General features: G+C 37.7%; 3 protein-coding genes across 14 annotated transcripts in view; all 3 read right to left on the bottom strand.

Moving 5' to 3' along the window:
* NCRK (Protein kinase superfamily protein) overlaps positions 1-20020 on the bottom strand; it is a 24595-nt gene extending 4575 nt beyond the window's left edge. For 2 of the 12 annotated variants that reach the window (XM_077370914.1, XM_077370902.1), the window contains exons 1-9: positions 17856-18174; positions 17189-17296; positions 16714-16833; positions 15912-16031; positions 14859-15134; positions 12085-12326; positions 10682-10981; positions 5860-6096; positions 5444-5671 (exon numbers count right to left, since the gene is read on the bottom strand). In XM_077370914.1, coding sequence (XP_077227029.1) covers positions 5444-5671; positions 5860-6096; positions 10682-10981; positions 12085-12326; positions 14859-15134; positions 15912-16031; positions 16714-16833; positions 17189-17258 — 1593 coding nt within the window. In that variant the 5' untranslated portion in view covers positions 17259-17296; positions 17856-18174. Of the gene's footprint in view, positions 1-5443; positions 5672-5859; positions 6097-10681; positions 10982-12084; positions 12327-14858; positions 15135-15911; positions 16032-16713; positions 16834-17188; positions 17297-17855; positions 18175-18231; positions 18252-19518; positions 19726-19748 lie in introns of those variants that run through there. The other 10 variants (XM_077370903.1, XM_077370905.1, XM_077370908.1 and 7 more) reach the window with 10 other exon arrangements.
* A 10980-nt stretch (positions 20021-31000) lies between these two features.
* Positions 31001-38097, bottom strand: LOC143860147 (E3 ubiquitin-protein ligase WAV3-like). Its single transcript, XM_077370691.1, has 2 exons — positions 37162-38097; positions 31001-33407 (listed from the first exon to the last, which is right to left on the bottom strand). The coding sequence occupies exons 1-2, from the start codon at positions 37393-37395 to the stop codon at positions 31479-31481; spliced, it is 2163 nt and encodes a 720-aa protein (XP_077226806.1). The 5' UTR covers positions 37396-38097; the 3' UTR covers positions 31001-31478.
* An 18748-nt stretch (positions 38098-56845) lies between these two features.
* On the bottom strand, positions 56846-71377 carry LOC143862180 (synaptotagmin-3-like). The gene is made up of 12 exons (XM_077373185.1): positions 71142-71377; positions 67213-67311; positions 65330-65380; positions 65064-65187; positions 62366-62484; positions 62167-62268; positions 61996-62070; positions 61471-61547; positions 60581-60830; positions 59072-59437; positions 57229-57357; positions 56846-57140 (listed from the first exon to the last, which is right to left on the bottom strand). The coding sequence occupies exons 1-12, from the start codon at positions 71250-71252 to the stop codon at positions 57012-57014; spliced, it is 1632 nt and encodes a 543-aa protein (XP_077229300.1). The 5' UTR covers positions 71253-71377; the 3' UTR covers positions 56846-57011.
* Positions 71378-72089: the final 712 nt, after the last annotated feature.

Genomic DNA, 72089 nt, shown 5'->3' with positions numbered 1-72089 from the left:
GTTATTCTCCTTCCAGTTACTCTCCTACTATGGAGCACTCTTATCCACAGATGACTTTCGAAAAGCTTGACAGGTCCATTTATCTTAGTTGGAGTATGGCCGTTGAGACCTACCTCCTCGCTCTAGGTAAGGTCGACCCCATTGAGCGGGATCCTCCGTCCCCTTTTGATGCATCCTTTGACCGATGGCGACAGGATGATGCCCTGATTCGCACCCTTCTTTGGCAAGCATGACTCCTCAGGTGGATCACACCATGATGACCCTGTCAACTTCCAAGGCCATCTAGGATCATGCCTCTGTTTTGTATTCTGGGGTTGATAACCTCACTTGAATTTGCACTACCTACTCCTAGTAGATATGCCTTCAGTGCGGTGATACCCTTCTCTCTTGTCGTTTTGTCTCTCTATACCAGCAGATTGATGCCTTCATGCCCCTCACTATTGATTTAGCTGTTCTCACCCAGTAACAAGAGTAGCTCTATGTTATTCATTTTCTAGATACCTTGGGCCCGGACTTTCTGCACTTTAGACATCAGATTACTGTCTCGAGGTCTTTCACCTCTCTCACGGAGGTCTATTCACGTGCTCAGCAGTGCCTCTCGGGCAACTCCTACACTCTTCTCACTATTGACGGCTTCACACCTGCCACCTGTGATGGTGGTGATTGCTCTGGCAGTGGAAGTGGTTCCTTTGCTCGTGCTAGGGGCCGCAGAGGCCATGGTGTTGGTGGCTGTGGTCGGCCGTACTGTACTCATTGTCAGAGGGCCATCATATTGAGACTTATTTTGATCTCCATCTAGAGCTTCGTGCATCCCGCTCTGCTCATCTCACCGCCGCTGACATCCCTGATGCCCCGACCATTCCAGCAGCACTAGCACATGGTGATACTTTCACTCTCTACAGTGCAGACTATGAGGAGTTTAAGCATCTCCGCTTGAGCAGCCGGCTACCTACTGCAAGTTTTGCACAGCCAGGTAGTTCACCAGCTTCTCTCCTTACTAGCTCCAGCTCCTGGATTATTGATTCGGGGGCCTTCAATCACCTAGCTAGTAATTCCACTTGCCTAAGTTCCTTTCTACCATTTCATTCCGCATCTCATTCTGTCACATTAGCCAATGGGACCACTACTTCCATCTCTGGCACTGGTACTCTTTCCATCTTATTGTGTGTTCCAAGATCTCTCGACTGGGAGGACGATTGGCTGGGGCCGTGAGGTGGATGGACTCTATCGCCTGGACCATGATTCGCCTAGTACTATTTTACACAGCTTTGTCGACTCGTACTTGTGGCATTGTCGTCTCAATCACCCCTCTATCCAGAAGCTTCGATAGACATCTACTGTGTCCTCTCATGTTCAGTCTTTTCATTGCGAGTCCTGTGAACTTGGGACGCACCATCGTGTCTTTTGCCTCTAGATTTATTAGTAGTATCGCATCCTTTTGATTTAGTGCACTCAAATGTATAGGGTCCTTCGAGGACTATGTCTCTTTCTGGCTACAGATATTTATAATTTTTGTGGATGATTTCTCTCGTGTGACTTGGTTGTTTTTACTTAAAGACCGCTCTCAAGTCTTTAATGTGTTTCACACTTTTTATGCTGAGATAACTAACTAATATAATTGCACTCATAAATGTTAGCGCACTCACAATGCTCGAGAGTACTTCTCTATTGATTTTCGAGATTTTTTATCCACCCATGGCATTGTTCATCAGTCCTCTTGCTTACTTAAAGACCGTTCTCAAGTCTTTAATGCGTTTCACACCTTTTATGCTGAGATTACTAACCAATATAATTGCACTCATAAATGTTAGCGCACTCACAATGCTCGAGAGTACTTCTCTATTGATTTTTGAGATTTTTTATCCACCCATGGCATTGTTCATCAGTCCTCTTGCGCTTACACCTCTCAGCAAAATGGTGTAGCCAAGAGGAAACTCCGATAACTTCTTGACATCACCCGCACTCTCCTCTTCCAAATGCGAGTTCTCAAATCTTATTTGGGTGATACAGTTCTTGCAGTCTGCCTCCTGGCTAATCACCTACGCTCTTTAGTATTGGATGGCTCCTCTCCTTACTCGATTCTCCATCCTGAGGGGGATCCCTTTCCTCTCATCCCACGGGTCTTTGGGTGTGTTTATATCGTACACAACCTCTCATTCGACCCGGATAAATTGGATCCTCGAGCAGAGAGGTGTGTCTTTATGGGCTACTCTAGTACCTAGAAGGGCTATCGCTGTTATAGCCCTTGGCTGAGACGCATGTTTGTTTCCACTGATGTTACCTTTTTTGAGTCGGTTTCCTTCTTCACTGCTCCTGCTGAGAGCACCCCTCTTCAAGCTAATCCTGCAATTCCCCTTCCTCTTCATGGTGTTCCTGATCATATTGATTCCCCTTCTTCCTTGAGTCGGTTTCCTTCTTTACTGCTCCTGCTGAGAGCACCCCTCTTCAAGCTAATCCTGCAATTCCCCTTCCTCTTCATGGTGATCTTGATCATATTGATTCCCCTTCTTCCTTGAGTCCTACTGCTTTTCCTCCTCCTTTACTTGCTCCAAAGGTCTTTCACCGTTGTGTGAGACCCGATGTTCATCACCTTACACCTGAGGCGACGCCCTCTAAGTCGGTTTCCTTCTTTACTGCTCCTGCTGAGAGCACCCCTCTTCAAGCTAATCCTGCAATTCCCCTTCCTCTTCATGGTGTTCCTGATCATATTGATTCCCCTTCTTCCTTGAGTCATATTGCTCCTCCTCCTCCTTTACTTGCTCCAAAGGTCTATCACCGTTGTGTGAGACCCGATGTTCATCATCTTACACCTGAGGCGACGCCCTCTAAGCCAGAGATACCAGCCTCTGCATCTCGAGTACCTCTTTTACCCCCCCCCCCCCCCCCCCCCCCCTTTTAGTGATTCTGTCAATTCCCAGATTGCATTGCAGACTCGGTCTCGTACGACCGCTCACCCTATTTCTTCTGTTGTTTACTATGACCATCTCACCCCTATGTTTCGAAGTTTTGTCTCGTCTTTGTCTTATGTTTCTTTGTCCAGGTCTGTACCTGAGGCTCTTGTTCAGCTGGCGTGTTGCTATGGAGACTGAGATGGCCGCTCTTCAAGCCAATCACACTTGGGATTTGGTTCCTCTTCCTCCTGGGGCTCAGACAGTTGGTTGTCGTTGGGTTTTTGCCATTAAATATTTACCAGATGGAATGGTTGAGCGCCTTAAGGCGTGCCTAATTGCCAAGGGTTACAATCAAACATTTGAGGTTGATTACACATAGACTTTCTCTCCAGTTGCCAAAATTCCTTCCGTCAGAGTGTTTATCTCCATGAAGGCGAGCCTTGGCGCAACAGTAAGGTTGCTCCATTGTGACCTAGTGGTCACAGATTCGAGTCACGGAAACAGCCTTTCTGCAAAGCAAGGGTAAGGCTGCCTACATCTAGCCCTCCCCAGACCCCATAATGGCGGGAGCCTCGTGCACTGGGCTACCCTTTAGAGTGTTTATCTCCCTCGTTGTCAACTGAGGATGGCCCCTATATCAGCTTGATGTTAAGAATGCCTTTCTCCATGGCGACTTGACTGAGGAGGTTTATATGGAGCAACCTCCTAAGTATGTTGCTCAGGAGGAGATGTCCTCCTCGGTGTGCAGACTTAGCAAGTCTTTATATGAGCTCAAACAATCTCCTAGAGGTTTGGGCGATTCAGTGATGTTATCATGCTATTCGGCATGAAGCAATATGCAGTTGATCACTCTGTTTTTAGTCGCCGTTCTGATGCTGGGAATGTCCTTCTCATAGTCTATGTGGATGACATTATCATTTCAGGCAGTGATACAGCTGGAATATAGAGGTTGAAGGCCTTCCTACAGAAAGAATTTTCCACAAAATATCCTGGGTGCCTAAGATACTTTCTGGGGACTGAGGTAGCTTATTCTGGTAGTAGCCTCTCCCTCTCTCAGAGGAAGTATGGACTAGATATGTTGGATGAGACTGGTTCTCTGGGGGATGAAACCAGCTGGTGTTCCCATGGACCCAAATACAAAGCTGCTTTCAGACGAGGGAGATTTGATGGATGACCCTGGCAGATACTGTCGGCTAGTTGGGAAGCTTATTTATCTCACTGTTACTCGCCCAGATATCTCAAATGCAGTTACGGTAGTTAGCCAGTTTATGAGTGCTCCACGTACCTCTCACTGGGCAGCAGTAGTTCAGATTCTTTTCTATTTGAAGGGGGTGCCAGAGAAAGGCCTACAATTCAAGAAGCATAGGCATGCAAGATTGGAAAGATTTTGTGAAGCAGATTGGACAGGATCTCAGGATCTCCAGCAAATAGGAGATCCATCACTAGCTATTGTACTTTTGTTGAGGGTAATTTAGTGTCGTGCAAAAGTAAGAAATAGGATACAGTCTCCAAGTCAAGCGCAGAAGCAGAATATCGATGCATGTCACATACGAGTGGAGAGCTCACTTTGGTTACGCTCTCTCCTATCGGAGATTGGGTTCTCTTCCACTTCTCAAGCCCAGCTTTACTATGACAATAAGACGGTTATTCACATTGCTACCAATCCTGTCTTCCATGAGAGAACCAAGCACATAGAAGTTGACTGTCATTTCATTCGCCAGAGAAAACAAAAGGGTGAGATACACATTTCCTTCACTTGGTCAGTGGATCAGCTAGATGATGCTTTTACCAAATCTTTGAGTAAAGCCAAGCTAAATGACATTTGTAACATGCGAGGAATGTATAATGTCTACATTCCAGCTTGAGGGGGAGTGTTATGCCTAAGGGCATAGTGTTCATTGTACTCTAGTTCTCTTTTATATAAATACATAAGCGAGGGGGAGCAATGCTCTAACTCACTCTCTTTCTCTCTTTCCCTTCTCTTTTCTAACTCTCAACAAAAGAGATAATGCATCTGTTGTGAAATGGAAACTGTAAGAATTACAACATAATTCAACCCTAATAAATAATTTACAGGACAGAAATCTTAATTTTCTTATACATATTACAGAGGTCAGAACATTTAAAAAAAGCTTGAATTGACATTAAGAACCTGTGTGATCGTCCAAAACAAGCTACTGAACAATCAGAAATCTTAGTTTTCTTATACATAATCCAGAGGTCAGAACATTTAAAAAGCCTTGAATTGACATTAGGAACGTGTGTGATCGTCCAAAACAAGCTACTGAGCAATTACAGTATCAACAAATTGCCAAAGATCTTGTTTTCATGTAAAAACAACATTGAAAATAAACAAAAAAGTAACAGCTGATAGTTCCATGTTATTATTACTTATTATTTATTGTCATCATCATTTGTAATAACTATTAACAGTCTATTGAGCGCGGGATTTGAACAGTGGCAGGGAATAATAAAAGAAGTAACAAGAATATGAAAGAAAGGGAGAAGTTGCATAAATAACATCTACCTAAAAGGTTCGAATGTATAATTACCTGAAAGAAATTTATAGGAAAATTTCCCCGTCTAGATTTATCTGGTGTAATGGTGGAAAGGACCTGAACAATTTCGCTCATCGTCGGTCGGGGCTCGGGATCCAACTGTAGGCACTCTCTAGCCAAGTGAGCCATTATCAACATCTCTTCTTTTGGGAAGTCACCTTTTAGAAGCGGGTCAGCTAACTCTGACACCACCCACTTCCTATCATGCAAGTGAGGGGTTGCCTATAAGAGAACATTACAAGGAAATTAGTAATGCCACCAAACCAAGTTGACTTGGCCAACTTCTAGGCCAATCAGCGAGTTCTTAAAAAATTAGAAGGAATAACTATTGTGGATAAGATAAAGACAACAAAGTTCCCCTGAACATTTTTTTTTTAATTTCCAACAGCAAACAATATATAATATCTTACCCATATCACAAGGCTTTCCTCGCCCTTTTTAGATCCTTTACAGATGGGTTGGCGACCACTGATCAACTCCAGAAGAACTACACCGAAACTGAAAACATCTGACTTCAACGAGGCCTTTCCAACAATAGCATATTCTGGTGCAAAATATCCAAATGTTCCTAGCATTCTTGCTGGAGAGTTGGAGCAACTAGGAAGACCATCCGTCGCTAGACATTTAGCCATACCGAGATCAGTTATCTGCGCATGAGAAAAGTGAATAATAGAAGGTGTTTAGCCATACCAAGATAAGTTATCTGTGTATAAGAAAAGTGAATTATAGAAAAGCCATGGGAGTGAATCAATTAAATGCACGTGTAGTTAAGCGAAATGTTAAAAGTCTTTCAGTTTCCAAGTTGGACTTGGACAAGTCAATGGAAACCTAGGCAAGATGCAAAAAATATTGATGGAAGTGTCCAAATTGACTCCACATTTTTCAACCAAGTCAGCGACATTTCTATTTACGAGTAAATAAACAACTGATCTGATTTTCCATAAGCGTGGAGTTTGAACTTGCTTCATGGAGCCCAACCAAATCTATGATGTCCAGATACAGAGAGGTATCCAATATAGTAAAGGCTTCACTAAAGGGATCCTAATAACCACTGTTGAATAATGTAAGCGTAGTTTAGGCATTAGTTGTAGGATAAAGGGTATTATTGTCCTTGTACATTGGATGCCCTATTTGGGCCTATATATACATCATTTACATGAGGAGCTCCCTATTGGAGACTCTCCATATCTCTACTCCTCTCTTCTAACCCTAATCTCATTTCTAACATGGTATCAGAGCCAATAGGCTGATCTTCAAGAAGGAAAGAAGACGAGTCTATCTCCCTCCACGCCATTTCCTCTCTCTCTCTCTCTCTCTCTCTCGCGATAAAATCTCTCGTATTTTTTGTTTCCCCTCTTTGTTTGAGAGAAATCTCTCCCGTAACCCTCTTTCTTATGTTTTAGTTTTGTTTTTTTCCTACAATATCTCTGATCTCTAAATCTCTCATGTTAGTCTCTATCTTTTTCTCTTATTTTGGAGTTGCCGTAAACTCCATAGCCTTTGTTCGAAAATATCTCCTCCCAAAACCCCTAAAATCTCTAAAACCTTATTTTTCTCTCCCTAGATTCTCTCTTTCACGCAAACCCTTCTCTCTTTCTCAGGAAATCTCAAAAAATCTCTCGTATTTACTCTCTCTCTCTCTCTCTCTCTCTCATTTGAGTTGTCGTATGGAGTATTGTCTTCTTGTCCTTCATCCTCATCTTTGTTTTTCTCCCTCTATATTTATTATGTTTCATGTCTTTTGTCTTCCTCTCCAAGGTGCCTACCAAGTACTCGGTGAAATGTCTGAAAGAGAATTAGTGCCTTGGACGTCTTCTTTTTCGTTTCAAGTTAAGGACCTTGGGCTTCAACTTGAGAGTGAGTGTTGTCTAGTGTTGTCATCTCTTTCTTTACACTGTCTAGTGTTGTCTTTTGTGTCTTCTTCGTCTATGTCTTTTGTGTCGATGTCAAAGGCACGCACCAAGTGTTTGATAAAATGTCTAAGAGAGGTGTAGTGCCGCCTTATTTGTCTTCGTTTCTTTGTCTTTTTCAAGGTGCACACCAAGTGTTCGATGAAATGTCCGAGAGAGGTGTGGTGCCTCAATTATCTTTGTTTTTATTGCAAGTTGAAGGTATTCGACCTTCAATTTGAGGGGAAGTGTTGTCATGTTTTTCTTGGAGTTATTCCTTTCTATCGATGTTGTCTTTTTCCTCATATTGTCTTCTTGGGGAGTGTTGTCATGTTGTGTTGTCTTTTCTTGAGGGAGATTGCTATCGTCTTCTCTTTAGGTTATTTGTTCGTCCCCTTGGTGATTATTATCGTATTTCTTGTTTTCATGTCTCTTCGTATTGTCCGACTTTATGCCTTATCTTTTCGTTGGTCTTGATATTGTCCTCCTTGTCTTGTCATCTCCGGGCTCATGTAGTTTCGCCCGAGGGGGAGTGTTGTTGCGCTCCCTAATTAGCCTTTGTCTTCTCGGCTTTATGCCTTATCCCCTCTCTTTTCCGGGCGATGTCTTCCATATCCATCATTGGTCAACTCCTTTTCAGGAGATGATGTTCATGCCGTCGACCTTGTCTCTAGACGATGGTTTCTCCATCATTGGTTGGTTATCTTCTCCCTCCTTTTCTGGGCGATGGCTTCCATATCCATCGTTGGTCGGCTTTCTTACAGGCAACGGTCTTTTCCCATTAATCTATCTTTTCCAGGAGATGGTTTCCCCATCGTTGGTCTGCTCTTTTCAGGTGACAATGTTCATGCTGTCGACCTAGTCTCCAGACGATGGTGTCCCATCGTTGGTTGGTTATCTTTTCCCTCCTTTTCTTCTTGTCTTCAGCCAACGATGTTCATGCCGTCAACCTTGTCGCCAGACGATTGTTTCCCCATCGTTGGTTGATTATTTTTTCTATCTCTTCTTCTCTTCAGGCGACAGTTCCACATCGACCTTGTCTCCGATGGTTTCCCCATCGTTGGTTATCTTCTATTAGCGTGCTGATGCCTAGCTGGTGTTCTTGCTCGTGGTGCTTCGCCATTGCTCATGTGTGCACCTTTGGTGTGCCTTTTTGGCTCGATGGATCGTTGCTATTCTCCTGCCGAGGTACACGGTTCAATCCTTTGTATTTCCAAACTTATTTGCCGGGTTCCCATTCAAGAGGAGACCCGGTTGTGACTGCTTTCGTTGTAGTGCTACTTCAGGGTAGTTGTTCCTTTTTGGTGGCCGCTGATCTCGACGACCGTACTCTCATAGTGGTCGTTATCTCTTGTTATGCTTTCCTTATGTATTCACCACACCAGCTTGAGGAGTGTTATACCAAGCTGGATGTGTGTATGAGATCATGTACTTTTTGTTATTTTTAGTTGTTTGTTGTAGTTTTCTTTGTACTAAGCCGGAGTTCCATAGCATATACATTTCAGCTTGAGGGGGAGTGTTGAATAATGTAAGGGTAGTTTAGGCATTAGTTGTAGGATAGAGGGTATTATTTTCATTGTACATTGGATGCCCTATTTGGGCCTATATATACATCATTTACATGAGGAGCTCCCCTAGTGGAGACTCTCCATATCTCTACTCCTCTTCTTCTTCCTCTCTTCTAACCCTAATCTCATTTCTAACAACCACCAAAGACCTCAGGGAAACAGTAACACAAGGATCCAATATGGTCTTGTTGAATACAAAAAAGGATTATTAAAACATAAAAAATGAAGACACATTTCCAATATTAATTTTTAAATTTTCTATCATTGAGTCCAATTTCAAAGTTTAATATAACAAATGATAACAGAAAATGTTGAAGAAATAATTAAAGTAAATGACCAACATGAAATTAAACATTATGGCATCTAACTGAACATTCTATGTTGAATATGTAGTTTCAATTGAATTACATAATAATTTAGTTTTTCAAAAACATTATGGCGTCTAACTGAACTGCAAGTGACTTTTGAGATCACCTGGTAAGAGTGATTTGGTTATTGAGTGAATTGCTGGTTCAAGCAATGAAGGGAACATAAATTGTTGCACTAGTAACATAGTATGTTAAAAACAGCTATAAGCATGATTTAAAGTATCAGCCGATACCGAGACACATCCCCAATATGTTTCAGGTTTTCTAGAGGATGATACAGAAAAAAAAATGTACATATACCACCAGATACACTATTCACCCAAATAAATATTATTGTGTGATAAGGATTGTATTTTTATTTATTCAAAATGTATTAAAACTGATACTCTAAACTATGAGGCTAAATAAGAACCCATGTCCACGAGGTTTTGAGGGGAAAAAAAAGAGACAAGAATCTGACTAAAACATTCTAGGTGAGCATTAAAGGATCCAAAATGTATACTATGAATTGGGACTTATTCTAAAGGTTAAAACAAGTGCTTCAAAATGCATATGTGGGCCAAAACACGGCCAAAGCAAATATCCCCCCATCATATTCAGTTACATCAATGATTTGTTGCCCCATGCAAGCATAGCAACGTATGAGTCATATCCGATGTCTTGGATCATGTGAATCTGATTAAATGCATTTCCTTAAAATATACATTAAAGGGACTAACTAAGAAAATGTATCCTTATTAGTCAAAAAAATCAAACTTTCCTTTCTAAATGAACTTTCCTTTCTAAATGAACCGATAGATCTTAGAAGATAGAAGAGGCGGCACAGTTTTCAACGGGTCAGTTTGGGAGAGTTATAGAGAATGCCTTTAACTGGATGGATCTGGCTTGAGTGGCTTCCAAGGGTTTGATACATCAACACCCTTTCCGATAGCGTGGAACATGAAGCCAGGACTATTCTATATAACCGTAAAAAGTCTTGCAAATACATCAACAGTTGTGAAGTAACTATGCAGAACAAACAAACCTATTCTATAATGTAAAAGGCATGCAATTTATAGATAAGAAAAAAAGTCAGACTACCTTGGTTTTGTTTAAGAACTCAACTGAGTACACAGGAAATCCATCAACTCTAGTTCATTAAGACATGGATCAAGTTAAAATTGTTTCTGTACTCAAAAGATTCGATTTAGTACTAAAAAGGATTGAAATATTGAGCACTCAAATAACTCAATCATTTTATAAAAAATAACCCCACAAAAACAGACTAATTTTAAACTCAGGAAACTTGACCTAACATTCAACACAGTTTCAGAATTGATAGTCAGGTTTTGTGTTTTTAAAGTCTTGCTTGTAATTTATTGGAAAATCTGATATGAGAAATATATAAAAAGTATTCAGGAGTCTTACCTTAGCTCTCCACTTTTCGTCTAGAAGAATGTTGGTGGATTTGACATCTCTATGAAGTATCCTAGGAGCTGCTGCTTCATGGAGATATTCTAAGCCCCTTGCAGCTCCTAGAGCAATGCCAATACGTGTCCCCCATTCTATAGGTTCTTTCCCTTGAGTCCCATCCAGACAATCTCTAAGATTACCATTAGCCATGTATTCGAATACTAGGAGCCTAGCATCATGTTTTCCTTGGAACTCATAGCAGTAACCAAGAAGAGGCACAATGTGACAGTGGTGGAGTCTTGATATCAGTTCAATCTGTGAAACAGAAACAAGGGAAAAAATTTATTAGATAGCTTCTTACATCTGCCCCAATGTCCCAAAAACTTTTGTAAATAAGGAACTGCAAGGTGACAAAACATGATCCTGAACTACAATAATCCCAAGAATCAGTGTTTCTCTCAACAGATTGGTATGTTGTCACCTCGAAAGATGTCAAACCAATTTTTTGAATTTTAAGATATTTTCTCGGAGGGGTACATTTAGAGAAGGCTATTAGGAAAACTTGGTTTGCCTTGTCATCTTTTATTTTTTGGCATTATGGGGAATGATATAATCAGGCACAAAAAAAGTTGGACGCAAGTAAGATCCTCTGTGATTGGCACACTTCAGCAGCCCCCTAGTCATGACACCGGTCATTTAGTTTTCTGTTGATTGGTTGGTTGGTGGGCAGAGTGTGTGTACGCGCACGAGCGTGTGGGTTTGGGGGGGTTCCTTTTAATGTTTTTGGCATCTTATTATTCCATTCCCTTCCTGCTGTCTATCTATTTATTTAGACATAATTTCCATACAACTGTACAGAGCTGCCTTGATGTCAGGTTTCTTCAGATTCTCCTTGTAAAACACCTTTCGTCAGTGTCCGACACTGGTACACAATGTTTCTAACTAGACTATGTAGCTTACAGGTTAGAGGGCAATTCTAAATAATGTGACCTCACTGAAAACATTGTTCACCACTATTTGTAATAACATGGATCAATAAAGTATCAAGAAGCACCAATTTTTTTCAGTACGAATCACATTTTATGTTCAGAAAATTGTTGAATATTGACTGGGTATTTCAGGCACCCAAGTAACTTACAAAGAGACAAGTGTGTTGATTTCAGACATAATACGAAGTGTCAGTCACAGAGAAACAAGGAAAACTACAGTTATATAAAGATATTGAAAAATATTCATATAAATAGTAGCTAATGTGTAAAAAAATAAAAGGGTACAAGATGCAGAAATGCATTCAACTCTAAAATTAGTATATAGAGATCCAGAAAATAAAAATGAATTAAGGTTTCCCCTACAAGCCTAGAGGCAACAAGAGGCAATTTAATCAATCAACATAAAGTAGCTGGATTTGGAAGGAGTACCTCAGTCAAAAACTCAAGCTCTGCATCAGGCCCACCCCGCATCTTTAATCGCTTAACAGCGACAGCTCGTCCATTTTTAAGCTCACCATGGTAAACGTTGCTGCTGCTACCAACCCCTATCAGGTTAGAACTGGAGAATTTATTGGTTGCTTGCTCCAATTCAAAGTAGGAAAATTGAATTAGTGTTCCAGGTATGGTTCCTCTTTTGCTTCTAAACATGAAGGAAGCCTTGTGCATGCATCCTGCCGAGAAGAAGATATACATTTTAGCACTAATTGAAAGTTTAAAAGAAAACTGGTTTAAAAAACCTCCAAATTCTTATTCAAATAAGCAACCATGATTCAGGAATTAATGGACAAAGAAACATATGCAACATATATTTGCACCATGGGCAAAGTCAGACATCATGGATTAATGGAGCACACCTCACGGATGACCATGCATGGGCATATAATCGAGTGTGCAATCATGCATCACAAATATAGTGGTTGTGGCACTTGCCTACGGTGTGAAAATGAGAACGCAGCACTAATGATTTTTTTACTAAAAGAAACTTGTAATCTGGTATGGATAGGCAAACTCAAGGGATTTCCAAACAAACTTCAATGTGCCTTATATTCAAAGTAAAGCTAACATGCTGCTGTTGGCAGTAGCCACAGACACTATCATGTCATCAAAGGGTACAGTCAGTGACACATTCTTGTGAGAATAATTTGTGCTGATAATAATCCCAAAATTTTGTGCCATGGACCCAATCACATCACTAAAGGATATGGCCAGTGACACATCATTGTGAGAATAATTTTAGTGTTGGTAGTAATCCAGGGATATTGTTAAAAGAAGTATTTTCTTTTTGGTGGTTATCTGTAGAAAAATGTTAGAGAAAGCTGGTCTAGAAGGAGTCATCGATGGACCTGATCTTCAACCTAGTGGGTCAAGGTATGATGGAAAACAAAGATCTGAGTCTCAAGATTGAGGGGTGCAAAAATCAGTATATTTAAGATGTCTTTTTCATCATGCTCGATCAAAGGTCTAGAATAACTAGATGAGGGTGTGATGAAGGGCAATAGGCCAGACTTGTGATGGACAACAAGATGAGGGTGGGATCAAGGGCAATAGGCCAGACTTGTGATGGACAACAAGATCCATGGACCTGATCTTCGTACATGTGGCAGTGGGTCCATGGCGCTTTTATAGGACACCCTGAAAATTTCAAGGGTTATATAGGTTTGTGATTAATCATTCAAATGAATAGGAGTTTTTGAAAGTAGAGCTGCCCATTTTCTTGAAGAATACTAAGATACAAGGAACCCAAAAAAACTAGTTAAATTATTTGAAAGAATAAAATAAAAAGACTTTGTCAGGAAAGATAAAGAAACAGTTTTATCTTTAACTCCATCTGACACACTAGACAGATTCAAAGAAAAAGACGCATGTCATCAACACTAAGAGATCACTCGACATTCTCAAATGAAAGTGATTCTTGTGAACCGTAAACTTCTTGAGAACCGTTGATTTATAGAGAAGCAATGGAATCATCTGACGCAGATAAATGGAAAGAAATTGTTGATGAAGAGATAAAGTCTATTATTAAAAAACAAGTAGGGAGTAATTGATGAAAATCCCAAAAGATCGCAGACCTCTATGGTGTAAATGGATATTTAAAAAAAACGAAGAACAGATGAATAGGTAGAGAAATATAAACAAGACTAGTTGCAAAAGGATACACCCGTAAAAGAGGGAATCATTATGAAGAGACATACTTCTCAGTAGCTAAATTCACTCCATTAGAATAATTATGTTTACTGTAGCATATCTGGAGTTGGAACTTTTTAAGATGGATGTCAAAACAAAACATTTCTCAATGGAGAGCTAAGCGAAGAAATATACATGATACAACCTGAAGGATATGAAATTGAAGGTTAAGAAGACGAAGTTTATAAAGTAAAAAGAAATTATTCTGTGGATTAAATGTTCAAAATAATCTTCAAGACAATGGTATAACACCTTTCATCACTTTAATATGTTTAATTAGCAAATTAGCAATGGAGAGAAATAGAGTAGGAGTAGGAGCAGGAGCACAATATGCATGTCTCTTAATTTATTGAGACATCCAGACGTTGTTCCATCAACCCAAAATTGACATATTGCTATCAAACGGCTCAAATTGATGGGTACTCTAAGGAACTGGAAGGTACTACTCATTTAAAATGAAAGACAAATAGGCCTGTTAATGCTGCATTCAAGTGTCCAGTAGCAAGCAATCACTGACAAGTTGGGCAATGCTTTTATGATGTAAAAAGGTCCAGGTAAACATAGGTGTCCCTAGTTTTCCATACTATATCTTTATTATTTACTTTTTTCCATCTCATCTGTTTGTGTTGCATAGTTGCATATTCCTGTGCTACTCTTCACATCCCACCTACATAACAACTGTCTTTCATCCTTTCCTGTGACACGTTAGCAGTGCTGTTGTTTTCCATATCAAGAAAGTGCGTTGGAAAGTTCTGAAATCAGATTCAGCATGTTAATTGCAGCCCACATAAGTGGTTCCTCGCAATTACAGAGTCATATAAGAGATTAAGTCATAAAAACAAGCCAATAACAATTTTGTTCTTGAAACCATTTATTCTAAGGGAAAACCTACAAAATTGTCGAAGTAAATTGGTCAGAGGAAACTTGCCTAGAAGTTGCTAATATCCATAGAGTTAACTGCAAAAACCCTTATTACAAAAAAAAGGAAAAAGGAAAAAGGAAAAGGGTATTGATTTTACCTGTGATTGGGTTGAAGCGGGAATTTATATTAATTTGAAACTCTGGCACTGAACCAGATCTATGGCTTATTAAGTTAGTACCACTATTCCAGCTTGTGTCTTTATCAGATGAAAATACTGGCGTCTGCACAAGACATCTATCCTTCCGACGATAGATATAACACGACACTGAAGAAAGAAGTGCAACAGTTGTAAGCAAAACACAGAGTAAAAGAATGTAAACAACAGGTTTGCTGGAAATGTGCTTTGTTGCAGCTTTTGATGTCCCAGGAGCACCTGTATGAAGGAAATAAACGACACTCAAATAAAGTTCTGACCACATTGACAGGGCAATAAACAATGATTATAGACACTATACAAGAAGAAAAATGTCAAACAATCACCTGGAAGAACATACTCAATCACAAGTGTGTATATAAATATAATATAATATATAGAGGGAATTGATGCTCGAAATCCCCTGTATTGAGTGGCACTCCTCAATTGATTGAACATTATCTGGTTGGCTGTGGATAATTATTTTGAAACAACCTTTAACAGGAACTAGGAAAGTGAAAATGAAGAGGACACTGCCATAATTAATACAAGAGAGCACGCACGCACGCACACGCGCGTGCACACACACACAGTAACAGCAGCATGGTTTTAAATTTCGACCAAAATCCGACCGAAACCGAAATTTCATTTGTCGCCATTTACCAAATTCCGGACCGAAATTTCGATTAAATGCCATTATTTATTTATTTTAAAAAGTGTTACAAAATTTCGGCCGAAATTTCGGGATTTCGGTCCGGAATTTCGAACCAAATTACCAAATTTCGGTTTTCAGTGGGGTCCGAAACGGTTACCGAAACCGAAATTTTAAACCATGAACAGCAGCATACACCTTTTGCATATTTCACAATATCTGCTGCCCGCCCTTACCAGGTACTGAAGATAAGATTCTCAAATAAAATTATGCCTAAGACCCACCGAACATATTATATTGATTTCAAAAGAAGATTATAGTGATATGGCCATCTCAAGTCAAATTATTATGGATAAAAATGTTACCGGATGTGCAGTTGCAGGATGTAAAACAACTGGCATTGTGCATGTCGCCTGGTGTCGCTGGGACTCCCTCAGCACATAGGCATGTCCATTGTTCTCCATTTAGTTCATCTACAGCTTCTTCTGCCATAATAGGCAAATTTAGTTAGTGTTGATCCAATGCCATGATATCATGAAAGAATAAAATGCATTTTTAAATAGCTCAGGGCACTTTCATGCTTAAATGTTAGAAATGACATGCAAAATATAAAGCTATGTATGAAAGGGCACAGAAAAACATAAAGTTGTCATGTCATGGCTATGTATGAAAGGGCACAGATTACAAGTTGGCATAATCTCATTAAAGAAATTCAAAATCAAGGCATCGATGAAAGAATTCCCATATAAGTAAAATCTTGAAAATGATAGCTAAATCTAATAAATGATATGAGGCTTAATGTTACCCACTTTCTGCAGCTGAATTTGTGGGCCAATTTCTATTAGAACAAGTCATGCAACATTATGAGTATTAAACATTACAATTTCCACTATTTTGATTCTTAAATGGCATCCAATTCTGTTATTTATCTCATTTTGTTCTGTCATGGATGTTTTCTATAGACTCATACTGAAGAAAAATATGCACTGGGGTTGCATTCATAAGTATATGCAGGAATGTTAGTTAAAACAATATAGAAACATACAGGATCATAAAATTTCACAAAAGAACAAAGATGGACTTGGTTTTTAACTGCCTAGAAATGTTGAACCTGTACCAATGAGCATTAAAAAACTTCCAAAAGATTGTATTATGATGGAGATATACCAGGCCTGCAAGCACATGCTGTAGAACAGTTAGCTCCAGGAGTATAGCTCTGTGTTCCTAGATTACTAGAAGCACATAAACACGTCCATTTTTCCATACCCGGCCCTTCAAGTAATTCATCTGTCAACAGTGAGGCTAATAAATTAAGATGTACTATCATGAAAATTTAGCTTCAAAAAATTAATGTCAGAAACTAAAAAAAAAATTAGGAGCTACCGAGGAAGCATTGCAAGTGAAGACTTATCACTAATCACATACTTCAACTCTTTTTTGGTAGGTAAGATGGGATTGAACCTCCAAACACTAGGTTGAAGAAGAAATCCTTGACCATTGAGCTAGAGGCTCAATCCCCACACAGTTCAACTTAGGAAAAGGATTTCTATGTTTATCATAAACAAATAACAATTAGGTATATGATAAATGGTTAGACTTTACAGTGACAATGACACATGAAGAGCAGAATTTTCATACTAACCACAAGAAATGGACTGAAACCAGAGGATGGAAATGATGCAACCAAGGGCAATCCTAAGCAGCAGCTTCATTTATATGAGCGTAACTCTAAACCAAAAGCAATAGGTACCTGTTGGATTATATTTGGCAGTTAGATAAAGTGTCGAGTTTTTCCCAAAGAATCTACCTGCATTTTATGTTTAGAAATTTAAAATATTATTGGAAGAAGTAGCTTCATTTAACAGTTACAATTGACGAGCTGACATTTTTAGTATGGAGAGGATAGATGCTCCCCCTTTGTTTTAATAATGGTGCTCCACTCTTTATTTTACACTTTTCTAATCAGCTGTTAATGTTTGTTACAATTCCCAAAAAGCTATCGACAGGGAGTTCCGATCTCAAAACACTTTCTGGTAAAGTGAGAAGGTTTTGATCAGTTAATTGTTGGAAGAATATCATACTTCCTTTCAGCCATTTCAAAAAGCTAAGCGTATGATCAGGAGGCACTTGACGCTAATTTGATAAGGTGGCCACATTACCGTAAGTATAGAACATGTAGGTGTAAAATGGTCCACAACTAACAATTGGGGCCCACCATGAATGGCACATGGTCCCAAAAGGTCAATCGGTCGGATACTAGTCATCTAACCTACTGCCTATAATTGGGTTGTTAAATGAATGTGGCTCACAGTTTACATTCAACAGAATTGAGCAGACGGTAGCAACATCCAACCAGCAAGTTGTTGGACCATGGGCCAACTGCATTGGGGGCCATCATTTGGTAAGGATCAGGTCGAGTCACATGTTTCCACCTTAATAGCATTAAGCACTGCCTAATAACATCCAGTTTAATTCCAACATGGTACAGGTATAACACACTGCTGCTTAGTCTTGCTGAAAGAAAAGCAGACTCTGTCAATTAATTATCTCCAAAAAAGCCTTGAAGCTATTACAGCAAATGCATGATTAGAGACTAATCTAAAGTATTTATACATATCTTCACTTCAGTATGAACAACCATTGATTTAAAATCATGCAAGGCACAATCTGAGGGTCCAATTAAACCTTCATATGCCTCAAGGTCACCTCATAAAATGTGAGTGACGTCAAAGCCGCCAACAGGACAATGCGATGATAACACATAATTCCATCAATGAAACTGAAAGAAGGAAATTCAAAGAGCGAATCGATTATCCCGTGAAGACACATGATCAAAAAGTTGCATATAAGAAAACGGGGAAAAAATACTCGTAATCCTCAAATTCTTCAAGATTGCAACAGATGTCACACTGAACTTCATGTCAGGACAATGATATTAACAGAACTAAAGGCTGTATTTCAGATTTTGGTTGTGCTATGTTTAGCAGCCAAAATCTTAAGCCATTAAATTAGGCTAAATCTTTGGGAAATCAGAACAAAAGGGAGTAATTGGACTGAAAAGGGAACGAAATCATTATAGTTGAACATCACAAACAAGGGCGATGCCACTTGAAGGGAAAGGGGGACAATTGCCCCTCTTAATTTTTTGGAAAAAAAAAATGTACCTTTATTTTTTATACTTACCCCCTTTTTAAAAAAAGATGCCCCCCTTTCCAATCATCCCTAAGATAGAAAATAAGTTTAAAATTTTAATTTTACCATTTTTATCTCCCTTCCTTGAGCAAAATTTACTATAATTTTTGCCCCCTTCTGCAAAATTTCAGATGCAAAATTTCAGATAGAAATTTTTTCTATCTTAATTTTAAGATAGAAAAAAAATTACTATAATTTTTGCCCCCCCCTTTGCAAAATTTCTGGCATCGCCCCTGATCACAAAGAAACCATAAATTTCAGTCCATTTGGATCAAAATACCTGGAATTCATGCTAAATATCTGCAATTCTCAACTGGAAATTCTGAATTTTCAACTACAACATGGATTCATGACTAGCTTTACATTGGTGGGGAAATGCTACCCAGGATTCAAAATAATTATATTCCCAAAGAACACGACATGTTCATCGAGTTTTCAACCAAGATAAAATGAGGGATAGACTTAATGTACAAAAAAAAAACAGCACATCTTTTGTATCATGATCTTGGCTTGTTGAATCTTGGATGCATCATAAATCAGAATGATATTATTTCTACCACATTAATAGAAAATGCATAACATTTGAATTTTAAGACTTTCATTTCACCTTAGAGAAACTAAGACACCAAAAAGGAGAAGCAAAATCGATAAGTGAACGGCCTAAACAAGAAACATGTGGACCAAAATGTCCTCTCCTCACTCAGAAAAGCTAAAAAACACTCAAAAGACCACATTCAAATGACTTCAATATTACAGATTGAATTTCAACAATCACAATACCTGCCAAAAACAAATCTCATTTTCAGACCTGGATCTTTAAAATTCAAACACTGAAGCAAACTACGGAGAGCAAAATACTAACAGGAAAGCCACAGAATTACCATTTTAAAGCAACTCAAATCAATCACTCATACAAGTGGAGTCATAACAAAGCTAATACGAAAAAATATTTTGCAACAAAAAATCAAGATAGACATGAAAGGATTTAAAAATGCTAAAAATCCAAAAACCTTCATTACCGACTTCTCTGAAAGCAACCCTTTGGCAACCTGATAAAGACACACCACCCACGTCAAAGGATTAAATAAAATGGACTGATAAAAACCCAGAATCCCCCTTCTATGCAATCTTGATTTTTCTATCAGTAATTTCTAGAAACCAATATGAACAGATAAAAACCCAGATCCCCCTTGTATGTAATCTTGCTTTTTCTATCAGTATTTTCTATAAGCAGCAAGAAGAAGAGGAGATTTTTCAAATTTCTGAAAGATCTAGTCGGCAACGGTTAAAAGAAACTTTGCTTTGAAGGCATATGTGTGACGTATAGAGAAGATTTTCAACGTATTTTTCAGTATGGGGTCCACTGCTCTAGGGTGAAAGCCAGAAAAAGGAGATATTGGAGCTTAGGGAAATGATATCAGCACAATGATATTTTAATAATCGCACAAACTCCGCTTGGCTTTTCCTATAATCTTATTTAATTAGCTTTTCAGAGCTTTTTGGGAAGTGTAATAACCTTTGACAGCTGTTTAAATAATAAAAGAAAAGATGAGTATAAATTAAGGGAAATGTTATCAGCACTGCTATATTTTGATGATGGCACTCCTCACTTTATTGGAAGTACGGTATGGCCTGCACCTAGGATGATCCAGACCGTCCATTAGATGGGCCACAGCCGAAATAGGTTGTGCCCCAAAAATTATGTCCATATGTTGATCCTAGCCCTCTATAGATCGGAGGGTTAGGATCAACCTATAGAAATGATTTTTGGGGCACAACCTATTTAGGATGTGGCCCATCTAATGGACGGTTTGGATCATCCTATGGTGCGGGCCATATAGTGCCATCATCAAAATACAATAGTGCTGATAACATTTCCCTAAATTAAACTTAACATTTTTTGGGTGGGATAATATAAGTTATAACCTATTACTTAATAAAACATATCTTTAATGCCTGAAAATTTTGGTAAAAGCTTGAATGTATTCAATGCAACACTATCATTTACAAAGTTACGTAATCAACTTTATATAATACAAAATCTAAATTCAAGATCTTTTATATTCTTCCAACTTAATGAGTTAGAACTTAATTAGGAATATAATAATAAAAAAAAGAAGATTCTATAGAAGTTCAGATTAACTTGCCAAGTTATCTAATCAATTAATAGAGAATCGAAATTAAAGATTTTTTTTAAAATTTTCTTCCAACTTACTGAGAAGTTATTGAGGAATATAAGGGAAATGTTATCAGCACTGCTGTATTTTGATGAGGGCAATCCTCGTTTTATTAAAAATATGGTATGGATTTCACCATAGGATGATCCAAACCGTCAATTAGATGGACCACACCCTAAATAGGTTGTGCCACAAAAATTATTTCCATAGGTTAATCTTAACCCTCCGATCTGAATGTTAGAGGGTTGATCCTTACCCTCTATAGATTGGAGGGTTAGGATCAACCTATGGAAATGATTTTTGGGGCACAACCTATTAAGGATGTGGCCCATCTAATGGACGGTTTGGATCATCCTATGGTGAGGGCCATAACGTACTTTTAATAAAGTGAGGAGTGCCCTCATCAAAATACACCAGTGGGGATAACATTTCCCGGAATATAATAGGGAGATAGATATTTTCACCCCCCGCATTACGTGCACGCCCCCTTTTTAACCTGATTTGAAGTGAAAAGTAGGCAACTTTATGTCAAAATCACATTATAAGGGGGGTGAAAATATCATCACCCCCACATAATAACATTCTTACTTGAGAGAAACTGGGGCTGTTTGATTAGGCAATGGAATTGTTGAAATTGAATAAAATTTTTAGAATCTCTAGAAGTTTAAATTAACTTACAGTTATCTAATCAATTAATAGAGAATCGAAATCAAAGATTTTTTTTATTACTGAGTTAGAAGTTAAATAGGAATATAATAATTAAAATTTTAGATTCTCTAGAGATAAAAAAAGATTTATCTCTCATTTGTTTCCATTTTATCTAGATGTCATTATCAAAATAAGGTAACTTGGCAAAATGGAGTGGTGTCATTATAATAATACGGTAGTGCGGATATTAGTACGCTCTCACTTTTATTTAAAAATTAAGGGATTTGCTAGGGACCATCCCATAAGGCATTTCGCGGTTGTGCTTTTGCATGTGATAACAGCCACCTTAGATGAATAAATGAATAAGACAAAATCTGAGCTTGTGTGGCGGCCCTCACATGCAACAGCCCAGCCATAAAATGCCTTCTGCGATGCTCCCTAGCAATTCCCAAAAATTAATTTATAACCCCGTCCGAGTTTTAACCACTCAACTTTTGTACTCAAATGGGCGATGATATTTTCACCCCCGGCACTGAGCATTCGCCCCACTGTTAACGTGATTTGACGTCAAAAAGCATTAAAGTTGCCCACAGATCAAATTATAAGTGGGGCGAATGCAAACTGCAGGGGGTGCGGGCTGAAAATATCATCTCCCTTTTCCAAACACTAATTATCAGAAAAAAGTGGGGAGAAATCGTGAAAATATCGCGACAAATGAGCTCACCTTCAAAATAAAATCGAGAAATTGCGATATTTCGGCAGGCTTCTTCATGCCGTGCGAAAATGTAAACGTAACCCGTACATTTCAGTCCAGAAGCCACCCCATGAAGGGGAAAAAGAGGAGTCATAAATCATAATTCATAAATACACTGGAGGGCCGCCCAGGGAATAATAGGGGGAGAATTTATCACTTCCCATACAATGTTTTTTGATAATAGCACTAACTCAAATTGTGTTTTCTATCTTAATTGGCTTTCAAGAGCTTTTTGAGACTTGCAACAACTTTTGACAGCTCATTAAATAATACAAGACACTATGAGTTAGTGCAATTATTAAAATATGGTAGTGCAAATATCAGTAGATAAATAAATAGGAAAATTTGTCGATGGGGGGACACTAAAAAGGGGAATTGATAACGGGGACACCAATTTCAGACGTTGTAAAGGGGGGCTTGAAATACGGAATATGGAAAATAGCATGACAAAAATACCCATGATGGGAAATTCACATCGGTTTAAGTAGCTAATTGGGGGTTATCAAGTCTCTAAACAGGGTTATCGAAGCAGCAGGGCTTCTCGAGTCCAAAAAATGGCTTACCAAGTAGCTAAATGGGGGTTATCAAGTCCAATTAAGGGCTATCTAAGCTGGGCATCTCAAGTCCAATTAAGGTCTTATTAAGTAGCTTAATGGGAGTTTTCAACTCTCTAAAGAGAGGTTTTTCAAGTCTCGGGGGGTTATCAAATCTCCAAACAAGGTTATTAAAGCAAGGGTTATAAAGTACAAATAAGGGCTTATCAAGTATCAATTCCTAAAAAAAGGTTCTTAAGTACAAATAAGGGCTTATCAAGTCCAAAAATAGGTCATCAAGTACAAAGACAAGGTTATCGACCCTTTCTGATTTTGTGGGGTTTCTGGCGAAAATGGGGAATCGGGATTGGTGAAAGGAGGAAGGCGGTAAAAAAAGTTTGGTGAAAAGGGTAAAATATGTTACTTTTGCCATCAGGGGTAATTTTGTAGATTCCGTATATCGACCCTGTTGACAACGTTTCAACAGGGTCAATATAAGGGGCAGAAGTATCACATTTTGCCGTATCACATTTTGCTAAATGCTAACTATGGCTCTTACGTGCCTAGAGGAAAAATATAAGGGGCCAGAAGTATGGGTAGCACCATAGCAAAACTCCATTTTAAACGGAGTTTTGTTTTTTTGTGTGCTGTTTAAAACTTTTACAATGAATAAATCTCTGTTGTGTTTTAGGTAAGCGTTTTAAACACGTTTAAAAAGGGCTCTAAACGTTTTAAACACGTATTTTTGGCCATCTTTCCAATTTTACCCCCACAATATTTTGTAAATGACAAAATTCTGAACTCTTTTTCCTGTGTTTCTATTTTTTTTACTACGTTTTTTTGAACCAATACCGTATTGAACACGAATTTTTGCCATCCCGTTTTTTTTGCCGAATCACGTTTTGCTAACTAAGGGTAGGAGCATGTGCACAATGATTTAATCATTTATTTTTAAGAAGTGATATGTTCGTCCTCTCTTCTTCGCTCGGCCACTCCCCTCTACATATTTATGAATATTCTTTTTAGTTTTTACATTAGGAACAATTACCAATGAGGGACACAAAAATGACGTAATTGTCAACACGACCCATGCTCTTCTGAAATTTTCAATGGACGGACAAAAGAGGTCTTGTTAGTAAAAGCTGGACGAACCTACTAGTCATCTTCCTCCTCGTTCAGCCACCATTGTTGCTGGCTGAAAACTTGAAAGTTGAGTTCTTAATTACCATATATCTCTATGTATCTAAGTTTTTTTTTTCATTTTTTAGGGTTTTGCACTATTTTTCATACCTCTGTTTCTGATTTATCTTGTTTAGGGTTTAAGCAATTTGTATTTTAGGGTGTGTTCTAGAGATGATGCATGGATGGCTTCACTCACTTTTTGGAAAACAAGTGGTTGTATAAGAAAATTTTGATGTAATACATGAATGGATGGCTACATATTTTTTGCTCTACTTAAATTTTTTTGTAATACAAGAATTGGGATGTAATACATGAAGCACATTTAATGAATACAACATCCATTTCTTTTGTTATTTTTATCGTGAGCAGAATTGTAATGCCATTAGAAGAGTTGCTATAGGCATGCGGTTTAGTAGCAGAAGGGGTTTATCAACTCTCTGGAAGAGGGTTAGCAACTCTCAAAAGTAGGGTTACCAATTTCCGAATGGGCTTATCAAATTCCTGAAAATTGGTCGAGGGTACTGGAGTTTTGGAACAGGGTTTTCAAGCCTCTGAGATTGAGATTATCTAGTATAAAATGGGGTTACCAATTTTCGAATGGGCTTATCAAGTCCCTGAAAAATTGGCCGATGGTACTAGAGTTTTGGAAGTGGGTTTTCAAGTCTCTGGGATTGGAGTTATCTAGTATAAAGAATGAGGTTACCAATTTCCGAATGGGCTTATCAAGTCCTTGAAAATTGGCCGAGGGTACTGGAGTTTTGGAAGGGGGTTTTCAAGTCTCTGAGATTGGGGTTACCAATTTCCGAACGGGCTTATCAAGTCCCTAAAAATTGGCCAACGGTACTAGAGTTTTGGAAGGGGTTTTCAAGGCTCTGGGATTGGGGTTATCTAGTATAAGAAAGGGGTTACCAATTTCCAAATGGGCTTATCAAGTCCTTGAAAATTGGCCGAGGGTACTAGAGTTTTGTAAGAGGTTTTCAAGCTTTTGGGATTGGAGTTATCTAGTATAAAAAATAGGGTTGCCAATTTCCGAATGGGCTTATCAAATCCCTTATGAACATGTTTTTACTTCCTGTTTTTTTTTCACTCGTTCATTTTCACCATTTTTTTCTCTCTACCCTACAATTCATCTTCCTCATCCGCCATTGAAAGGGAGAAGGAGAAATGCAAAACCCTAAAATAAATGAAAAACAAAACCTAGGTACAGAGAGATAGATGGGAATGAACTCACGTCCAACTTTTAGTGACAAGACCTCTTTTATCCCTCGTTGATAATTTCAGAAAAGCATGGGTCCTATTGATAATTTCGAGCCTTCCCAACGACAATGGTGGCTGAACGATGAGGAAGATGACTGGTAGGGTAAAAAAACAAAGTTGAAAATGGAAAAGTAAAAAAAAGAGGGAAAGAAGAGAGAAGAGGGAAAAGTGGAAAAGTTAAACGTGTTGCTTAAGAAAAGGGCATTTCGTCCAGCTTTTAGTGACAAGACCTCTTTTGTCCCTCGTTGATAATTTCAGAAAAGCATGGGTCCTATTGACAATTACGTCATTTTTGTGTCCCCCATTGACAATTTTTCCTTTACATTACAAGGGGGTGGTCCGGGCAGGAAAGGGGGCATTCCATTTTTAAGGCCTTGTTATGTGTGGCACATGGGCCAAAATCTATCCTCATCTGAGGATTTAAACCCTCTAATGGGATTTGCTAGCATCCATTGCAGAAGGCATTTCGTGGATGGCCTGTTGCATTTGAGAGCAGCCACAGGGGCTCACTTGTCAGCAGATTTTGTCTTCATTCACGAGGTGGCTGCTCTCACAAGCAACCTCAGGCCATCCGCAAAATGCCTTCTGCGACGAACCCTAGCAAAATAGGAAGACTAGAATCTTCCAAAGAAATAGATAAATAAATAGTTTGGGTCGTTGAGCACGTGGGCCCGACCTTTGATAACCAATTTGTGCACCAATTTCATTGATCCAAACAATTTACCTAGTGGGACCAAGCTTGGACCTCCAACGGCTATCAAGTTCACTCTAGGGCAAAGTGAGATAAAAAGCAGGGCCATTAGATGATCTATATCCAACGGCTATAAAATTCACTCTAGCCAATGTGAGATCCAAGGTGGGCCCATTATATGATCTATCAAGATTGATGAAAAAAGGGTCTCACAATAACGTGTCTGAATAAATGTGGCCATCAATAACAAACATTAGAGATAGGCCATTTAATTGGCTCCACATTTCCCAAGAGCAGAGTTGATAATTGATAGCTATTGGATATAGATCATGTAATAGACCTAGGATCTCAAGTTGTTTAAGAATGGGGCTTGTAGTCATTGAAGGTAGGTCATCTAATGGGCACACCTTGGATCTCACATCTTCCCATCTCCCAAGAGTGGAATTGATTGCCAATGTAGATCCAAAGTCATTCCCACAGGATACATGGATAAGATGATGATGGATGTATTATCTCTTTCATGTGAAGGGTCACACCTCTTTCATTTATGGCTTTGAAATTCACCCCACATCTCATTTATAGCCTTGATATTCACCCAACATCACTTAATGAGTCCTCCTTAGTTAAGGATCCACTCTAGACCTGGCAAAAGCGACCCGTGTTTGCGGCGGGTCGACCCGACCCACCCACAAATTTGCAGGCACGGGTCTAAGTTTTAGTGACCCATCAAAACTAACCCGCGGGTGACCCAACCCGCGGGTGACCCAACCCGCAAAAACACGGGTCGGGTCAACCCGCGGGCACCAGCATTTTTACCTTATTTTTTAATTTTTTTTAGAATGTTATCAGCACTACTGTTTTTTATGAGGGAACTCCTCACTTTATAAAAAGTATGGTATGGCCCGCACCATAGGATTATCCAAACCGTCCATTAGATGGGCCATAGCCTAAATAGGTTATGACCCAAAATTATTTCCATTGGTTGATTCTAACCCTCCGATCTATAGAGGGTTAGGATCAACCCTCTAACATTCAGATTGGAGGGTTAGGATCATCCTATGGAAATAATTTTTGGAGCATAACCTATTTAGGCTATGGCCCATCTAATGGACTGTTTAGATCATCCTATGGTGTGGGTCATACCATACTTTTAATAAAGTGAGAGTACGCTCATAAGAAAACAGTAGTGTTGATAACATTTGCTTCTGTTTTTTATTTTATAAGAATTTGCTACCAAACTTCTCCTATGGCAACTTCTCGGCATGTGGCCATCCTGGTGCAAAGATGGCGCACATGGCAAATGTTGCTAGCAAACAAAAAAAAGTAATCATTACACCAAAAAAGTAAAATAGCTAAAGTTTATAAAGTTTTAAATGAAAAATTACCTAGAAATGGTTATAAATGGTTATAAAGTTGTAAAATTACAAAAAAAATACCAATAAAATATACAAAGTTATGACAATTACGGAAAAAATAGATGCGGTCAAATCAGTAGAATGATTGAACCCATCCCACCCGCCGGGCCGCGCAGGTCACCTAAATTCTGACCCGTAAAAATGCGGGTCATTTCCTCACCCGACCCGTGGACCCGCACCCACATCACCCGCGGGTTGACCCAGCCCGACCCACCCGTTTGCCAGGTCTAATCCACTCCTCTAAGCCAAATAATGTCCATGCACCCCTTAAGTAGTACTTATTCCAAAATAATGTCCATAATCACGTCATCCGAGGCTAAGGCCCTGTTCGCTTAAGATTATTACAACCAATTGTGAGTGTCAAACCTATTATTAGACTCAAAATTATGTTTAAAGTTGAGTCCAATAATTAGTCTGGCGCTCACAATCGGTTGTCATAATCTTAAACGAACAAGCCTTAAGAAGAGATGAATCTACATCAATTGAAGGAGTCTTTTACAACTCTCTAATCACCCTCTTTGCATCTCATTATTCATGAGAAAACCTTTTGTCGTATTGAAGGTTGCGAAAGGTTTGATTGGGCTTTATTAGAATCATTTCCACAGGTCTTTCCCTTCGTCCCGTCCTTCATTTCACTACTCGAATCAATCTTGAAAAGCTCAATGATGGCTCACATGTCTTCAGAATTACAAGGAAACTGCCTTGATGAGGATTCATCAAACTGACAGCCCATCTCTCTTTGGAATACCTCCTCTTTTCATTTTACTTTGCCCCAAACTGAATGCCATTTTTTTTTTTTATAGAAATTCACCATATTTTAGTTGAATCTCGGGCAAATTTTCAATAAAAGTACTGAAGGTGCAACCATATGACACCTTCTTATCTAATAAGATTGCAAAACAAGGTGTTACTAGGTAAATAACTATAGAGATACAACAAAGAGATAGATGAGTCAGTTAGGTTTAGATTGGAGAGGAAGATGAACAAGATATTTGGATAGAAGAGTCCCTATTATGCCATGCATTTCAGAACTTATACCTTTCAACAACCGATAGAGGGACTAGATTACGTGACTACTTGGAATGGAGCAGGGATGAGGGGTTTGCTGTTGGTTATTAGGATTAGGCGCAACCTTAAAGATAGCAAAATAAAGTATTGCAACATTATTAGGTTTCCTTAATTTTTATTATTGTTCACCTCTTGTCCCTGACAATAGACTGTGCACCCCTTGTGCTCAAAGTCCATTCTCTATTCATTCTCTTTTTCACTACTTGATTAGGGAAGATACGAAAGATATTAATTTCACAAAGTATTGAAAATCAGTTGCTTAGGAGAGAATAACATAGAGGAAAGACTTGAGGGGCTAGCAACATAACAGAGAACATGACCTTGGATAGGAGAGAATGGAAGAAAATGATCCATGTAGATGAACCCAACTAGTGTTAGGATTAGACTCGGTCAATTTGAGCTGGGTATGACTCTTTCACCTTCTTCATGAAAATTTTCTCAAGGATTCATTAGCCGACCCCAACTAGTTTGGGACAAAGGCTTAGTTGAGTTGAGTTGATTGAAAATCAGTAGCTCCTCCAAGAATGACTGCATTTTCTTAGACGGTGGTAACAAAGAAAAATTAAGACATGGTTCACTATCCCCTAGCTGATCGGCTTTTGCGATCCGTTATCAAAAGCTTTGGACTCTATTGTGTGTTTCAAAAAGCTATCAAAAGCCATATTCTCCATTGGTGTGCTGGACCTTTTGGTGAGTCAGGACAAGTTTTTTTTGCGGCTTGACACATCAGGTAATAATTTGGCATGTTTGGAGGAGAGAAGCAATTGCATCTTCAAGAAAAAAGAAAGGTTGGAAAGGATAATAATAGACATCAAAATAGATCTCATCCTTTGGGAAGGAAAGAAAGAAACGACAAAAAATCTCAACCTATATAGTTGGGAAGAAATACTTGAAAATTAGATGACAACTGTTCAAGAAAAAAGTACTGAGATGAGAGTTGTTCCAAGTTGGCACCCCACCACCCAATGAATGAGTCAAGCTTAATTTTGATGGAAGTTCCAAAGGTAATTTAGAGAGTATTAGAGATATATTCCATAACTAAGATGGGCGCACAATTATCACGCAGTAGTTGTGTCGTATATACTCACTAATAAAACTATTATCTTTCCAAATATATACCTCACCTTCCGGCACTATAACTAGCCGTGAATGGATCCAATTTTCTGTTAAATACACAATTAATACAAGCCATACGTGTAACAGATCTGCATAATGAAAGCTGATTATCTCAACTGAACCAAAGCCTTCCAAACCTATAGCTTTCAACAACTGACAACAGCTATCGTAGAGGGAGATTGTCTAAATGTAATCAAATGGATGAACAGCAAAAAGCAACTTTAGAGATTCGAACAAACAGAAGGTGATAGGTTGCGATTTCAACATGTTTGGAGATCAGCCAATAATGTTGCCAATCGGTTAGGCTTGATCCGGAGTGCCTAGGCCACGGCTGAAGCTTTTTTATCTTCCCCACTAGGACAGTTCAGTGTTTTTATGGACAGTTCAGCTTTTTTATGCTTAGCTCTTGTAGGGAGGAGTGTTGCTTCTTGTTTTATAACTTTCATTTAGTAGGTGCTGCTTCTCGACCACCTCGGTCATGGGTTTTGAATTCTCACCGTTTTAGATTTCAATAAGGGCCCGTTTGGATACCTCATGCATTTGTATTTTGATTTGGATTTGAGTTTTGGATACAAAACACATCAATCATCTTCATGATCATGTTTTAAGAGGGAGAGAAAGAGAGAGAGTGAGGGAGGGATGTCTCGCTGCTGCCGGAGCAACGTGAGGAGCAGCGATGGTGACGGAAGTTGCCACAAACGTTGATTTCCAAATAATGTCTCGCAGAAAAGATTTGAAAATCGGAATTTTTTGCACTGTTGTAACTGATATGGAAATTCTAAGGATCTGATCTAGTTCAAAATATCAACTAAATCCAAATCTAAATCTTGTTGGTATCCAAACGTGGCCTAAAATCGTTTGGCGTCATTTGGACAAAACAACTGACAACAGCTATCTGATAAAACTGTAATGACTACGGAATTAACATTCATAACGTTTTAAATAGCACTAGGAATGTCTGACCACCCTAAGAATTTACATTAAGGTTCCAAATGGCTTTGGATTTAATCCATGACCACAGACCACCCATTTTTTCCCCTTATATATGGTATAGATATGCATATAAGACCATAGAGAAATGGAAATAATTTCTGTGGACGAAGACCCCAACAATTTGATTAGATAACATGGCCTTGGAGGTGAAGCAAATTTTACAGGAAACAGTAAATGATCTGAATAAACACAATTCTACTGATTGGATGGTTAGGATATAATTAATTAGTTCAATTCAGGACCTAGATCCCGATGGACGTGCAATTGATTGGAAGGTCTAGATGACTATGCTAAGGTCATCGACAAGAGTTTTTAAAGAAAAGGTACATAAGCTTATTTATCAAAAAAGAAAAAGAAAAGGTACATAAGATTATCACCGAATATTAATATTCATGATAGAAACAAGCACTTCTGCAAGTATAGAGAACGAGAAAAGAGAAATGAAGGGGCATTTCCAATAATTTAAAGAGCAAATATTCAAGGCTTTACTTTTACCACAAAATTCTTGAAAGAATGAAGACCAAATATATTTATATAAATGCACCCCAAGTATCCCCTCTCCCCCAACACTTGTAAAGCTTTATACCCACCTCTCTTTCTTTCTCAAAGAGAATCCTTTTCCATATGTACAACACCAAAAATATAAAAGAGATAAAAGAAAAGAAGTTCCAGATCCAGACCTTTCTCCCACCACTCCCAAAACCAGATTCCCACCTTCACCACCTTATTCCCAAGATAGCAAAACCCCCACAATGTGCAAAACTAAAAACCCCATCTTTCCCTTCCCCCCAATTATGCCCAACCCCGAAAAAAGTAAAATGACAAAAAAAGTAAAGAAAAAGAGAAGACGCTGAAAATATAAAGATAGGAGTTTGGTAAAATTCCATAAAATTATGAAATTAATAATTACCTCGGTTGCGGCTGTGGTGGGAACACCCTTCCCGGCCTGACTGGAGGCGGAGGAGAAGGGCCACCGAGGGGCAATGTCTGCGACCTGGCAAGCATGTTGACCATAGATGGCGTTTGGTATGCATGAACAAGGCTTGCACTTTCTGTCGAGTCCCCACGAGCTGTTGCCCTCTGCCATGAGTGTGAACTTAGGCCAGAAAGCACATATGCCCTCCCTGATGCCTCGTACACACGCCTACTTGCCATCCTCTCTTGCATCTCCTTCAGCTCTGCATCAAGTGCGATGCAGAGCTGATCACCGGCCCGTGCTGAGACAGATTCCGACAACACCCTGCGGCGGCTCTCAAGAACCGCCACTGCACCATTTAGGTCACCCCGCTCGGCTGAGGCTCGTGCCTCTGCCATCGCCTCGGCAGCTTGAAGCCTGTTCCTCTGCCTATCCACCTCAATTGAGACCACACACTCACCTACATTTTCTGACCTTTGAATCCTCACTTCTTGCCCTTCCAAATTAACTTTCTCCTTTGAAATTGGATCTCTGTAAGCACACCCAACTTTCAGTAGTGCTGTCTTTTCCCCGGCATCACCGGTTGGAACATTGATAGAAACCAGAAAATCCCTCCCTTCGTCCGCATACAAATCCCCAACCTGAATAGACCCTACCCTGCCATCGCTCGACATACGGCTAGGGTAGCTGCCTGCTTTAATTGAGCTCAACTGTACACCTGGGTGCACACACTTGACATTCACGGACAATTCTTGCACCACCACGCTCAGAAGCCCACCAATGCACTGTGCGAATGCATCCTGGATCACACCCTCGGCCTCAATGAATGAGAAGGTCCCACCTGAGGTCTCTGAGATCGAGTGCATTGAGGCAGCATCATGGTCCATCCCAAACCCAAATGCATGAACTGGAATCTGAGAACCCACACCCCGAAGAACAGATGATGGAAGAAGTGACTGGTAGTCTGGCCGTGGATTGGCCCCATTTGGGCCAGTGACAGTATATGTGTCCTGTCCATCAGATAAGAGTATGATGCTGCAGACTGGGTTCCTCTCCTTACGTTCTTCCATCACCTTGGCACCCTTCCTCAGGCCTTCTGCTATGTTGGTCCCTCCACTTGAGATCAGAGAATTCACTGCTTGGAGCGCTTGCTGCCGCCCAGAATCAGACATCCGGCGTAGCTGGAAGAGTCGGCGGGCAGTCGATGAGAAGGCAATGACGGATAGCCGGTCAGAGGGTCCAAGGTTCTGTATCACGAACCCCATAGCTCGTTTGAGCAATGCAAGCTTAGTACCTGCCATGCTGCCACTAACATCAAGCACAGTGACAAGATCGACAGGAGCACGGGAAGGTTGATGAGAGATAGGTAGGCTTGCATGGTTTGTGCTGGAATTCTGCCTTGAACTTGTGAACGGAGCTTTGAGATGGATCAGGGCAATGAAGTTCTCATGAGAGGCAGAGAGAGAAACAGCGGAGAACTCTGGGTATGTTTCTATCTCTAATGTTTTAGCATGGCTATTCTCAGCATCTTCGGCAGGAGAAGTCTTAGCCAACAATTCAGGTGTGGGGTCCAAAGGCTCGTCGTCATTAAAAACACTTGGCTCAGAGGGGTGGAAGAGAGATGTGATCTGCCGATGGGAATCCACACGAGGGGGAGGAAGCCGACGCAATACAGTCATCCAAGCATCATCTTGGGGCAAATCTACAGGGTTGATTCTAGCTCTTCCATGGATGAGATCAGCAGATGGGCCTTGGAAGGGGATCTCCCTCCATTTTGCTCTGCAAACAGGACAAACCTGGTTGCCATGTTTCACATTTGAAGCAATGCAGTGGAAATGGAAGGCATGTGAGCATTCTGCTGTGAAAAGTGCATGGCCATGGCCAGGTTTCATGGTGCCCAAGCATATAGCGCAAGTTTTCTGCAAATCAGAGAACACAAAAGACAGAAAGGTAAGAGAGTATGAATCTCTCGTATAACTAAACAAAGAAAGAAATAAATTTGGTTACACACAACTTTGATCAACTGACTAAAAACAGCTTAAAAAGGCAAACGCTTTTGGTTTCCTATCTAAGATTGTACCTTGACGCAGATTGGAAAGCATACACTTTATTTAACAGAAAATATGTGGTCCCAAAATGAAGAATCTCAGTTGGATCGGAATAGAACCTGGCCAGATGCCTAGGCGATTGGATAGAACCCGGCCGGGTTCAGTATTTTATCAAGTATTGTTTTTTCTACATATTTCAAAAGGTGTTTTTCAAGTAAATGAACAAGATCCCAAGTATTTGATTAAGTTTTTTTTTTTTTTTTTCAGTCACAGCAAAACAAAATTACCCTGTAAACTTGATTTAAGATTTGAATAAGCCAAGTCAAGGTAGCAAGTTTTTCGTTACATTAGTACTAGTCACAGTCCTGATTTCAGATAATTTAACTTGGATATCTGGATTGTGATTGAAGGGAATAGTAACATAGAGAACCATCGCAAATTGGGCATGGTGCGAAGAACAGTACCAATCAGATAACAATGATATTTGATTGATAGGCTGCAGATAGACATTTAAAATGAGGGCCATGATGGCTAACTCAGTATATGCATCCCTAGAAATCAAAGGGTTAGGATGATCCTATGGAGCTGATTTTTTGGGCACACCCTACCTATGTTAGGGCCTATCAAATGAATGCTTTGGATCATCCAAACAACGAGGGCCCACTGTGTTCCTAGCCGGCGGACTGGAGAAGGTTCTCTAGTCAGCCGACTAGAGACACTTTCCTACAGAGAGAGCGAGGGGGAGAGATTCCTAGAAAATGATATTTTTGAGTCCTTTTTTTTTTTATAAAAAAAAGGCATCTCTTAATAATAAAAATTGCAATATGGGCAGAGGCTGCCGTTCACAAATAAATTCCCTATGAATGGAAGGATTTAGTGAGCTTATCAGATAAATCGTTGGAACTTATAGGGATGCATACAAAAGAAAAAGAAAAACTTGTATTCGGGCAAAAGAAAAACGTTTGATGTGTGCACTACGTAAGTATTTATGTCTTCTTTGGCAATTCTGGCTTTATAACATAATAGTCATGGATTGTCCAAAGCACAAAATGAAGTTGTCATGGATGGCAAAGCCATCAAAGAATTGCTATTATATAAATTTATATTTAATATATCAATTTATATATTTAATGCATTTTTATTTTTCAATTATATAAATTTATATATAAGATAACAATCGTATATATTTAACGCATTCTATTTATCTAGGAGAAATGATATTTCCACCCCTATTGTTTGTCTTTTCCTAAAAATGGATCCATTTCCACCTCATTTTATTTGTCTTTTCCTGGAAACGACTTTGTTTTCAGGAAAAGACGAGCAAAACGGGGTGGAAATGCTGAGAAAGGGGGTAGAAATACGATCAGCTTTCTTTATCCAAGAGCATATACTATATTTTAAACACAAGCTAAAATTTATAGAAGAGCGTCTAATCATATTAGCTTATAACTATACAACCATGAAGCCAGTTTTTCCGGGGTCGTTGTGCCTAGCAAAGTAGCTTACCAATGCAATATGTAACTCATCAAACACACACTCTTCATAATGTATTAATATAAATCAAAGTAATTAGATAGTCATTACAGGAATGCACATCCAACAAATGTTATATGTTCAACTAGGGCTGCAACTCGAGCCGGGTTTTACCCGACCCGACCCGAAAATAGCCTGGGTTGGGTTCAGGTTTCATGGGGTTTCGAGTCGAGCCGGGTTGAGCATTCAAAAGCCCGCATGAATCTCGGGTCGAGCCGGGTTTGAAGGGGCCCGACCCGACCCGAGTTACATAAGTTATAGTATGTACATTTTTTTCTATTGTTAGTTAAAAGTTAAAAGTGAAAACCCACGCACCCACTGTTATTGTATGTGAGTGTAATTTCTGCTTCTATGAGTTGAGTTGATTCAAGTGTTTGATTCAGCATTGTTTGATTGTAATTACAACATTGTTTGATTACAGCATTGTTTGATTCAAGTGTAATGTGAGTGTAATTACATCATTGTTTGATTCAAGTGTAATGTGAGTGTAATTTCTGCTTCTATGAGTTGAGTTGCCTTGCCAAACAAGAATTTTCCTTAAAAAATTGCGTCAACGTGAAAAAACTTGACCCGACCCGAGATTTATCATGGGTAGGGCCGGGTTTGGGAATCGTGGGTTTTCCGAAAAAAAACCCGACCCGAGATATTTCTCGGGTAGGGTTGGGTTCTCCGAAACCCGACCCGCCCGACCCGAGTTGCAGCCCTATGTTCAACCACGATTCGATTCGGTCATGGGTACGCCACCTTCATTTTCTTTTCCTGTTAGTTATTTGACCATCCAAATCATGACCCCACAGAAGCATAAATAAGCCTGTGTAATTTCACAGAAATAGCCGTCTATTGCAGAAATTAATGGAAAACAAAGGTATCTCATAATCAAGCAAAGGGCAATCAAGTAATTTCCCTTATGCTAGAGATGAAGAAAGTTGAAGTCAAATAGGAGAGATTACCCAGTCTTACCCACCAAAAGAGTGAAGGGGAGATTAAGAGTAACTTTTAGATTTTCTTTTCTTTTTCCCTTTATGAAGTCTACTGTTGGAAAGCTCCACATTCATGGACTAATGACTTTTGAAAGGGAAAAGAAAACAAACAAACTGCCCACCAAATATAGTTACTTTCCTTCGAGGGAAGCGGAAAAGGAAAGGTATCCTGTAGTTTTCCCTTTGCTAATAAGCCACAAACCAAAACTGTTACGCCAAGTGATTAATACTCTTTATCCCCACAGGAGAGAGAGAGAGAGAGATCATGACCACAAAAGTCCAAGCGAGAGAGAGAGAGAGAGACAGAGACAGAGAGAGAGATCATGACCACAAAAGTCCAAGCGCATAATACAGACAAACAGCTAACAAGCAATACAAGACACGGAAATTGGCAAAAAAAAAAAAGGTAAAACCAAAAAAATTGTCTCCTTCATTGGTATTTTCATTGTTAACATAGAAATTCATAAGAATAGAAAGCAAAGAGAGATCAAAAGTTAAATTGTGTTGTGATTGGAACCATTTATAATAAGAGGAAGGAAGTAGAGATCAAAAAATCAAAATACGTTCTTAGTACCATAAAACGTATAATACAACCCATTTATCAGTAGTTAAAAACTTAAAATTCTACCCATAGATTCCACACAAAAGGGGGAATTCAAACAGGAAAAAAAAATCACTAGACTAAAGAGAAAAAATAAAACCGACCCCAATATCACCATAAATATAGCAAAAAATCAACAAATTTGGCATTCCTGTCACAGCCGTATAAGCATCAAAATAAAACAAAATATAAAAATAAAAGGGGAATGATATCCCCCTCCCCCCCTAACGTTATTCGTTAAGTTTTAAAGGCAAAGAAAAACGTTAAAGTGGGTGAATTTATCCTCAAGCAGTGAACCGTTAAAGGCGGATTTTATCCGTTTAAGAGGGGGAAAATATCATTTCCCAAATGAAATCCACTTGAATCTTTCCATCTTGATAGACAAAAAAAGGAGTTTACCAGAGAAAATTTGGACCAAAATAATTGAATAAATCCTGTAAAATACACAAATACTGCAAAAAAAAAAAACACTAATAGGGTTTTTCACGGAATGAAAACAAAAACGGCATACCTTTGAGGATCTGCTGCCGGATTTCGAGAACCAGAGGCCGGACGAAGATGGAATCGGAGTATTTGGCGTTGATGGCCTTGAATCTGAGTTTCCGGACGCCCTAGAAACCCTAGAGGCGTCAGAAAATCTACTGTTGACATCATCTGATGGAGAAGCATCATCAATAGTTCGAGGAACGTACACACAGAGATTTAAACCTAGAGCGATCTTCGCTTTTCTCCATTTACTTTCCATTTTCTACTCGATCTGAGCCAGACGCAGATATCCTTACTCAGTTACGTGCAGAAAGCTTCAAATCAGAGATATTTGAACAGATTTAGGGTTTTAAGATCCAAAACTACAATAGAAATATAAAAACCAAATCTCTCAAGCTCCTTTTTGCTAATATCCTTAACCAGATACACGCAGAAAGCTTCAAATCACAGATATTTGAACCGATTTAGGATTCTAAGATCCAAAACCACAAAGGAAATACAAAAACCAAATCTCTCTGCTCTTTTTTCACTCTCTTTTATTTTCTCTCCTAGATCTCCAAAACAAAGACCTTCAAGTTAGAGTTTTGAGATCCAAAACCAGAAACACAGATCTCCTACCGATTTCCTTTCCTTTCTTTATCCGATCTTCGAAACAACAACCTCCTTGTTAGGGTTTCGATGTCCAAAACCAAAGAATGAGAGGAGAAAGAGTAAAATACACACAAAAACGATATCGTTGAATAGATCCTCGTAAATGTGTAGAGGCGAAGAGCTTTTATTTCAATGTTTTTGACAAATCGTAACTAAGTCAAGAAAAGGACTCGGTCGTAAAAAGGGGTTTGCTTTCCTCTCTTCTTCTCGGCCGCCATTAGAGCTCTGAATCGCAGCCTTTTTTTTTCTTGTTGTTTTTTGCAAGGTTGAGATGGAGCGAAACGTTTTGGTTGGATTATGAAAGGTTAGGGCTTTATAGTATCGGATTTCCTAAAATACCCCTCTGCTCTGTCAATATTAGTTAAAAATTGCCATTAGTGGGCGAGGATCCGTGAAAGCCCCGGAAATTTAAGTGAATTTACTGAAAATTGCCATTTGGGATGCGTTTGGATTGTCGGAATCAGATGCCGGCATCGGCATCTATTACACTATTACAGTCGGTACAAACTACAAAACAATAAAGAATGGAATCAGGAAGCCATAGCTGTAGCTGACACGGGGCGGAATTAGGGGGGAATGCTGGAATCTATTTTTTTTCTCCCAATAGATGGTATTCTAAATTTCTAATGCCCTGTTCGTTTGATATTATGAATAATCACGGTTTCAAATATCGGTAATTTCGGACGAAATTTCGGGAAAATATTAAATAATTAAAAAATCAAGATTTTTTGTTGAATTTCCTTAAATTTCGTTTTTTAAAATTTTGGCCGAAATCCTGTAACGTTTTGGGTTTCGGGGTTGACATTTCGGATTTCAATCGAAATTTAAAACCATGATTATGAAAACCAATGGTGAGCCCCCAACCCGATTTTTGGACTCAAATTGCATTAAATTTGAGTCCAATCGGAAATGGGGTTCACCATCTGTCATAATCTCAAACGAATAGAGCTTAATTTTAATCTCAGTCATAACAAAAAAACTTATGACTAATGATATGGAAACCGATTTGGGGACCGAGAGTGGAACCGAACAAATAGCTTCTTCACATGTTAGAAATCATGTTACTCCTTTTTTGGCCTTTTGCCCTTAAAATGGCAAAACTTCCCCTCCCATGCAATATGGCATTTAGGGATTTGTTGGGTTCCATTCTAGGCCAATTTTTATTGGATTTTTTTTCGAATTAAGATTTTTAGGTTACTGATATTGGCACTACCATGTTTTAATAATTGAACAAACCACTTTTCTCTTTTTTTTTTTTATTGGCTTTTGAGAGCTTTCTGTGAACCGTAAGAACCTTTGACAGCTGTTTAATCAATAAAAGACAAGCTGAGTTTGTGCAATTATTAAAATATGATAGTGGCTACTACACGAGACCATTTCCAGGATTAGAAATGGTTACGCGTTTGGATTTGTCTGTTGGAACAAGTCACTAGAATTGGCATCATATTCTGATTTAGTCCAATTCCAACATTTTGTTCAAACAAGGAATGGAATCAGGCGCAAAATGACATGGGGACTTATTAAAGGGGGGAAATACCAGAGCAACACAATTTTATAAAAATGAAATCAGGCGCAAAATGCCTAAGGCTGTTTTGAAATGAGACCATAAACCTCTTTTTATAAAAATGAAGAAAAAATAATAATAATAATAATAAAAACTTGTTTGAATCAAAATACCTTTTCACATATTTTTATATTTTAAAAACAAATTAAATCTTTTAAAAATACCCAACACGCGCATCGAGCTTCTATGCAAAACGCAGTCTTAGTCACTAAAAGGCTTACATGAAAGCACCATTTTATTTAAAATAAGTGTCTCTCGCGTAATGAAAATATCCTTTCATAAAACAAATCTCTTTTGAATCAAAAAACATTTTCATATCAGATATCTATATATAATAAAGAGGAAGGGGGGTTTACTGTTCACCGTCTTTTGAACGCCCCTTCTCCATTCCAAATTTATAATCATTTGTACCCCTAAAAATCAGGCTCCGACAAATCCCCCCCACCCCCAAAAAAAAAAAAAAAAAAAAAAACTATCAAAATCTCTGTTGGCATTAAATCCTATGTAAATGAAGAAAATGTCATACAGAGGTAGTAGATTCAAAACCCAGTTGAGAAAACAAAATTTATATATTAGATATGGTATAAAATGACAAAACAAATTTGAAAAAAGAATAATCAGTAGTTTTGTGGCAGCATATAAAGATGAGAAAATGGTGTAAATATTGCCGATCAGATGGATAATACACAAAAAAAAAAAAAAAAAACATAGCACGATAAAAGCGTACATGTGTCTGATAGTAATGGTGGATCCGGATCAGAAGAATTGAGAAGAAGCAGATATGGGATGGACGTTTGAATATAAAAAAAGCATATTTTAAAAATATCAAACACGTGCGTCGAGCTTCTATGCAAAACGCCTTTTAGGTCACTCCAAGGCTAGCATCTCTCAAAATTATTATTATTTTTTAGAAATTGTTTCTGATGAATCTTCTTGAATGCTGCTTATGCTTACACGCATTAGAGACTACACCTATTTTATTTTATTTTTGACAAAAATGGCCTTCGAATAAGTCTAAAAGCATGAGTTTTTGCCCCAAACATTTTGTTTTTGTATTTCTTTAAAATTACATTCATTTTTCATAAGAGAAATGACGACACTAAATTTTTTCTAGGGTAGAAAATTAATGGTTGAGAAGTGGTTTAAGGGCATTTTTTCAATGACAATTTCATAATTTTCAATGACTAACTGCAAAATATTTATGGTATTACGAAACCGTTCATACGTACTCATTTAGACTCGGTTTGGACTGCGAAAAAAAAAAAAAAACATTTCCGATGGAACATATTTCTTGGGAATTTTTTTTTCCCGTGCAAACAAAGTAGGAACTTTAGAATATTTTTCCTTCCAAACTTTTAGAGAAAATTCCTTCAATCCAAGCAGGACCTTAGGTGACTCCATAAATTAAGTTCTTGATGAAAGGGCCCAAACAATATTCTTATGCTTCATATTCACTAGGGCTCCGTTTCTTTCGACGTAAAAATGGAATTAAATGTAAAACAAATTTTATGCCCCATTTTTAATTGAAAAAAAAATGAGTGTATATAGTTACAAATAGTTACTTATTATTGAAAAGTAGCCCTTCTATTTGCATGGATTTGTATAATTAAGTAATCACCAATAGAGTAGTAATATGTAGTACTGAGGGGTGTTTCGGTAATTTTGGAATTTGGTAAGGCTATTCATTATTCTAGAAACATCTATCGACGCACTATTAGTCACCAAAGCCCACAAAGAAAAGGCAGCTTTGGAATGGGCAGAGACACTACAAATTCAACCCTAGAATTAAAAGGAAAATGATTGGAAGGGGCGACTTTATGTAAAAGAAAAGAAAAGAAAAACCCCTATTCTCTCTCTTTCTCTCCTATCAGAAACCTTTAGTTGGAATATAATGAATGAAATACCCTCGTACTTGTCGTATGACCACCTCCAATGTCAAACTTTCGGTCTCACCCGTATGTTGATTACCGACATTTCAAACTCTAGAAGGAATGGTATTCCACATTTCCAACCCTCTTTCAGTACTGATATTTCAATCCCATCTCTAAACAAAGAATACTACTATATGGGATTTGCTAGGCAATTTCGCGGAAACCCATTTTGTGGAGGACTTTTGCATGAGAGAACAGCCACATCCGATGAATCAAATGAATAAGACAAAATCTGCTGAAAAGTAAGCCTATGGGGCTGTTCTCTAAAGAAGAAATGTGGGAAAAATCTCATAAAAATTTAGTCACAAATATTTTGTAGAAATTATATGCATCATTGATTAGTAGGTATAATTAAGAAGAAAAAAAGACACATTTTTATTATTATTTGTTGATATATGCAATTTGGCACGTTTATACAATTATTTTCTAATTATCCTTTATTCTTCTTTTCTGTTCTTCAATTTTCTATTGGTATGATGCAAAGAAAACAAAAAAATAAAGCCTCAAGTTTATAGTAAAAAACTAAAAATAGACTACGGATATCTGCATGACCAAGTTTTGATAATGGGGCGAACTCGCATTGTTTTTTTTTTTGTTTTTTTTATAGAACCAGCTATCAAAGGCGAGGCCGCGCCATTACCAAAACATAGTCGTGTGTGTATGTGTGTGTGTGAATTTTCAAATGGGTATTTAGAATATCAGTATGCACAAATATATGTTTTTTCTTGTTTGTGCATTTAAATATCTAAAATTGCTCAATTTAAAGAGAGAAGTGATATATTCACCTCCTTTCTTTTCTAGGCCACCCCTATCTAGTGTATTTATGACTACTCTTTTTACACTAAATGAGTGCCCGGGGAAGAAAAAGGGGGTGAATATATCATTTCCCTAAGAAAACCAACAAAGGAGTGTATATGAGAAGATCCTTCAACCAATTACACTCAGTTAATCTTCTCTATTTAAGCTTACTTGACTTGGCAACCATCTACTCACAACGGAAAAGTAACGAAAGGGGTGTTGTACTACTAATGTCATTTTGGTGGATCATATGTATCATAGTTTCCATTCACAGAAACCATATTCTATAGTAAAAGAATAGAACACAATGAGTAGATTTATGACTTTGGCTGAAGTGGATTGTATGCCTACCATCATGATGTATGAAGCAATGGTGGATTGCTTCATGATGTGTTTTAGTTTACAGCATAAGTAAACCACACGTGCACACATCATCTATGTTGCTTGTGGACCCACTTCTATATGATGGAGATGTGCCTTCAGCTATGACCGTTCGATCTTGCAACTTGTTTCTTCTGTTCTCACTCTTAGACTGAAGAGAGTCAGATTACAAGTTGACAAATCTTACACCTCCATATTTTCGGGTCATCTGAGTGTTATACGATTGTTATTTATGTATGGGAATTGGAATAAGAATAAGCGTCCTATTCATTTTCACACCTATTCCATCATTTGGTTTTAACAATCCACATGAAAGTGGGAATACACGGCCGCATTATAGGTAGGGGTGCAACTCGGGTCAATTTTTAGGAATTTAGGTTGAGCTTTTACCTTAAAATCGGGTTGAGTACGGGTTGAGTCCTGTTCATTTTTTTATCACAAGCTCAACCCGACTCGACCCAAGTTGCACCCCTAATTTTAGGTGGAAAATGAAACCCACAGAAGAGGTGGTATTATGCGATTCCCGCATTTCTCTCTCTCTCTTTCTCGGCCTCTTTCTCTCACATCTCCCTAACCCCCTCTCTCTCCGCTGATCTTGTCTCACCATCCACGATTCCGACAAACGCTTATCCAAACATCTGAAATGGAATACAGATTCCCTTTAATAGGAGAATCGGAATAGGAAAGGAATTTAAAGAGTATTCCGATTCCTGATTTCAGCAATTCAAAACACACCCATAAAGTTAGGCATTTTCCACCATGTCGGGATTGTCGGATTTGATTTGCTTTTACTTTTTCTGAATGTTGGACTAGGCAATAAGGGTGACATGCTGAATTTTAAGGGATAATTTGGATGTAGGGAAAAAATTTGGATTTTTTTTTTCATGAAAAAATGAACTTTACAGTATTTGGTAAATTTATTTTCCATGGATTTTTCCCAAAGTTAGAAAATTTCCCTGGTTTCAACAAAAACTGCAAACCTACTAGGCCGTATTTGTGGTTGCGCATTGACATTCAAAAGTTGAATTTAAAATTTTCATGGAGAAAAATATGAGTAAATTTTGAAAAACAAAAACAAATTGAAGAAGTATGTAAATGATATAAAAATTTTGGTTCTATAATAATGTTTTAGCATGATTGAGAGGGCAGGAGAGTGAGGATATTGTGCTAAGTGATAGAAAAATAAAACTATATTTTGAGTAGAGTTTTTCTTTTCCTTGTTTTCATCCGATTCTCACCGTCTCTTCACTCATGCCCTCTCAATTCTCTCCCTCTCCCACCACTGGATAATCTAAAATTCCTTGGAAAATATTTTCCCGGCTGCCGTACATGGCCTAAAAGAAAAATAAAAGAGAGTTGAAATGTTGTCTTTTATAAGAAAAGACAAATAAAAAGAGTGGACATATCATTTGCAATATAATATAATGCAATACTAATTTTTTAATTAATTTCTTACAAACTTATTGTTAACAAGAATCAAGAAAGAAAAACATTTCTAGTTAATTTTCACCAAAGGTTCCCATTAATAATTTAAAATTTAATTCAACTATCTTTTACTTTTGAGTGGTGACTTAAACTTAGATAAATGAATAAATAAGTAAATATAGGATTATATGAAAAAAAAAAAAATTTAAATGAAGAAGAAGAAGCTAATTTTTATTTAATTTCCCTGAATAGAAATGGCCCATTCATTAGCATTGATCAAAGGTAAATTTCAGGGCATGGTTATGGTCTTTTACCAAATTTACCATCCCATCTTTTTTAGTTCCTGACCTTGGCAACATTGCAACGAGGTTATGAAAGGGATGTATGCCTTTGACTAGCACTAACCACTAAGAGAGAAATGGACCCATGGGTTATAGATTCCCTATCTAGGGTCATTTCAATGAAAGCACTCTCACACTCCAGAGAAGTGACTCTTTTGCTTGTATCATGTCCATGATAAGGTACTTCTAAATATCTCCTTACGCCCCATGTTTGTCAGGCTGAAAAAATTTTCCCTGGGAATCTCCTTTTCCAATGAAAAATGTATCAGTGAAAATCTTTCCAAGGAAAAGAAACACTTTTATAGTATAAGTTGTATTTTAGGGCACATTTGGCTGCCACGAATTTGTTTTCATGATAAATCAGCGTCTCCAGTGGAGATGGGGTGAAATCCCTAAAAATAAGGGAACAAAAATCCTAGAAACTAGTGTTTTCATGATAAATCACCTCTCTATCCATGCTCGCGCAAATCTCCCTCTAACAATGTCTGATATTTGTAGCCAAATACATCTTGAAGCAAGGAAGGATCACATCCCAAGAATTTGCTAAAGTTATGATCCTGGAGAATGTAGATATGGCACTTTTTGTTAGAATTGTGATGCATAATCACCCATTTTGTTCTTTTTAGAGTGGGTCTTACTTGGCCCTTTAAGTTGGGTGTTTTTTCTTTCATTCTTATATATGGTTTGTATATAAGAGGGGGGTTTGAAGCAAGAATAAATTAGAACTCGAGAGGCTTTAAACAGAGGAGAGGAAAAATCTAGGGCAAGGAAAGAGGAGTTTTCTCTTGGGGCTCTAGGAGGGCTTTTGTGGTAAAGTAAAAGCAAGCTTCTCTACTTGGCTATTCAAGGTGTTGAGAAGAGTAGAGAGGAGGAGAAAGTCTAGGGCAAGAAGAGGGGTTTTCTATTGGGGCTCTAGGAAGGGCTTTTGTGGTGAAGCAAGAGCAAGGCTCTCTACTTGGTTACTCAAGGTGTTGAGAAGATAAGAGAGGAGGAGAAAGGTTGGAGCAAAAAGAGGGGTTTTCTCTTGGGCTCATGGAAGGCTTTTTGTGGTGAAGCAAAAAAAGTTTTTCCTCATCTTCTTGTTTACTCAAGGCGTGTTCTTCTTCATTGTTCTTCTTCTCCATTGAGTTTTCTTATTTGCAAGAGTGCTTCGGGGTTTCATAGAAGGTTGGAGAGAAGAGTTTTATCAGTGTATTTTATCGGTGGAGGTAACATTGTACTACTGGTTCTAAATAATGGATTTTTTTGTGTTACTTGTTCGTGGAGTAGCTCAGTGTGGTGAACCACATATGTTCGTGTCTTCTTGTGGTTGCTTGTGATTTGCTCCTTTTGTGGTTGTTGTTTGTTGGCATATATTTTCTTCATCTTGTAGTGCAAGATCTTGGGTATTTTCGTGTGTTCGCCAATGCATGGTAGATTGGCGGATGTTATTAGAGGTGGGTATTGGCCCCCCAACACTTTTGATTAAACTCTTGAAAGTGCAGGTGTTTTCCTTTCTTTACATAGGACTCAAACAATGGCCAACAAAATAAGCTTCATGTGAATCATGTCCGTCATGGACATGCCGTGAAGAAATAGGTACCAGTGAGGTTAGACACCAGTTAGCAAGCTGACTTTAGGGTTACAACGTCGGCCGGGCTCAACCTGCTCGGGTTGGGTTGGCGTTAACCCAGCTCCCTAATTTTATCATGATTTTAATGCAATTTTAAATTATCAGGGTATGTTTTTTTTTTTTTTTTGCATTTGTTTTCGTTTCAGGCCCAAGCCAACCCAAACCCAATTGTTACAAACTCAAATCAGTTTGCAATGTGATTGATCTTCTTAGATGGAAGATCGGTCTCTTAACCCACTTTGAGGGAAGGGTCAGTCCTCCTTTGTCTGCAAAGACACAATTTTCGAGATAAATTTCCTTATTCCTTTGAAAAAGGATACTTACATTCTATTTAAACCAAATGGAAAACCCACATGGAAGCCACTTGACCACTTCGTCTAAAACCCCTATCCAAGCCCATCTAGATATCGTAACCCTTATTTCTAAGATTCCTAAACCATACCAAATAACTAGAGAGCAAAGTCCACAATCTACAAAATCCAAACTAATTTAGTCCACCCTAAGGGGGAACCATCTAGGCACATAACACCAATTTTTCCTACTTGAGCCAACCCAACCTGATTTGGAAAATTGGGTTGGGCTAGGGTCAAGGGATTTAAAGACGGGTTGGGTTAGGGTTGGGGTTTTGGGTCCTCAGGTTGGGCTAGGGTTGGCCTCAACCTCACCCAACCCGGCCCGAGTTTGCACCCCGCCGACTCACCTCCTCCCCCTTTCCTTCTTTCCATGCCCTTCTTGCCTAACTCAGAAGTAGGCGGAATTCAAGTATAACTATCCCCTTAACAACCCAAATATGTGAGTAAAATTGCTGATGGTCAATCACTGAGAGAAACATATCACTAAGGCCTTGTTTGGGTTCCAAGAAATTTTTGGAAAAGTTTGAAAAGGAAAAATATTTCTAAATTTTCTTACATTTTTACACACAAAAAAAGATGACCTGAACCAACTCTATTCCATGATTGATTAGAGGGACCTCAATTTATGATAATATCACTTGAAATTAACCATAATCATATCCAAGGTTTTTAATTTCGACTGAAATCCGAAATTTCGATTTCGCTCAACACCGAAACCGAAACGTTCCGAAACATACCAAATGTCGGTCGAAATTTTGGAAATTTTGGTCAAAATTTCAATATAATATTATTATTTTATTTCTTTACGGGATTCCAGCCGAAATTACCAAAATTTCAGTTGAAAAAACCGTTGTTTCGATAACTTCTACCGAATTTCGACCGAAATTTCGGTTTCAGTGAACCCCGAAATTATAGCTGAAACCGAATTTAAAACCTTGGTCTTATCATTTTGCTCTACTGTGGAAAGAAAAAATATTCCTAAGAAAAATTTTCTATCAAAAATATTTTTCTGAAAAAATTGCCTAGCATGTCCCAAATATTTATTTAGTTTATAAGCGAGGATTCAATCTTTGACTCATTGTGTTTTGAACCTTAGGTCCAAATGTCCAATCATGAAGCGAAAGGTTGGTCCCCACAGACACGTATGAGCACGTTAGGATCCATGGGCTTATGATAGACTTGGGTGACATCATGATTGAGAAGGGACTTGGCAAGTTGGCATGAATCATTCATCACAAAGCATGTCTTTAGGGATTAATTTATTATTTACGTGATATGATATAAAATTTTGACTTACCTGTTTTCTTCATTGTGCCCCCCTCTTGTTGATTTATGACTACCCATTTACACTACAAGAGGGTGCCCAAGTAACAAAAAAGAAAGGAATATATCATTCCCTTAGATTAATAATTATAGGATAAGATTCAAAGCAAAGTGAGTTACTGTTGGCAAATTGCCTTTCTCTTACGTAAAAAGGCACAAATCCATCTTTCTTGAGATACTCGGACGTCTGCAAAGATACTCCCCATGCTTAGACTTAGACCAATTGCATCATTAAAGATAGGGCAATGATAAATTGGCACCCCTGTAGGATAATTCGCACCACTTTAACGTGATTTTCCGTTGAAACCGTTAAAAGTTTGCCACATATGCTCCTTTAAAGGAGTGCGAATTATCCTTCGGAGCGGGAATTTATCATCACCCTAAAGATATCCTCATTAGCATTCAGATGCTTTAAATTAAAGCGGCAGAAAAGGCAAAAAGACAGGCACTATTAGACTGTTTTTTTCCTAACCATCGTCCTCCGGAACCACGTGCCCTGTCGCTGTGATCGGCCGACTGATGAAGACAAGTTGCACCCATTGTTGTTGACATTATTTTGATCGGATGATCCTAGCACCTTGTCTTGTGTGGGACCAATTTTGGTCATTAGGATTCAATCCTAGATTATTTGTGTGGTTGCATAAAAGCCGGCGTGGTTTAGGTGCTTTGCTGGGTATTTGGGTGCCATGTCACCAAAATCTCTTGTTTGGTTGCCAATATAGCATTGAAATCCTTGGAGACTATCAGAGATGTCTCTTGGTTAATCATTGCTTGGGTGCTGATTTGTCAGCCTTGTCTCTCCTCAAAGAAATCCAAACCAAAAGCTACAAAAATGGGTTTTTCTACCTCGATTTCTTAGGATTGATTCTCTCTCTCTCTCTCTCTATTGGTCATGACACTCCCTACCACCTCTACGAGCTTGACAACCAACACTACTTACCACTATTCAATGAGGTAAGTTTCAGGTAAATCCAGTGTCTCATTGTTGACTACTTACACCACTGCTCTAGATAAATATCAGCAGCCAAGTAGAGCTAGGGGTGTCAAAAGGTCAGATCCCATCGCTGACCGGTTTCAAATTTAAACTTGTTACTGGGTCGGATTCGGATTTTGGGCTATTCATTTTTCTGCCTAACTCATGATTTGCTCCGGCCCATTTAAACGCCTGCGATCATCGATGTAGTCTGACTCGTTAAAATAATGCTTAATTTTAAAACACCAATGGTGCTGACCAAGGGAGGAGTTGGACCCGGCTCAATTGCCAACCTGCTTATGTTGGCGCATCATGGCAAGATCAATAGTGATACGACAAGTGTCCATGAATCCAAATCTTGTTTAGATTTCCCTTAATCATGGGTTACTTTTCAAAAAAGAGGGTTAAAATATAATGTACAACATTAATTAAGTGTTATGGCCCATGGACCACACACCTAGGGTGGTGGGGTCACTACTAGGGCTCCCTTAGAAAAGCCTGCCTTCTCCCTGTGCATGTTGACTTACCCCAGAAAGTGGGGAAAACTTAAGGCTAGAAAAGGAGCTACAGTCCCAACAAAGGAGCCCTTGGGATTCCTTTTGACAATGGTTCTCCACCCAATGTAATGAAGCCTCCTTCTCCCCTCCCACCATGGCAAACAAGTTGGGAGCATATGTGCTCTTAAAAGGAGGAGTGAAATGAAAAGGAGTCATTATCTTGGTCCCTTGTACATGTTCTCTTGTGAGGAGGAATAACTTTCCATCTAAAAGATAGGACCTTTTCTTTTAAAGGAAGACTTTTATGGAGTAAAATAAGTGGGAAAATAGAGCTCCACTCAAATGAGAGAGTCATGTGGTTGAGTGAGCTTAGCATGCTTATTGCTTTGTTGTGAAATGGGTTTGGGGGAAATCAATGAAAGAGAATCATTCAATGCCCAACACCCTCATAATGAATGAAGGAAGAAAAAAATGTTCCACCATTCAAAGTTTTGTGATGGTTTTCAATGCTCAACAACCATATGGCTGTGCACGAGAGAAAAGGGTTTTCAGAGAGAGAGAGAGAGAGAGAGAGAGAGAGAGAGAGAGAGAGAGAGAGTAAATGAATTTGGTTAGAAATGAATGGATGACAAGGGCGCTGTCATGGTTGGTTGTCCACCGAAGGTTTTTTTTGGTTGGCAGTGGCTTACACTTAAAACAAAAGCATTTTGAATTTTCAAAGGCTTGAAAGGAGCATTCCTTTTCACCTTCTACTCCAAGAATTGAAAATGGCTTTTTATAAGTTTGGAATTCGCACAGGTCAGAAATCAAACTGCAAACCATTGTTAACATAATAAAATCAAATTCCAAGCTCTTATTAGTTAAATAAAATCAAATTCCAAACTCATATTAGTTAAATAAAATCAAATTCCAAGCCCTTATTAGTTAAATAAAATCAAACTCCAAGTCCTTATTAGTTAAATAAAATCAAACTCCAAGCCCTTACTAATTAAATACTTTTCTCAAAGTAGAAAATCCAAATCCTCCTTTCCTTTGTCCCATGCTTATGCATTGTTTTTCTCCTCTTTTCTTCCCTTTTGTTTTCTCTTCTACTCACTTTTCAAGGACTTCGGCTTTTCCTTTTTCAAATATATAACATATTTAGGGAGAAAAGTCAGAAAGAAGGGATTTGCTAGCGTCACTAGTAAAAGGCATTTTGTGGATGGACTGCTGCATGTGAGAGCAGCCACGTAGTGAGTGAAGACAAAATCTGCTGAAAAGTGAGCAGATTTTCACACTCACTTTTCAACAGATTTTGTCTTAATTCACGAGGCGGCTGCTCTCACATTCAATAGTCCGTCCGCGACTTTCGCGGTAGCAAATCCCTTCTTTCTGACTTTTCTCCCTAAATATGTTAAAAGAGGTGAAAGGGCTCCCCTATTGCCTGCACACCACCATCATGTTTGACTTTTCAGCCCTTATTAATGCATGATAGTGATGTGTAGCCAATAGGAGAGCCCATTCATCTCTTTTTTGCAAGGGCTCCCTCCAGTTTAGAATTCCTCATATATTTAGTAAGGCTTTTACATGGAGCAAATGGGAACTGAGCATAGTCAAACACGATGTAGGTGACAAAAACCATAGACTAAGTGCCTCTTTGGATGCCACCAAATTAAAATTTGTCCTTATTTGAAAATAAAGTTATTTTACTTTGGAAAATGATATTTTTAATATCCCCCCCCCCCAATTGTCTGCATTTCCACACCCTTTTATTTATATTTTTCAGGTTTTATTCTCAGAAAAAAGTAAAAGAGGGTGGAGAGACAAATAAAAGGGGTGAAAATGGGGGAAAATGGATGAAAATATAATTTCCATTTTAATTTAATCTCAGTTTTAAATTAGAAATTAAGATGAAACCATTAGCTTGGGAATGATATTTCCCCCCCACCTGACGGATAAAAACGTTATTAGTTAAGTTTTAAACGCAAAGAAAAACATTAAAGGGGGTGAATTTATCCTGGGGGGGATATCATTTCCCCCATTAGCCATATATCATTTCTAAAACCATTGAAGTAAGTATTTAATGATAGTCATTTCAAAAGATGATGAAAACAAAAACCGACATGCCACGAACACGTAACATCAAATGAGGATGAAAACATATGACGTTTAACCGAGTTTTGCTATGGACTATGGTCAATCATCGGCGCATTAATTTTGTGATACAACAAGCGGAATTTTCTATGTAAAAAAGGGAAATGATATTAGCACAACCAAGTTTTGATATTTGAACTAATTCATCTTGTCTATTATTATTATTATTTCAAGAGCTGTCAAAGGTCATTCCGGTTCCCATGAGGCCCTCGCAAGCCAATTCAAAAGAAAAGACAAGGTGGGTTTGTGCAATTATTAAAACATGGTTGTGCCGATATCATAGTCTGTTTAAAACTTTTAGAGCAAAAAAATCTTCGAGGAAAACATTTTAAACTCTTTAAACTCTATTTTTTTGCCAATATGATAGTCTGTCAATGGATCCACTTCGAATTGGATCCACTTATGTCTTGGTCACGATCCATTCTGGTCCCTTATATGTCGAATCCTTTACGATGTGCATTTTGATTTTGAGTCCGGGCCAACATCCATTTTATATCGGACCGTCCATTTCAGTGTTCTAGGTCCTACTCACATTGTACACAATTAGAACTTAGGGTTGAGTAGGAAAGAGAACAGGGAAGAAACTTGTGAGAGAGGAGAAGCATCATCCTAAGGAAAAGCCGGAAAATGAAGGCCATGTTTGACTATGATTTTATTAGTTGATCATGTGGTGGGAGAGGGATAAGGAAAGTGGGTGAGGACATGAGAGAATGAATGAGGAAAAGGTGCGTAGTGGCTGAAAATATGAAAAAAAGAACTCTTCTGAGTAGGGTTGTAGAGCCATTATTCGCAAAGAGTCATTTAACCTCAAAACCATTTGCATATCAGATTATATGCAAACGGAACGGTGGGGAGAGTTAAAGGTATCCAAAAAGGCTCTATGACTACTAAATTTCAACCGAGTGGTATCTAGAATCGGTCGAGTTCTGAGTTAATGTCAAGCTTTAAGTTTTTACTTTTCCTATACAAGGTCACAATCAAGTGATCTTGTGTTCTGCAAGTCATTTTCTCGTATCTACATTTTCCACATGGAAAAAATATTCTGGTTGAAGCGTCCAATGCCTCTACAGAATGCCGAAACCACGTGAAACAAAAAATCATAAATTAATATATACATGAGAGAACATTTTTTTGGTGCGCTTAAGTTGTTATAACGCCTCCCATTCGTTTAAATGTTTGGGTCCTGCTGGGTCCCGCTAAAGCGCACCAATGGGAGGCGTTATAACAACTTAAGCGCACCTTTTATACCTATAAATGTAAAAATCTTAGTCAAAAACAGATTTTTGTTAGATGGCAAGCTGTACTTTCAGTTTTTTATTTGAAAATTGAATACATAATGATATTAACTCTATTTCAGATTTCTTAACTATACAAAGACACCAATTTTTCATAATAATTTAGTAGTGCTCATTCCAATGAGTTGACCCGGACAAGTTCACTCATCATAAAGAAAAAGCTGTAAGTCAGTTTGATCGACATAGAATTCATTATTCTATTAAATCAAGAGTGTGTGAGTAGAACTTGTTTCTACCTTTCATATTACTATTAAATCTTCTGATGAAATGTAGAAACTCAGAATAGATTCCATTCAGATGTTCCATAGAGTTTACTTTGAAAAAAGGAAAAAGAAAAAAGCATGTTTCAACCCGTTTTTACATGTAATACGCATGGGCTTTGGATGTTTTACTTTTTTTTATGATTGGTAGAAACTCTGAAAGACATTTATATGACCATGAAAAATAAATTTGGTTAATTATGAGTTGGAGTTGGAACAAACTTGAGAGACCTTCCTATGTGGGAGTGTGGCATCCGTACTCCATTGTCTTGATATTGGCACTCGTTTTTTTTTTAAATTTTAAACTTGTCTGAGTAGTTGTTGATAGACTTTATAAGAATTTTAAAAGCTAATATGAAAAATATAAAATAAAGAAGGGAATACCAGCATCAGAACAAGGGAGTGGCAATATCATATGCCTTTTTGGTAAACTTCTCATATAAGGATTCTATACTTGTGCCCATCACTAGATATTAGTCTACAAAATGTGAATCAAATAAATGGAGGTTTTTTTTTTTTTTTTTTTTTTGAATGGTTATAAATAAATGGAGGTTATTATTCTGTGAATGATTGGATATAGTTTAATTAGGTGGTCACTATCAAGTGACAGGGAAAAAATCTTCTCGTTGAAGAGTCTAATGCTTTTGTGGATCGCCGGCGTTCCAATAAATATGAAAAAAAAATATCATAAATCAATATAAATATAGGGAAAGGGAAATGATTTCGGCACTCCATTGTTTTGATAAGATGCGTGCAGCATCGCATCTTGTCGTGTATTATTTAAAGGGCTTATAAGAGCTTTTTGAGAATCGTAAAATTCCTGTGACAACCCTAAATGCTAGACGATAAGATGCTTCACGCATCATCCCTGTGACAACCCTTTAAATGCTAGATGATAAGATGTTCGCGCATCTTATCAAAACATTGGAGTCTTGATATGATTTCCCCGTGTGTGCGGGTGGGGGTGGGGGGGGGGGGGGGGGGGGGCGCAGGGGCTAGGCAATTTTACAGAGAGCCTTTTCGCGGCTCTCTTTTTCAGGAGAGAACAGCCACCTGGGATGAATTAAATGAATAAGACAAACTGCTACGAGGCGGTTATTCTCCTATGAAAAAGTGAGCTGTGAGACAGCTTTCTGTGAAATTGCACAGCAAGTCCCAATTCAGCTGTGATGTGGCTCCTCTCTCTTGAAAAGGAGGGGCCGCAAAATGGCTTTATGCGAGACTGCCTGGGCAATAGTTTTTCATAATAATTAGACAGTGCCCATTCAAATGAGTTGACTGAGACATGTTCAGTAATAAAAAAGAAGAAAATTGGGAAGTCAGCTTGATTCAACATAGAATTCATTATTCTGTTAAATCAAGAGTGTGAACAGAACTTTTTTCTACCTTTCCCATTCCTGTTAATTCATTAGATGATATCTAGAAGCTTATAATGGATTCATTTCAGATGTTTTAAAGTCCTTCCCATGTGGGAGGGTGGCATCCATACTCATTGTCTTGATATCAGCACTCCTCTATATTTAAACTTAGTCTGATTACCTGATAATAGATTTTATTGGAATTGTTACAGCTAATAAGAAATAAGAAAAATGTAAAATAAAGAAGAGAATACCAGCATCAAAACAAGGGAGTGGTGACATCATTTACCTTTTCTAAACTTCTAACATAAGGATTATATACTAGTGCTCATCATTAGAGATCAGTCTGCCAAATGGTAATCAAACAAATACAGAACTACAAGAAATGAAGTATAGGAGACCCCAAACTCAATATGTATCATAACAATATCACCTTATATCTATCATTTATCAGATGATGTGTTCAAACTTTTTTGAGGCGGACAGTGTACGCAGTGTACGATGCATGCATTTCTTGATACATTCCACATGAAAATCAGTGACATTAGAAAGATATATCTCATATTAGATGAGGCTTTAAACATTTCCTTAGAGAGGTTGAGCTCTGAGAATTTCTCTTGATCTCGGTGTTAATTGACTCAATTCCAACATAGAGCCTTTTCGCGGCTCTCTTTTATAGGAGAGAACAGTCACTTGGGATGAATTAAATGAATAAGACAAACTACTACGAGGTGGTTATTCTCTTATGAAAAAGTGAGCTGTGAGACGGCTTTCTGTGAAATTGCACAGCAAGTCCCAATTCAGCTGTGATGTGGCTCCTCTCTCTTGAAAAGGAGGGGCCGCAAAATGGCTTTATGTGAAATTGCCTGGGCATTAGTTTTTCATAATAATTAGACAGTACCAAAACTGGAGAATCCCCATCTAGTTTATATAGTTCCATGAACATAAGAGGAACACTGTGTTTGATTGCTACTTCAGAGAACACAAGCAGCTTTTTAGGATTGCACTTTCTGTGAGACTGTGAAATATGAGAGTGATCAAGCTGACAAGTCCAATTTTTTTATGCAGCGGTTGTACTAGCACCATCTAGATCATGCTGTTTCATTAGCATAAGAAGCACATCTAGTTAGAAACTCACATACCAAAGGAACCCATTTAGATTTTGAGCTTATTTTCAGTAGATTCTGAGAGCTGCTCCTAAATTTATGTGAGAACTCAGTCACAAGATGATTGCCAAACACTTCTAGAGTATGCTCCTTCATGAGGAGAAGATCTGCATTAAAGTAGAATAGGATTTCGTCTATAGAATACAAGCAATTCTCCAGACTCTACATTTAGCAAGACTTGGCATCAGACAGCGATCCGGGTGACAACTCAATGACACAGTGGTTGCACTTTTAGTCTTTCACCGTCTAAATTATATTGTTTCATGAGCATAAAGCACATGTCAAGGTGGGTTTGTATTTCGCCTTATCACCTCGGTCATTGGGCTGTTCATTAATATAATCATCGTTCGAAAAAAGCACACTCTCAAGGCGACTGTCACTTAAAAATCACAACCAGCTCATCGGGACTCCAGTTTTAGATTATTTTTTAAGCTCTGAAAGCTTCTCATGATCTTAAGTGCCAAGTCGGCCAAAAAGACATTGTACTAGCACCACCTAGATTACATCATTCCATCAAGGCAGGTTGTTGCTTCACATTGCATTATAAGCAGCTCTTTTTTCCAATACTTCTAGTGACATTTTCAGCTCTATGACCTTCTCTTGATCTCAATGCCTCCTATTGTAGTTTCCAATTTCAGGTGCTGGACTGGGTTCCTAGACAAATTCCGGGTTAAAAAAAAAAAGCGCTTCTCTTGATCTAAATGCCAACTAACCATTCATTGACTGTACTAGCACCATCAATGTTATATTGTTCCACTAGAATTGGGATACACTCCCAAGGTATATTCTCACTCAGCTAACTAATACACAGAGCTTGATGAGCCCTAAGAATTTCTCTTGATATATGTCTAAATTTAAGTACAGTGGCTATACTAGCACTACTTCACTCAACTACCTAATACACAGCTTGATAGTCTGGTTCCAGTGAGATTTTGAGCCCTACTAACTTCTCTTGATCTATGTCCCAATTTAAATACAGTGGCTATTGTCACGGGCTCGTTTTGTTCCTATTCACTTGGCTATTGGCAAGGGTGCAAGGTGCCACCACAAGCCAATGCCTATGCCATTGAGTTAGGGGTGTGACACTATACTAGCACTATTTAGTATATGTTGTTTCATAACATTAGAAGGCCTGCACCAGCAACATTTTACATTGTACTGCCCAGAGAGTTCAGGTTACAAGTACAATCATCACCTAAGGCCACAAGAGAGTTTTCATCCATTAACAATGGAAAACTTCACCCATTGAAGTTATATCCTCTTTTTGAGGGTGAATGAATTGTGATGGGATTATTTAATCACCTTCATTAGCAGTATTTTGGTTCAGTAGGGTGTATTGCTCTACAAATAAGATGTAGGGGTCCATGTTAATATCCTAATGAGGACTATTACTGAATAAATCCACTTTTGCAGCATTTAGTTCCAAAGTCATGATTATTCATGTCTACTTGAACTTTGAAGGAAAATTTAGAATCCTGGTGAGCACTGGGCTATGTTTTGCTTACATATAGAGGGTCCATTTTTTTTAATATTTAGTGAGAATTTTTACTGTCGCGAGATCAAAGTGACCAAAAAATATGAAAAATACACAGCCATCACGGAGCAATCTTGTTAGCCAGACCACACTGGATATGAAAAACAACAAAGATGACAGAAGCTAATACAATATTTTATTTCATCTCGGAGTTTATTTCACATTTTCACTGTAATTTTATGGTGTTTGACAAGAATGTGTTCATTTATCGGAAAGTAATCATGATGTATGCTGGCAGTCTACTTCAAAATGGAACTGAACAGCACCTCAGTTTGCCTTTTCAAACACTATTCCACTGTATTTCAATGTGTATCACTCCATTCTTCGAATTAATCAAATGGTATTTCTCATTGATACGTCCATTGTTCACAACATCCATAAGATTAATATCTATGTGACCTAACGATTCCTACAAATAAATAAAAAAATGTCAGATGAAAATCATATAAGATAACAAGAGATCAGAATGAGAAGAAATAAATGAACAATTTCCTGACCTTGAAATGAAAATTGAAGCCTTTTCTTTTGCTCATCACTTCTATATGGATCTTGTCATCCAATGGGGCCTCTTCTAGCATGAATTGGAACTCTTCGTTCCACCTTGGATCCCTGCTTTTCTTGATCACCTGGAGATAACACGATTACATAAAAGACAGGGGAAGTTGAGTCATCACATTGCAAGCACATTAGAGTACCTTCACAAGCATTTTTAGCATAGACTGACTCGATTTTGCAGCATGAATTACCTCTAAACATAAGATGTACAAACAAAATTTAATTTAGGGAAATGATATCTGCGCCAACGTGTTTCGATAAACAAGTGCTCCACTTGTTTGTCGTGTAGAATTTAAAGGGATTTCAGAGGATATTACGGTTCTCAAAAAGCTCTTTAAACCCTTTAAATACTACACGACAAACAAGTGGAGGGCATGTTTATCGAAACACTTGGCGTAGGAGTCAAACAAGGCAACCCTGAAAACCCCAACATGCTAACAAGTCCTAACACGTACATGGTAATAACAGATAACATATCATAACATAAATATTAGGTCATAAAAGCATATGCTATAGAAAAATCCTTCAAGATTAGATACAATAAAATTACTGTCGTAGTGAGATACATTGGACATTCATTTCCAATACAACAAGTTTTTAGATAAGGGGTTTAAATAAGTACAAATACAAAGAGCTTTGCTACTGAGCCTCACACACCATATGTATGGCACATGGCACATGTGGATGATGATGAGGTCACCTGGTGGGCCAACATTCATCTATTTACCATTGTACTAGAGGTAAGACCAAACACATGGTTGTGGGCCAAATCAACAACCCTGGTCACCATACTTATGTACCATGTGTTTTGGGGGCTAGGTCATCGGTGGCATGAAGTTTACAAGAGGACTCCCAATTTAACCAACATAATCTAAGAAAAAGATGAGCTTTATCTTTGTTAGCTTCCAATTAAGCATTGTTTAAAAGGGCATAATTTTTAGGAACTCAGGATACAAAACCCAAGTCCAAAAATTTGAGGAGAAAATATGGAATATTATAAGGAAAATTCAAACAGACATTGAGATGACCTGGTACTTGTTAGTCATAATGAGCTATGCAGAAACTAGAATAAGATGGCACAGAGAGAGAGAGAGAGAGAGAGAGAGAGAGAGAGAGAGAGAGAGAGTATGATAAAAGCAGTGAGTGTGAAATTGGATCAGTGATGGAAGTGAAGTCAGTGAAAAGTTAAAGTAGGGTTGGGTGAGCCCTGTCACGGAAAGTGCTTTTTGCGGGAAAAAAATAGCAACATTTCCAATTTGTGAATGTTTTAAGATATGAAATAGGCATCTTTTGAGAGATTCAGACTCTAATAATTCAAGAAATTTTAGAAAGTTAATTTAGAGCCAGTTTGACGGCTTCCAAAAGTTTACAACGGGAGAAAAGGAAATAATTAATTGACTTTTAATTTATTTTGGTCTTTTTTAAGGTAGAGGATTTGGGCTGTTTAGGTTGATCTAAGGACTGAATTTGATCATAAACCAACAGTTCGGATTAAACTAGTGTGCGTGACGGACTTTTTGACTACAGGTGCAAGATCTGTCTTAAGAGGCATAATCAGTAATGTGACCCAGCCTTCCCTTCAATTATATTTTCATGTTTTTTGTTCATCTATTTATGGATTTTAGCGAGCATAATTCTGAAATTTTGTTTAGTTTTTCCAATCATAAAATAAGATCAATTTAGCTCCTATTACCTGTAACAATCTTAAGACAAATATATGTGTTGATCCAATGATAATTTTCAATCAAAACCACACTGTGCAAATGATTATTTACAAGATATCACCTTAGTTCTCTTTTTTTCTCCCCTGAAAAGGATCAATGCGTAAGGATTGGTGTGATGCCTTCCCTCAACATCTTCTGCACCTTGGACAACGACCAAAAGCAATCCTCCTTTCGAGGCTATGTTTCCAAGCACCCTTTTGGAACCACTGCCATTTTCATCTCCATCTAAAGATCCACTGAACCTGTCATTGTCTTCTTTAAAAGGATCAAACGTCAGCTCCACCATAATTTTTCCTCTTTTGATTTTGTTATGAGGATCATTAGGGTTCATATTCTTTAGCAAGTCAAGTGTGAATGTCTTGGTCTCGTGTGGAGCAAGCAAACTAAGTGGAACTACTTGCATTCCCAACTTGTCATGTGTCCCGACCTGTGTAATTGCATGAAATACAACCCATGAGTTACAAGAAAAAGCTATGCGAACACTAAAGAACATAAAGATTAAAATCATTAAAACTGAAACGAAAGTAATTTCTAATACTTTGGTGACCGGATCTAAACAAATGTAACAAGGTCAATAAATAAAAAAATTACATTTTGAGCTGCCTAACTTTTGGGAGGCAATACCAGCACCTTATTGAAATATATATACTCTTGTGTGCATATTAGGGGGTCTGATACCCTGGCTAAGGAAGGGGTAGATATCACTCCGACGCGCATCCTCCTACCGGAAGGTAGGATTTCTCTGTGATTGGGTCATCGTGCCCTATATTTTCTCTTGTTCTCTGTGGGACATCTTGTCCCCAGTTCTATCTTGGAATAAAATTATCGTTACCTTTCAAAAAAAAAAAAAGAAAAAAAAAAAGTGAGAGACTCAGATACTGATTTGTTCCCGGAGACTAGCAAGCCCACTTCACTCATGGCATGTTTGTGGTGATCAAGTTTGTTTAGCTTATGGGACATAGCCAGGTAATTGGGACTTAGGACAACAGGGCCATGATGAGTGAATGATCCTAAGCATACAACCGGACATGCAAATGGCAATGGTCAACATCAACAAGAAAACCCAAAAAGAAAACCTTTTTGGTCAAGGAATCAGGTCCACTAAATCAATTGTCATGGTCACCATAGACGTGCACACGTACAATGAAGGACACCACTGTTTCAAACGCGGATGCGGGCCAAACCACTGCAAAAGCAAATCCTACAAGAACTCGGCATCGCATGATCGAGTACTTGGTTGATGCGGTCATAACTCGGGTGTATTTCACACAAGACTACGATAAAGAAAAGTGCATGTAGACGAATGGAATGTAGCAGAACTAAAAAATAATAAGACAAGATAAATTAAATTTCTTCCCAATTGCAAGCTGAGTTATGTCCAACATACGCATCCAATATGTGTCTCACATTGATATTTTCAAAAAATGTAGTATCATTGTTGCATTCATGACCAAATAATGAAATATTTTATTTTCAAATATAAGTGAGATAAAATTCAAATATTTCCCAAAAAAGTCAAGCCAGTAGGATTCTGGTTGGATGGAACATATAAGAGTACAAAGAGCTAAACCTTATCCCAATCAAAGACATGTAGTTCAAGGACTTGAGACTGAGGATCTTTCACTATAAGCTTGAACTTCTCATTCCACTGTGGGTTCAGACTCTTCATCATAACCATTGTTTTCTTCGCTGGCAGTCTCTCCCCACTCAAGCTGAGTTTAACATATGGATCAGATTTTCCAAACAAATCCATCTTCCGGAGATTAAGAGCCTGGAGAACTTTCACATGTAATATGCCAACTGGCTTCTTCATAGCCCCACTATCAGAAAAAAGGACAAACTATGATTAAGGAGACATAACCAAAATTTCAAGCGGTAATTTCTCTAAGAGGTAAAACACAGAGAATAACCAATCAATAAAATCTCTATAGCCAATTGATAGCCAGAGCATAAATTCAATTTAGAAGCATAACTACCAAAAAAAGGATTATGGTTTTCACTGAGCCAATGTTCAATGACTCAGATGAGGCTTGGAAATTGGCCTTTCAATTTCCGAGTTTGAATTGCCTGAGCCAATTAGAAGCTTCCAAGTTTTTTCATAAAATTGGATTCCAACCAGGAGCTCAGAAACTGGTCAGACCAAGTATGTCTCCACCACATTCCAGTGAATAAAGTTTTATGAGCATCTTATTGATGAAATCCAATCATCACTAGTGATGTCAACAACAAAACCCAAGAAACATCACGTGAAAAATGTGTATGGCTCACCCAAATACTTTCACAGGAATTCTATTAAGGAAAAAAAGAAAGATTCCAATTCCTAGTTCCAGTAGATAATGATTTATAATTTAGAAATGCCTGGAGGAAAGTGTTAACAATTATATATTTTTTTAAAAGAACTACTAATCCTGAAGAACCTTGAGACTCTTTGTTACCTCATTATATCTACCAAGTGCTTACCTCAAAGCATCTAGAATAGGTATTTCAAGTACTTTTGGCCAGAGATAGAGGCTTGCAACTTGTTCTTTTATAATTTCCTATAAGGAAGAAACAACAGAAAATTCATTAGTTCAGCAGGGCAAAAAATAACATGGTTTATGATATGAGCTTGCGTTTAGTATGTTTGTAATACAAGAAACCGCACAAATATACAAAAAATAAATAAAAAATGATCCATTTTGACAAACTAATATAAAACACCCACTAAAGTAAAAAAATAAATAAATATGAAGATGATAGTGGAGGCAATGAACCGAATAAAATAGCCCCATGAAGCGGAAGCACATCAAGATGGCTTTTATAAACATCAAGGCCATGGGCCAAGTTAAATTAGCAACTCAAAGAACTTCAGATTATGGTAACATAAATATGAATATTGGAGATATTTCTTTGAAGGAATAATATAACAAGAGTATGTATGAAATGGAGTGAATGGCGCATTGAAATACATGTAAAAGTAATTTTAGAGAAATTTTAGTTTGAAACCTGAATGAATGGATATAGGACAGGGATGGCCATGATATCTCCTCCAAGGAATTTAAGTCCAAAGTCTACATGAGGCTGCAAAAATTTACAAAATATCATTACAGAGAGAACAAGAAAATGATGATTTTCACACATCAGTCGGGTATTCACAAAAGAGTGTATTTTAGTTACCTTCTCCATCAAAGATATGGTCACGTTTGCAAAGCATGGAAATGTTGGCACAAGAGGTTTCAGAGTAACACGTGGTGCCATGAATATTTGTAAATCTAATAGCTGAAAAGCATGCATAACCTCTTAAGTAAAAGGTACTCGTATTGCAGCCAAAAAAATGTTCCATTAGTTTCTAGTTATAATTTGAGTGCTTGCTCACCTGAACCCTGACTTGTAGGTTGAAAAACTTCACCGCTATGCTTATATTAGGATTACCAGCCCATCTAACTGCAGGTTCAATAACTAATTCTTTCTCTTGAGTCTCATAGATGGTAACACCTACCAGAGATGAAAAGAAAATATGCAATCAGCATTTCCCTATTGGTAATTAAATTAGCAAAATTGAGTATATTTTAAACTAGAAACTTCACGGAGAAGCTAAAACTTTTACTAAGTGAAAACACAAAACAGGGATGTTCACAACAAATTATGCCTCGGAAGATTACACATGAAAAATTAAGATCGAATTTCCTCCTGCAAAAAGAGGTTTTATCAAAATGGTGTGGACGTCGACATACAGATCCAATGAAAAAATACGGGATTGTATAAAGAATTCACCCAATTATTCATCAAGAGATTCCCTAAATAAAACGAGCCCAAAATTAAATATTTGTCAATGTAGATATTCTCTCACAAACTACTTTTTGTAAAAGACTCCTCTAGGGAGAGGAAACCCTTTGAATTGTAGAGAATCTTAACAAATTTTGACTCTCCTTTTATACCTCCCGGTAGGGGTCCTCTGAGAATTGTCAAAACATCTGACACTTACTTTCTAAAAGAGTCCTCTCAAAGAAGGAACTCTTTTGAGTCAAAGAATATTAGCAACTTTGGCTCTTCTTTTGTAAAAGATTCCTCTCCCACCCTCCCTCTCAGACGAGGAACTCTTTTGTGTCATAGAGAATCCTGATTCATGTAAGAAATCTCGGAAACCAGTCTCCATGGAGGGCATGTTTGGCTACATGACTACAATGAATTTTTTACGTGGAGAATTACCTTACCCAATGGTGAGGGAGGGTGGGAGAGGGATAGACACGTGAGGACTGAGTGAGGAGAGGGTAAGAAACGGGTTACAAATAGGAATACGTAATTAGGATTACAAATAGCTAATTAGGGCTACAAATAGGAATATATCAAGGGTTTCTAGCAATGTTTCAAATTTCAGTTTCAGTTCAGTTTCAATCAGCACGGAAATAGAACTTTTCGGTTTGGTTAGAAATTTTGGTGGAAACCCTGTAAAATCACAGAAACATATTTAAATGATAGAATTTATAGATGAAACTTTAGGAAATGCTAGAATAAGCACAAATAGACACTTAGAAACCATCAAATAAGTAAGACAACCGTCCGTAATGGTTTAAAAACATCTAACACCGAGTGACATGCACTCACACATATCTGATAATTTAGTACATACCAAATTTTACATGAATTCATATATGCATCACATTTCACATGCAATTCATATAAATATAATTATGTAATGCATACCGATATAGTATAGTACTATTACATGGTTTATGCATTTCAGTCGTTTCTGTTTCGGTTGCGGTGAGGATTGAAACAGAAACATTTCTATCGTTTCATATTGGTTTCGATGAAAATTTAAAACTATGGTGTCTAGTAGCAGTAGGGATGAAGACTAGAAATAGAGTTTATAAATTGGGATAGAAGACAATTAGGGTTTCAAGGATTAGGACTAGGATTTCAAATAGGCCTAAGAATAGGGTTTGGAATTAGGTTCTCTTGGAGATTGTGAATTCATAATATGGAGAAGATATAATGATGGATCTAGGGCTTCAAAATTTCATGGATGTGGGATTAGAATTTCGAAATTTGATGTGAGAGAATCAGGACTATGAATTAAAACAAGGTCCAAGATGAAATGACTCTGATGGCAAATGATACAATCAAAAGACAACATAATGGTGAATTAGGGTTTCAAATAGATAAACCTCTTGAATCTTGTTCAAGATCAACCATGCTTCGATACCATATTGAACTTTTAATAATCCATCGGCAAGCACTTTGAATGGAAGAAGATGAGTGGAAAAGAAGAGAGAAGAAGCATAGGAAAAGAAAGAAAGAGAAGAGAATGTGTGGGAGGTGTGGAGATTCTAACTCCAAGCCCACGACCACTTGTATATATAAATGTAAAGTTCACTAATTATATAAAATGTCATTAAAAAGCCAATTAATAATAGCTTACATCCAACTAATGTAAATAAACATAAAGTTAAGTGATAGAGTTACATGAAAACATAAATATAAATTAGCCTAAACTAACTCAAATCTTAGCAACCATCATTTAGATGGAAAAAAATATTGAAATGATTGTAATTAAATATGAAAAAATACAATCTCAAATGAGACTAGTTAATTTTCCGTTATATCACAGCATAATAAAACCCACATATTATTAGAGTTAAGTGGTTTTATTAAGCTAGTCATCATGTAAGGGCATTTCAATAATTACTTATGAGGGTATTTTGGTTTTTTTTTATGATTGTTTTGCTAGTCTAATCATTCTATAACTCAAAAGGGAACAATAGTTCTTTTGTGTAATTTATAGTAGCAACCTACCAGACATTGTAATCACTAATATTAAATCTGATTGCAGAGCTTGTGCTTCATTCCCGGAATTTACTGTGCATTTACTAAAGTGAGTAGCCCCTGATGATATCTACAGGATCCTAATACTTGATCCTTGCCATATCAGATACTTTATCCATACCAAGGTAGCATAGGTACTTCACATTATGTACATACTTTTATTTTGACTGAAGAAAACAAATAATAGAAAGAAACTACTGAAAAGTACACCAGAGAGCAGAAATTTCATGCCAACAAGCAAAACTCACCATGAATGGAAGGGGGGAGAGACCCAAGAGTCAGATTGTCAAATGCAATATCTTCTATATAAAACTTCCCAATGTACTGATTAAATATTGGTTTTGCCATGCTTCTTACTGTACTACATATTGCCTGTAGTTAGAAAGCAAAACAAAGAATGAGATTAGAATGCATAACAACCTAAATGGGGATGCCGCATCACACCCAATAAAACAGTCAATCCAGAATAATCAGCTCATTTTCACAAAACAAAATATCTTAAAATTAAAAGCACCTTATCCAAGAAAGGCCACATGTGATGAATAAACTTGTTCAACCAGTCAACCTGCAAAAAAATAAAATGAAAATAATGCTAATTACTTAAAGGGAAAAAAAAGATAAAATACAAGTAAAAATAAAGGCATGGGCAATGGAGCTTAGTTAACTGAATAAATTTCTTCCCAAATTTAACACTCATCTACTAAAAAGTCTAGAAACTCTTCATTTAAAAAAAAAAGGTCTAAAAGCTGTCATATATGCTTTGACTACTTCTATCTAATATCGTTTAGGAATAATTTTTTTTACATCCCATGTATTATGCATAGTAATTTTAGTGTATGATAAAACATATTAATCTTCAGAAAAAGATCCCAGTCATTGTATTTGATTCAACTCTTCTGATTCTGTACATATATACTAGTCTACAAGATATTAGTTGGGGATCCGACTGATCGAGACAAGGATAACATACAGGATTTCATGTGTCATGGGAGTTGCAGGGAGTTTCACAACACCCATCGATAGTCCATTTGGCTTCTTGCAATGGATATTTCAAGACCAACCCAGGTTTAACTGATTCATTCTTCAAGATGTTCTTTCCATATCTCGATTGAATATTTATCATCTTCATACCTCACCCTTCTCTCAAAAGAATTGTCTTTAACTTCTAATATCAGAATATGAGAAAAAGCAATGGCTACTGAAAGTAACAAGCCATTGTACCTGGGTCAGTTGCATCTTGAAAGCGCAAGGTGAGTTATGGAGTTTTCAGCAATAGAATTTGACTTTTCATTTTTGGATGAGAGAAACTAGCAAAGATTTCTCATTTAGAGACTTACCACGCATGGTATTCAGAAGCCTCTTACTTCTTCGACCCCATTGCAAAGGACTCACTCAAACAACTTTGCTGGCTTCAGTCAGGGTAACCCCAATCCTTGCATGGTTTAGGAGAGTCTTGCAAGATTCTACAAGGTAAATTCTACTCCCCTTTTGGTATCTCTGCTGAGGGAACTCTTTCAAAATGCCATGAAAGAAAACATCGACGATGGTGCTTAGATGCCCTCAAGTTGCAAGAGCAAAAAGATTGATGAGGGAACACCAACAGAGTAGTTTGATGGGCTACCAAGGAGAAAAAAGTTCAAGATTAATGAGGGAACTCCAAGTCGCCAACAAAGTAGTTTGTTGAGCTACCAAGGAGAAGAAAGTTCCTTGGAGAATCACTCCACTAAAAAGATATGGGATCTGCTTGTGACCAGGTGAGGAATTTGGTAGAGATCTGGAGATTCAATATCTAACAATGTTCGATTGTAGTTTGGCTAACCAGATAAACCAATCAACATATTTTACATAGATCCCTTACTTAGGGACAACAGAGCTCATCATTCTACTTTTATTAAAAGAAGTATTCAAAGCATTAGAAAACAGAAAAAAGGCCTCCTAGTGAAGAATGGCAGAACTGTGTAAGTCCATGGACACATATCAGTAAACCCAATCAGCTATACCAAATGTGCATTTTCAAGGGAGGACCAAACATATTGAAAGTGACTGCCTCCTGAAAAATGACGAATATGATTGTTAATACATGTCCGAGAGGACCAAAATATTCACAACGGCTCTCAGGAAGTGCAAAGGTATATATATTTCTATCCAACTGGAAAAGCATGGTTTTTACTGTCTAAAAATGCATGGCACTGATTCTCTAAAATATTTGATATTAACATGTAGGATTACATTTAATCCTTCATTGTTGTTGCATATATTTAGCATAATTGGTCATTCCCACTCCAAAATTTGATGTAAAATTCCTGTTATAACACCTGTTCCAGTTCATTACCTTCTGGAATCCAAAATGATCATATCAAATACAAGAAGGTGTGTAAGAAAAAATTGAATATTCACCCTATCATAGTTCGGATTTTTCACCCATAGAGGAACCTCAGATAGAAGAGCGTGCAAAGCCTTTGAATCTAACTCATGAAGCGGCCTAACAATTGGGTCCTGCCAAGATTAACCCCAAAAGAAGTTTAAAGATACACCCAAAAAGAAATGTTTTCACATCATTTAATTCAAAGTCACACCTTAAAAATAAAATGCATATTATGCATATTATACATGCACGTATACACACATATCCACCCACACACACAAAGGAGAGAGAGAGGAAGATAGGGAGTGAAGATTAGAACGATAGAATTTCATATTATTACAGTATCATAAAAATCACACGTGGGTGCATGAACTTGATACCAAAGGTGATCAAAGAGCTCCCACTATAGGCAAAAATTACAAAGTACAGGATACCCAAGAAGGTCTACAACCAAGACATTATATGAACTATCCAACAGTTTCACTCAAAACACGAAAACCATACAATTTTCTCATGAATCAAAAGTACCTCTATTTTGCAATTCGATGGTGCTTCCCAACTCTCAATAAAAATATTCATAAAAACATTTAGATAGTCCTATTTTCTTCTAATAACTAATCACTTCTCATCTAAATCCATCAACTTACATTACATATATCACCAAACCTCTCTGTCTCTCTCTCATGGGACACAAACATGCTTTCATATAGAACTACAAATAAAAACCCATGCTATTTTTGTGCACCACATATATGGAGCCCCCCACACAAAAGTGTCCTCACAAGTACACTCTCCTTAATCCTCTTCTTCAACGGTGAGAAGTTCTAAATGTCACATTTACAATTAAAAAGAAAGAATGCCAATGTGTGTTAGTTGTTTATCATTAACTGGACTATGTGTCGAGTTGTTATTTACTCATTTAAACTAACAAGCAATATGTGATAATGGAAAATGTTTTAGAAAGCCGAAGCATGAGGGGCTGCTAAGGCTGATCATTGAGAAGGAAAAACCCAAGACCATTCATTCCTCATGGGCACTGCCATAATATAACAAATTCCATGGGCTATCAAGTACATTTAAATATCCAAATATTCAAATTAACTAGGAAGTAATATAAAGCTAATGCAGCATATTTGTAACAGGTTTCAAGTCGAGCACATGTCAGTGATCCCGCATGCATAACTGGCATCAAAAGAAAACTCAAGAAACCCAATCATGTAATATTTTATTAATTATAGAAAATCAGAAGCCACATGAGAAACATCAGCATCAGATTGAACTATGAACAAAGAAAAAGAAAAATTAAAAATCCATACTCCTTAAGGGGATGATTGCATACGCAAGACTACAGTTCCAGCCATGATTCACCAAGAACCAATCTAGCCATAAATACATTGGCTGAAAAGATGAAAAACAGGCCCTTGAATTGAGGAGTTAGAAATTCACCGATGAAGTGCTGGTTAAATATGTATGAAATATTTGGTAAAAAAATTAGTAGACAAGGTGCTTCCAAATATTATATTTGCAAAAGGTATCAACAGATCTTCTAATATATCAGTGTATAGAACAGCCATCAGACAGTCCAAATATCATTACACACATTTGGGGCCCACTTCATCAATCTGAACTGTCCCAGACTGGACCCTTCCTTGGACAGTTCATGGTCCAAAGTTAACGACCAGATGATCCTACGTCCTAACTATCCAACCAAGGGCCAGCAAATGGATATAAGAGGATAGATATACTCAACTCAACTCAACTAAGCCTTTGTTCGAAACTAGTTGGGGTCGGCTAAACTAGTTGCATCATATCTATCCTCTATCTTCATATAAGAGGAAAGATATGATGCAATTTATTTATTTATCATTCAAAAAAAAATGATGCAATTTATTTATTTTTATTTTTTTTGAAAGGAATACATGCAATGATCCGTAGTATACTCAACAACAAAGAAATCAAATAATATTGTTAAGATAATCAAACCATATTGGGTTTGAGACATGTCGAGTTTTAATTTTGACCCATGGAAAATCCAATTCGGGACAAACCACATTGGTGTTCTGCCAAGGAAGAGATCAGGTCCTTCTAAAGGCGAAAGGGAGAAAATAAAATTGGTGCAGAGGAGATTAGCTTTGTACCTCAAAATAGATTAATTTCTTCTTGATACTGGATTCATTTTGTTATCCCATGGATGTAATCAACTAGTCACTCCTTGTGATGGACCATGTAAAGCTTGCATATGTTGTTATTTTAATACAAAAATAGCCCTTGTTGGTATTTTACAAAGTTCTTTTGTTTAAAAAAAGAAGCCACTCTGGTTTGTAAAATGAGTTTGCTCACTTCCTTCACAGAAGCAAATAGTCCCATATTGGAAAGTGGAGAAAAGCTTCATGTGTTTATATAGCTTTTCACTTCTTTAGCTTTATGAATGAGAAGAGGAGAAAGGGGGCCTACGCTCGGCTGCGTGTTTGAGTCAAGGTTTTTCCTTCCCCTATATTTTAATTTTTGTTTCTGTCCGTTTAACTTCCCTTTACCTTCGCGCCGTTATTGTTTAGGTAAGCCGGCTTACTTGAACGTCGATTAACTGGGCGCCACCATTATTTTTACAAATAACTGCGCCATTCCTAAACGTTGTGACTGTTGGGATGCGACCTTTGGCATCTGTAACGTCTTTTGAACGGCTCTTTTTCTTCAAGGGCGTCTTTACTCCATTAAAGGGTGTATTGAACAGATATGTTTTGGTTTATAAAAGAGGATGTTCTCTGTGATTTTGACACACAATAACAGAACGAAAAACTACTGTTTTCTTCTTGTTTTTCTTGTCTTTTGTAAACAGAGATTTCTTCCTTCTTCTTTTATTTTACGTGTTTTGTTGGGCCACTAGAGTGTTTGGGTGGTTTGAACATCCTTGATCGTGCAGTTCTTGGAGATCGACGGTGCGTCGGGCTGTTGTATCCTGGGGGTAATTGCGGCCAGTAATCTGCTGCATCGGAATAAGATTCCGCAGAGGCTCAACTTCACCTTAAAGAGAGCGACATAGTCTGTGCCTCATCTCGCCGCATCGGAAAAGGTTTCACTAACATCGTTTGTTTGTTGTTTCTGTTTTTCAACAGAAGTCTGGTAAGCCGTATTATTCCCTAAATCCACACCAGTATACTTTTCTTGGTGTTCTTTTATTTGCGTATTTTGTGTAGTCTGCTTTGGTTTGTTTATTTTGTACACTATCTTATTGCAAAAAATCTTGACTGTTCTATTGATTGCTAGATGGGCTCTGGTAGTTGCAGGGTCTTTGCCATAATATGGTTACCCAATCTCCACTGACCCATTCCTCATAAACTAACGGATTTGGCATAGTGAATGAACAAAAATATGAATATAAAGTACAATACAAAAACCAAAAATACAAACATAAGAATCGAATGGAAAACATAACAAAACAATGATATCCATCATCTTCATAATATGGCAAACTCATTTCTAATTGCTTAATAATACCACAAAAGTCTACCATAATAAAGACCCATATCTGAACCTAGAAAGAAAGTCTACCATCATAAACACCAACCTAGAAAGAACTAGAAAGAGAAATATATGAGCAAAGAAATGTAATATTTATCGAAATATGTCTGATTAGTACATGCAAATATAAATAAGAGAACCTCATAGTCCCCTAGACATTCAAAAAATTTGTACACACAAAACATTGTCTATCTAAACTCAAATCATCTAACAAATCTGAGTACTAATCTAAAAACCCCATAAAGATAAAACCCACTTCAGAAATCACTAAAAAAACAGAAAAAAAATACAATATTCAAATAAAAGGAATGACCGAGAAGAACAAAACATTAAAAGTAAAATCCCAGAAAACACACAAACAGTTCAAAAAAAAAATACTAATAGATATTGATGAAACAAAGACCACTACATTAGAAAGAAAACAAAGATAGATAGAAATTACCTTTACATCATTAGGCTCGAAGTATATGAAGATGAAATAGCCGATCAAAATCCCAATAGGAATGCCAAATCCAAAACCAATGAAACCCAAAAAACTGCTCAGAAAACCCATTTTCACCAACCCAAATATGCATCGAATCGATACAGCGATCAAAAATCAAAGCAAAAAAACCCCCTCTGATAACCCAAGAAAAATTACATTTAAAGAAGGTGTCAACTGAATGAAATCTCCTAACAAAACCGCCAAAAACAGAGCCTCGCTTCATTCTATTTAAGTTCTCGAATATGCCCCTGAATTTTTGAAATTACGTAACTACCCTCACGTGACATTAGCATATGATCTTGACCATAGTTAGCAAAACGTGATCCACAGGCCACGGCAAAAATAATGGGAGGAGGAGGAAAATTCAAGTTTAATACGGCATTGGCTTGAAAAAATCAAGTAAAGCGCATATTTAATATTTGAAAATTTTTCATTTTGTCATTTAGTAGGGGTATATTTGGAAAGTTTGTAAAACACGCATTTAATACCCTTAAAGCGAGGTTTTGCTAACTATGATCTAGACTTCTCTTCTTGTGGGCCCATGTGGGGGTTCCCAAAGTTAGATGATCCCAACCCTATAGAGTTTTCCATAATATGCAGTTCTCTATAGATCGGAGGGTTGGGATCATCCTATAGAAATGATTTTTTTGGGCATAACCTATTTACGTTGTGGCCCATCACATGGACGGTTTGGATCATCCTATCCTATGATGTGGTCCGTACAGTACTTTTTGAAAAATACGGGACTATAAGGGCTTACACCATATAAAATCTTGTTATAATTTAATTTTTTTATTAAAAAGCTATGGGTAGGCTCTTATACAGGCTTTGCAACATTTAATTGTGATCATGTGATAAAGATTAATTAAATAAATACATTTATTGAATTGTTATTTTATTGTTGAT

The sequence above is a fragment of the Tasmannia lanceolata genome, unplaced genomic scaffold, assembly GCF_043159265.1.
Source record: "Tasmannia lanceolata isolate RefF3 unplaced genomic scaffold, GAP_Taslan_0.1 ptg000037l, whole genome shotgun sequence".
Classification (NCBI taxonomy): domain Eukaryota; kingdom Viridiplantae; phylum Streptophyta; class Magnoliopsida; order Canellales; family Winteraceae; genus Tasmannia; species Tasmannia lanceolata.
This window is presented reverse-complemented; position numbering and strand designations above follow the sequence as displayed.

Bases quoted from the DNA above. Each gene is read 5' to 3' on its own strand.
- LOC143860147 (XM_077370691.1), bottom strand. From the start codon at position 37,395: ATGGAAAGTAAATGGAGAAAAGCGAAGATCGCTCTAGGTTTAAATCTC. The intron at 33,408-37,161 runs GTATGCCGTTTT...TCTGATTTGCAG, and splicing joins CCGGCAGCAGATCCTCAAAG to AAAACTTGCGCTATATGCTT.
- LOC143862180 (XM_077373185.1), bottom strand. From the start codon at position 71,252: ATGGGTTTTCTGAGCAGTTTTTTGGGTTTCATTGGTTTTGGATTTGGC. The intron at 62,071-62,166 runs GTAACTAAAATA...AAATTTTTGCAG, and splicing joins CCATATCTTTGATGGAGAAG to CCTCATGTAGACTTTGGACT. The intron at 57,141-57,228 runs GTCAGGAAATTG...ATTTATTTGTAG, and splicing joins GCTTCAATTTTCATTTCAAG to GAATCGTTAGGTCACATAGA.